The sequence below is a fragment of the Chionomys nivalis genome, chromosome 20 (genome assembly GCF_950005125.1).
Source record: "Chionomys nivalis chromosome 20, mChiNiv1.1, whole genome shotgun sequence".
Classification (NCBI taxonomy): Eukaryota; Metazoa; Chordata; class Mammalia; order Rodentia; family Cricetidae; genus Chionomys; species Chionomys nivalis.
In genome coordinates this window covers 23,956,110-24,027,442 of record NC_080105.1, presented here as the reverse complement: position 1 = coordinate 24,027,442, position 71,333 = coordinate 23,956,110, and the positions used below count along the sequence as shown (strand labels likewise).

General features: G+C 42.1%; 5 protein-coding genes across 5 annotated transcripts; 1 reads left to right on the top strand and 4 right to left on the bottom strand.

Moving 5' to 3' along the window:
- The first annotated feature begins 22,623 nt into the window (after nt 1–22,623).
- Nucleotides 22,624–24,168, top strand: LOC130862606 (elongin-A3 member D-like). The gene has a single exon (XM_057752327.1). The coding sequence runs from the start codon at nt 22,624–22,626 to the stop codon at nt 24,166–24,168; it is 1,545 nt and encodes a 514-aa protein (XP_057608310.1).
- A 13,460-nt stretch (nt 24,169–37,628) lies between these two features.
- Nucleotides 37,629–38,873, bottom strand: LOC130862605 (elongin-A3 member D-like). Its single transcript, XM_057752326.1, has one exon. The coding sequence runs from the start codon at nt 38,871–38,873 to the stop codon at nt 37,629–37,631; it is 1,245 nt and encodes a 414-aa protein (XP_057608309.1).
- A 2,584-nt stretch (nt 38,874–41,457) lies between these two features.
- Nucleotides 41,458–42,642, bottom strand: LOC130862604 (elongin-A3 member D-like). Its single transcript, XM_057752325.1, has one exon. The coding sequence runs from the start codon at nt 42,640–42,642 to the stop codon at nt 41,458–41,460; it is 1,185 nt and encodes a 394-aa protein (XP_057608308.1).
- A 2,504-nt stretch (nt 42,643–45,146) lies between these two features.
- On the bottom strand, nt 45,147–46,391 carry LOC130862603 (elongin-A3 member D-like). Its single transcript, XM_057752324.1, has one exon. It carries the CDS (start codon nt 46,389–46,391, stop codon nt 45,147–45,149), a length of 1,245 nt encoding a protein of 414 aa, XP_057608307.1.
- Nucleotides 46,392–52,159: 5,768 nt separating this feature from the next.
- Nucleotides 52,160–57,374, bottom strand: LOC130863180 (lysozyme C-1-like). The gene is made up of 4 exons (XM_057753081.1): nt 57,239–57,374; nt 55,492–55,656; nt 52,706–52,784; nt 52,160–52,226 (listed from the first exon to the last, which is right to left on the bottom strand). The coding sequence occupies exons 1-4, from the start codon at nt 57,372–57,374 to the stop codon at nt 52,160–52,162; spliced, it is 447 nt and encodes a 148-aa protein (XP_057609064.1).
- Nucleotides 57,375–71,333: the final 13,959 nt, after the last annotated feature.

Below are 71,333 nucleotides of genomic sequence, written 5' to 3'. Positions count from 1 at the left end.
GGGAATGGTATGTTAAATGAGAAAAGATTGTTTTTAAAAAAATAAATAAATATTCAGCTAAAAACTCTAAAGCTGAAAAAAGATATTGTTGATTGAAGAATCATTTAGTATGTCTATGAATAAACATAAAAATATTAATTTTCATAACCAAGTAGTAGCAAAGTTCATGATGAAACTGTTTCAGTCAGATTGTCTCTTCACCTGTTACATTATTTTTTTAAATTGAGTCAAGAGACAGGAGCACCTGAGATAATATAATATTTTGATAATCTACATGGGAAGTAGAAAAAGATAAGATCTCATAGGAGCATGGGGACCTTGGGAGAGGGTAAAGGGGAGGGGAGAGACAGGGAGGGGAGCAGAGAAAAATGTAGAGCTCAATAAAAATCAATAAAAAAAGAAACAAAAAATATTTTGATAATTTTATATAAACTGATATCATAGTACATATACTCTTAGATAAAAGGTCATACATTATATTTGATGAATTCTCCTTTATTTTCTATAGTCTCATCACATTTATTTAGTCTCTACACTAATAACATCTGGTCTTCTCATTCTAACTTGTAACCCTATCTAGTGTGTTTCAAATTATGACCAACAACATCAAAATAAAAATAATTTATCAGCATTGTTCAAATAAAACTATTATCCAGAAATCACATTTGTGTTTGTAATGTAATCTATATACATGCAATAGAAAATGATTCCTTGCCATATATGTGTGTGTGCATATATGTACATTCAGATACACATAAATATAGTTGCTTCTTTCCATGCAACTTAACTGTTGAATGACTTACCAAAAGATAAATTATTGGATCCTATGATCTTAGTAGTTGAAGCCTTATTCAAGATTGTTTATAACAACACCTACATGGGCTAACATTTTTTAAATTATTTATATTCTTTTTTAATTAAAATTTCCACCTGTCCCCGTTTCCCATTTCCCTCCCCCTCCTCCCAAATATTGCCCCTCCCCCACTCCCCTTTCCCTATCCCCACTCCTGTTCTCCTCCCCCCACTCCATTCCCCGTCCCTCTCGATACTGAAGAGCAGTACAAATTCCCTGCCCTGCGGGAAGACCAAGGTCCTCCCACTTCTATCTAGGTCCAGGAAGGTGATCGTCCAAACAGGCTAAGCTCCCACAAAGCCAGTTCATGTATTAGGATCGAAACCTAGTGCCATTGTCCTTGGCTTCTCATCAGCTTTCATTGTCCGCCATGTTCAGAGAGTCCAGTTTCAACCCATGCTTATTCAGTCCCAGTCCCGCTGGCCTTGGTGGGCTCCCAATAAATCAGTTCCAATGTCACAGTGGGTGGGTGCACCCCTCGTGGTCCTGACTTCCTTGCTCATGTTCTCCCTCCTTCTGCTCCTCATTTGGACCTTAAGAGCTCAGACCGTTGCTCCAAATTGAGTCTCTGTTTCTATCTCGATCCATCGCCAGATGAAGGTTCTAAGGTGATATGTAAGGTATTCATCACATAACAAAGATAAGTTTAAATTCTGTCCTTCAATTGTCTCTCATTTAAGTTCTTGAATGCCTGCCTAGAAACAAATTTCTCTGAATACTACAGGACCAGTCAAGTGACTGTATTTCCTTTCCCACTCTGGTTCTGTACAGTTTCTATCAACTGTTCGTTACCAAATTTCTCAGTATGAAGAAATCTGATTTTATTAGCCCTATTCAATAGCTACAGCAACTATTCCATAAGGATGAATTTAATTTCCTTCCTTGGATGTTTATGCTTCCTTCATTCAGAATAATTATTTTGTTTCTCTACAATTGTTCATATTGTTGCAATGGTGTCCAGCTATTTCCTTAAAATAGAACCATATTATTACACACTGAAAATATACTGAATTCCAGAAGAAAGCCCAACTTTATTTGAAATCCTATCTCTTGATTCTGGGCCTCTGCCAACATCTGTGTCTTCCTTTGTAAGGATACTGGGTAACACAGAGGCATATCATCATGTGAATATTTTCTATATATTATATAGAACGTTGGTCACCAGGAAAGGGAGAAGCAAATTAGGGAATAAGAAAATGAATAAAATAATAATGTCAGAATAAGTTTCACATGTAAGGTGACTATCTGACCATTTCACTATTCTGCCTTGGAATAATTACATTAAGCCTGTGGTTGTTGGAAGTCACAAGAAAAGTTTGTTATTCTTGAAAGCTTACTTTCAGATTATGAGCTAGAAATCATAAATGACATTAAAATAAAATTTTTAAGTATTGATACTCTTTTAAGTATGGAAAATATTTGAAAATTAAAATTCAAAAGTCCAGTTTACAAAGGAAACTATGTTTCATTGAACTGAGTTAGGGTTAAAGCATATGTATCCAAAAAAGATAATAGGAATATACAGGTCAGCATGCTTGGGAAGTGTAACTGGAGTTCTTTAGAGATGAAAAAGGATAAAAGGGAACTGATACAAATACAAGTGCTAAAATATTTAGCTAATCTATTGAAATATCCACTCCATTCACATCTGGATCATGCCTAGAACATTTCTAGGACAACAGGACATTGGCAAAATTCTGAAGAAAACCTTGCTTCTACAAGTTTTTACATACTATCGATGCCATTGCTTAATTGTGTCAGCATGCCATTATGTATTTCAAAGTAGTTTGGCTGTCCATCAGTCATTTTATCGCATCAGGTTACAAATACATGAGAAGTTATGATATCTGCATGTTTTTGCCTCCCATAGTTTTTCCAATGTCTTTTCATCTTAGTAAGACTATTTTTTTTGACTGGGGCTCATTACTTAGCACATGGTAGCCTGGAATATCAATCTTTTATATCTCAGCCTCTGAAATATGGAGATTATAGACTGTTATAGAACTAGTTCTTAAAAGATAAAATCTGAGGTACTGTAGAAATGTTCAGAGCATTGGTTGCTCTTCCAGAGGATTTGGTTTAATTTCCAGCTTGTATGTAGTATCTCACAACCAACTGCAACTCCAGTTTAAGGGAGTCCAACACTCTCTTCTCACCTCTGTGAGCACCAAGCATACAAGTGCATGAAGATAAAACACCTACACACAATTTTTTAACAATATTAAAGTTGTTTTCAAGAGTTCTATTTTTATATTTGTTTTTTAGGGCTGCCATTCAAATAATGCATAGCAATTAACTTATATAGAAGACAATTAATATCTTAAAATTCTGAATTCCTGAAGACTCCATGTCTAGTATAATGGTTTGTGTAGAGCCATACCTTATCTGAATATGTTAGTTTGGTTTACTGCATACTTATCGTCTAGACTCCTACAACTTCTTGTTTATGGCAACATAAGGCAATTTTTCACCTGCTGTACTTGTGCCACAAATGTCTTTCTTCGAATGGATGGAGCTAGGAAACATTATTTTGAGTGAGGTAACCCAGACACAGAAAGACAGTTACCACATGTACTCACTCATAGGTGGTTTTTTAAACATAAAGCAAAGAAAAATAGCCTACAAACCACAATCCCAGAGAACTTAGATAACAGTGAGGACACTAAAAGAGAGTTACATAGATCTCATCTACATGGGAAGTAGAAAAAGACCAGATCCCCTGAGTAAATTGCGAGCATGGGGACCTTGGGGGAGAACTGAAGGGGAAGGGGAAAAGCAAAGATGGGAGCAGAGAAAAATGTAGAGCTCAAAAAAAATCAATAAAAAAAGAGAGGGACATTTATATCAAGTAGTATAGGCAGGCTTTAACTAATTATATTTAATTAATTTAATTTAATTGTTAGACTCAAACAAGGTGATCACATAAACATAATGTGTTCATCAGACACATAAATGCCGATCATATCGATATGTGAAACAAGCATATACAGATCTGAACTAGATAAAGCTAGCAATCCTACAGTAGTGTAAGGCTTCCAAAGATGATTTTCAGTGACTGTCTAAATATTTAGTCACAAAGTCAACATATTTGAATAAATTTATGTAACAAATGGTTTATACACATGTAAAGCTCATGATATAGTAATAATATTAATTCTTAGACAAAAGCAAAATAATACCAAAGATAAATCAAATTTTATATTTAAAAATAAGCTTCTAGAACTTAAAAAATATTGAAATAATATGAAATAAGTTTTTGCTCCTTCTCAAAAATAAATTCTAAGATCAGTAATTGTGAGAAAGATGGAAAGATTCACATGTATGTGGGGAGTGAACACTGTATCTTTTGTTTTGTTTTATTTTGTTTCTTAGAATGATATGGCTTCTACCCAATATCTCCCTCATATATGTTAAGCAAACCCTCTACTATTGAGTTATAATCACCAGGTTTATACAGTTTCTTGAACAACCTTGAGTCAATAAAAAGACAAAAATGGTAAAACAATGCCTCAGGATATAAATAAAAAGAGCACATTCTAGAGTATATGAGGTATGCTAATAGAAAACGTTTGTATCAATCAGTGTTTACTATGTAAATCTGCAGTTATAATGCAGATTTGTTTTTATAAATGCCCCAAACAATTATTTCCTAGAATTTTAACATAGTTTATAATTAAATAATTAACTTGTTTAACAAGCAGAATATTATACAAGTGTAGTTTTTAATAATTTTAATTTACATACTTGAAACAAAAATGTTTATCGCTCTTGAATAAGTTTTATAAAGCATAAGCATGCAACATAGAAGCAAAGCCTACTACTTTAGGTAAGGATATCGATTAGCTCAAAAACATAATAACTATACAGAACTGATGCAGTAGGGTATTCCAGACAAGCATCATCGGTGAAATAAAAATGATCCATGTTTTTGCATATGAATCTAACCGAAGGCAATTTTGCAGTTTTCAGAGACTGGTAGGTACTTCTCAGAAAACAGACAGCAATGAGCCAGGATCATCAGAGAGACAGCTGCGAGAAAGCTGAGTTGAACTAAGAATCTTAAAGGACTTAGATATGGATTTCGTGTGAGTTGAGCCTTTGGGTGAAATCATAGTCTGAAGATCATGATGACAGACTGGTGATACTCGGAGTACAAGACTTGGCTGAGCTGTGCACAAACTCCTGATTGTGTTCATTTAAGGCTCAGGAACTGAGCTAATTCAACAATAATTGCACATTTAGGAAATAAGTTTTCTTTCATTTTCCTCAAAGATGATGGGATTAGATGTAGATTTCGTGTGAGTTGAGCCTTTGGGTGAAATCATAGTCTGAAGATCATGATGACAGACTGGTGATACTCGGAGTACAAGACTTGGCTGAGCTGTGCACAAACTCCTGATTGTGTTCATTTAAGGCTCAGGAACTGAGCTAATTCAACAATAATTGCACATTTAGGAAATAAGCTTTCTTTCATTTTCCTCAAAGATGATGGGATTCATAATTTGTTCGGTGTTAGCTTGGCTCTTTTTTTAAATTTGCATTTCCAATATTATTTAAGTTATATTATTATTAGAGATACAAAACATTTTATCAGCTCATGTTTTATATTAATATCATTATTTGTATAAGCATTTATAGTCAGTTATTACTAATTATTTGTCTAACATAACTAAATAAAACAGGATAATAAATTAAGAGGGAATGGGTCTTTTAGTCAATTTAGTGAAGCAAGCAATCATACTTCTTTGTAACTCATAAGGCAGATGGCATACTCTATGACTGAAAGAATAGGGTGCCACTGATATGTAAAACTTACCATCTTTACTATTTGTAGACATCAAAATAGTAAAGTAAAAGAAAAACCTGAACTCCAACATTGGAGTCATCTGCTACTTGAAAAAGAATATAATATGCTATCAGACAAGATCCGCTAAGAGAGTTTGACTCAATCATGGGACAGACACCAAAAATTTAAATGTCACAATGAAAACTAACAGTTATTGATACACACTTGAAAATGAACATAAAAATTAATTATGGGGCAGGTGTGGTTGCATACACCTTTAATCCAAACACTCTGGAACCAGAGGCTGATAGATCTCTGTGATTTCAAGATTAGCCAGATCTATATAACCCGGGATATTCAGGGCTAAATAAGGAGACCCTGTCTCAAAGGACAAAAAGAAAAGGAAAAAAGTCTTGGCAGTTATAGGAGAAGTTAAGGATAGTGATGTGGCCAGACTTGACAGTGTAATCCCAACTACTCAGAATGTCCCATCAGGAGGATCATAAGCTGAAGACCCATCCAGGTTATAGAGTGATATCAAGACCAACATGGATGACTTAGTAAGATTCTGTCTCAGAATTGAAATAAAAAAAAAAAAAATTAAAAGGCTTCTCGCTTAGTGGCAGAGCATTTACTTTGCAAGCATGGTGCAATAATTTCAATCACAAATTTAAAAATAAGAGTAAAAGTTACCTTTTGTTTTCAGTTTTTTGAGATGGGGTTTCTCCGCGTAGCTTTGGAGGAATCTCAAATGACTGAGAACCACTTAAAGGAATAAACATTAATGGCTGTCCAGGCTGGCTGAAGACATTCAAGTGATTGCCTGGCACCTCAATGTCCTGGGTGGATAGGTGACATTGATGAGCAAATACATGACAGAGAAATGGGAAAGAGAAGCAGGTGGCTCATGTTTGTGGAAAGAGAAAGAACTGAAGAGGTGAGGGTGGTGAGGAACAGGCCAATGAGGATGTTTTTCTTGCCTCCCAGGGCCAGGGTGATGACTAGGTCAGGCTACTGCCAAGAGTCATGTCTGGGTCCATGGTCCCACCACAGCTGTGGTACGTGTTGACATTCATGACCCACCAAAGGCCACAAGAATGCCCGGCATCTGGGCTGCCACTTGTGGCCATGATAGTGTCCTAGGGCTGTGCCACTGCTGGGCTAATGCCCATCTGAGTGTGCTGCTACCTGGGGCCGTAATGATATCTGTGCCTGAACTCCTGCCGAGGGCCATGTCTGGTCTATGGTCTTATGCTATAGCAGGCAAGGTTATGTTGATGGCCATTATTTCAGTAACTGCTGAAGGTCCTGTGGATGCCTGGGGTCTAGTCAGTCACCTGAGTCCATAGTGGGGTCCAAGAGTCATGCAGCCACTGGGGCCATGCTGACATGATTGGTCTATGCTGCCTTGGGTAGCCAAGAAGATATCTGGGTCTGAGCTGTTGCATAGGGCCTTTTCTGGGTCCATGACGCTATTGCAACCAAAGTCAGCGTTATTGTCCATATCTCCTGTTACCACTGAAGGACATGTAAATACCCTATATCTGGGCCACCACCTGAGGTCATGTTGGCATCTGAGGGTCATGCTGTAGCCAGGGCCATGCAGAACTGAATGGTCTTTGCTGCCACACAGTGCTATGGTGACATCTAGATCCAGACTGCAGCATAGGGCCATGTCCATGGTCCAGCTGCAGCTGGAGTTTTTGTTGATGTCCATATCCTGTTTCCACAAAAGGTCACAGAGAAGCACAGTGTTTAGCTTGCAACCTATAGTCATGTTGGTGTCTGAGGGCCATGCCACAACCAGCACCATGGTGATTTGAGTGGCCTGCCCTGCTAACTGGGGCCCGGCTGCTGCAGAGGGCCTTGTCTGGGTCCCTGACCATACAGCAGCCATGGTCTAAGTTGATATTCATTGCTCCTGTTACCACTGTGGTCTCATCAGCCACCTGAAGCCATGCTGATGTACAATGCCCATCCTGCCACCGAAACCGTACTGATCTGGGTGATCTGAGCTTCTACCAGGGCCATGGTGACATTTAGACTGCTGCTGCCAAGGGCCATTTCTGGGTCTGTGGTCCTGCTGCAGATGGTGTCTATGCTGATAGTCATGCTCTATGATACCACAGGAGGCCATAGGAAACACACGTGTTGATATCCAAGATCTGTGCTGAGTTGACCCTTCCCTCTAATGGCCCTGGGAGAGATGACAACACTTCACCACAGGTCTGGCAGAGCTGACTCTGATGACATAGGAATAGGTGAGTTTATTCTACCCTTCAGCTGATGGGGGTGGTCCCACCAACTCAGCTACCACCCAGGCCCACATCCTGGGACTTGGATTGTCTCACCCTAACATCTATGCCATCTAAGACATGCTGGAGCACAAGAAGAGATTGCCCTGAAGAATGACAGCCGCAATATCTCCATGACTCAGGACAACAGAGGGGTGTCTGAGAGGAGTTTAGGTGAGGGTCTAGTGACAATGATGGTGTGTCATAGACCAGAGGCCTTGAACCAGACCAACAACTCATTGTAATGAGCAATTATGGGACCGATTAGACAAAGTGTATACTGCGTGACACACCGCAGTTCCCAATGCCACTAGGACAATGAAGAGGTGTTGTAGAAGTGGGAAAGATAGAAGAATGAAGTGGGTTTTTTTTTTGGTTATTTTTTAACTAATTTTTGGGGGTTTCTTTTTGGGGAGATGTTGCAGGGTAAGGGACAAGTATAGATGGACTTGGAGGTGGAAAGGTTGAGGCGTATGGTATGAAATTCCACACATAAATCAATAAAGAATTGTAGATGGAGGCTACAGAATTATGTAGCTAAAAAAAGAAGACTTCATCTTAGCACCTGTCAGAAAGGCTAAAATAAAAAACATTAGTGACAACGCATGCTGGAAAATATGTGGAGCAAAGTAAACACGCTCCCATTACTGTTGGTAGTACAAACTTGTATAGCCACTTTGTAAATGTATATGGCAGTTTCTTAGAAAATTGGGAATCGATCTACCTCAAGATCTAGCTATATCATTCCCGGGCATATATCCAAAGGATGTGCCATCCTATCACAACGACACGTAGTTAACTGTGTTCATAGCAGTTTTACTCAGAGTAGCCAGAAACTGGAAACAACCTAGATGACCCTCAATGAAAGAATGGATAAAGAAAACGTGGGACAAATACACAATGAAGTATCATTCCACTGCAAAAAACAATGGCATCATGAAATTTGCAGGCAAATGGATGGAACCAGAAAAAAAAAAAAAACTTCAGTGAGGTAACCCAGACACAGAAAACCAAACATGGTATGTACTCAGTCACTTATAAGTCAATATTAGCTGTAAAGTAAAATATGGACATAGTACCATTCATAGCCCCAGAGAGGCTAAATAATAAGGAGGGCTTAAGAGGGGATGCAAGATTCTCCATGTAATTGGTAAATAGAATAGATTCTAAGAGTGGACTGGGGATAGGTGGGGTTTGGAATAGGAGGGGTCAGATCGGGGAAGGCAGAAAATACTTGGAAAAACAATTGGAATTAGGGAACATTTCAAGGGCAAGGTAGAAACTTAGTGCAATAGAACCTATGAGAATAATCTTAACAAAGAGTCCTAGGGACTGGGCCTGCCACCTTCTGTAACCAGGTGAGGGCTGAAGGGGAGGGATTGGGACACCAACACAGCCACAAAGCTTTTGACCTAATGTTTGTCCTTTCTACTGTGTTCTGAGACAAGAGACTAGCAGAATTGTCATCAGAGACCAGAGAGAGAGAGAGAGGGGAGAGAGAGAGAGAGAGAGAGAGAGAGAGAGAGAGAGAGAGAGAGAGAGAGAGAGACTTCATTCAGCAATTAATGGGAGCAGATGAAGAGTCCCAAAGCCCCACATTAGGTGGAGTTCAGGGACTCCTGACGGGGAGGGAGAGGAAGGATCAGAGGAACCAAATGGCTCAGGGACAACACAAGAAAACAGCCCACAAAATTAACTAACCAGGACTCATAAGGACTCTCAGAGACCAGGAAGCCTGTAGGGGTCAATACAGGTCCTCTTCTTATATGCTATGGCTGAGTAGTTTGGTGTTATTGTGGGAACCCTAACAGTGGGATTGGGGGCTGTCCCTGACTCCTTTGCATACCTTTTTTTGTGGAACCTTCTTCTTCCTACTGAGTAAAGAATTTTCTCATAGGCTATTCAGTGTTATAAAAACTTAGTGTTATGAAACAAATTACTCTGTGTTTGATTTTTTAAAATCTGTTTTGTCCTTTCTCATAAATGTTTAGGCTAGAAACTCAGACTGGTTTGGGCTGGTCATTTTTTCCATGCCTACAAAGCTCATCTGGGAGCCTGCAGCTCATGACTTCTTGTTCTTTGGAGTTTGGACTCTTTTATTCAGTTTGTCTTTCTAACAATGATGAGAATCCTGCAATTAGTGGGATCTTTTTTATTAGAGTCTTTTTGAAGTACTTATGGCATGGGCTCTCATTCTTTACAATGTCTCAACTGCAACAAAACAGCTCAGGCAGAAACATAAAAGGTTTCCTAGATTTTTATCTTCAGAAGGGCCCTTGTGTTATTTGTGCTCTTCTGCATAGTGATCCCAAGAGTAATGGGTATCAGACCAAACGACAGTTGCTATGGAGTTAGAGATTTCTATATCACATTGGGAAAATAATGCCTGTGGTACTGGGAAAATATACAGATGACCCATTTCTTTTCTTTCTTTTTTTTTTTTTTTTTGGTTTTTCGAGACAGGGTTTCTCTGTGGCTTTGGAGCCTGTCCTGGAACTAGCTCTTGTAGACCAGGCCATTTCTTGAATAAAGCTACTTCATTAGCTGGGTGGTGGTGGCGCGCGCCTTTAATCCCAGCACTCGGGAGGCAGAGGCAGGTGGATCTCTGTGAGTTCTAGGCCAGCCTGGTCTACAAGAGCTAGTTCCAGAACAGGAACCAAAAGCTAAGGAGAAACCCTGTCTCGAAAAATCAAAACAAACAAACAAACAAACAAAACAAACAAACAAAACAAAAACAAAAACAAAAAACTACTTCATTCTATTCTCTGGTTAGGACTATTCACTTTACCTAACTTTTAATACAGTGTAGATCTGAAGTAGTTTTAGGTTCAAAGTAAAATACAGACAGAAACCATTGTCAATTCTAACTGTGCCTTCTCTGTGCTTCCACATGGACTATATCGATAACCAGTTTGGCAAGATAAAAGTTAGATTAGTGCACACATACCCTGGCAGTAACCAACAGCTCTCTAACTGAATTAAAAACCCACTCAACAAGAGGGAAAACACATCTGATACCGTAAAGCTAATCAACTGCTCAGTGTTAGTGAAGTCATGGTTATTGGGAGACAATCTATAATTACTACTTTACTGATAGCATACTCATTAACAACAATCTATAAATATTTGTCCTCTTACTCAAGAGATAAGTGTAGTCTTCACTCTTCATCAAGGAAATTTCTCTTTGAAACAGATTAAGACCACTACAGAAAAACCACAATCAATGAAAATGCAGAGTTGTGGAACCCAGTCTCAATGAACACATCTGCAACAACAATCCCACACGCAAGGCTCAGGGAACAGTGTAGAAGAGGACACAGAGAGACTGTAAGAGACAAAGGATATGGAAATTTTCTGTGATATTGTTTCTCCTGGTGATATCTGGAGCTATACCTGTCTCTTACTATCAGCATCACTGCCCAAATGTGAACTGAACAAAGCTGACACCAATGGACATGCCAAAGTGGATGGAGGAAAAGTCCACAAGACCTCAACTACACAGAGGTGTGGGCAACTGAAAAAATGCTGGGAGTGCTCCCACAAAGCCATTACGTGCAATAGGATCAAGAACCCATTGCCATTGTTCTTCAGTTCTCAGTAGTCCTCATTGTCCATTATGTTCAGCGAAACCGGTTTTGTCCCATGCTTTTTCAGTCCCCGGCCAGCTGACCTTGGTGAGTTCCCGATAGAACATCCCCATTGCCTCAGTGTGTGGGTGCACCCCTCGCAGTCCTGAGTTCCTTGCTCGTGCTCACTCTCCTTCTGTTCCTCCTTTGGATCGTGAGACTTCAGTCCAGTGCTCCAATGTTGGTCTCTGTCTTCTTTCATCACCTGATGAAGGTTAATATTCAGAGGGATGCTTATATGTTTTTCTTTGGGTTCACCTTCTTATTTAGCTTCTCTAGAATCACGAATTATAGTCTCAATGTCCTTTATTTATGGCTAGAAACCAAATATGAGTGAGTACATCCCATGTTCCTCTTTTTGGGTCTGGCTTACTTCACTCAGGATAGTGTTTTCTATTTCCGTCCATTTGTATGCAAAATTCAAGAATGGCTTTGTGGGAGCCCAGGTAGTTTGGATGCTCACCTTAATAGACCTGGATGGAGGTGGGTGGTCCTTGGACCTCCCACAGGGCAGAGAAACCTACTTGCTCTTTGGGCTGAGGAGGAAGGAAGACTTGATTGGGGGAGGGGGAGGGAATGGGAGGTGGTGGCAGGGAAGAGGCAGAAATCTTTAATAATTAAATAAATTAATTAATAAAAAAAAATGCTGGGAGTGGAAGAAGGGACCTTCCTCAGGGAAAAGCACAACAATGGGTTTTACAGTGTCAGACCTGAAAAAACACATACAAGTAACTTTACGTGAAATTAGCAAGTTATACACAGAAATTAATATGTATATATAGATATACACATTTGCCCATAATAATCATTATTTTTAAAAAGGTGAATTTGGAGAGTGGAGAGGAGTATATGAAGGGTTTGGAGGGAAGAAAAATTTTAAATATATTGTAACCTCAAAAATAGTTTAAAGGATCAAATTCAAGTCACCCAATTTTACTATAAAAATTATATGTAAGCCACAGAAGTCCATGGTAGTTTTTCCTTCTGAAACATAGAGTGGTTAATTGGGAAAATAGTTTATGGGGGAGTCCAGCACAAGATTAAGTTAAAGAAAATAGTGTTTCCATAAAGTCATAATACCATGTGAAGACAGATTGAGAATGAGTTGCCTGTTGAATATGTTCGCTACATGGTTCCTCAAGGCTGTCTGTACATAAAAATTTGCATTCCATCTGTTTACTCTGCCTGAGTGGGAGATCTGTTCCTCAGCATTTCTTTTATGAGAAAGAGAGAAAGAGAGAGAGAGGGAAGGGGAAGGGAGAGAGAAAGAGAGAGAGAGGGAGGGAAGAAGGGAGGGAGGAAGGGTGGGAGGGAGAGAGAGAGAGAGAGAGAGAGAGAGAGAGAGAGAGAGAGAGAGAGAGAGAATATATCCAGGTACACATGAATGCATACAAGAGCAAACCTCACCACTATTCTATTAATGTAAACTGCAAGAAAGAGGGGAAGTCCTACATATTTTCTGAGATAAGCTGAAATAAAGCTTTTCTCACTAAACTCTAGGTGCCCAGCAGCTATCCCTGAACATTAGCATGCTAACTGTGGTAGTCAGTGAATGCATACTCATTAACTCATATTTGGTGTTTTACCTATTGTTGGACAAATTGGTTTCAATCATGATTTTTATAGAAGTCAGTACGAAATAGCAGCAGCGTGCTATTGAAAATGGTTATGTAATTTCAGTTCCTTCCATAGCCGGTAGCAAAGCATTTCTTCTAAGAATTTCAATTACTTTATCTAAAAAAAAAAAATCTGGCTGGTAAGATTTTATTTCTCTGTATGTAAAATGTACCAGTGAGATTTCATTATTTGCAAGGTAATTCAATGTTTCTGAAACAAAGGTTGTGTGCTTTGCGGGTCCCAAGCACTCGTGGAACGGTAAGACTGTAAGATACTATGATTTATGGAGATGATCCTTTTAAGCTCTTAGAAGAACTCCTTTGAATACATCTTTGTATCCAGAACCTGGCACAAAACCTCATACAGAGATGGATGAATTGATTTTTGTTAAGTGAATAAATTTTACACTTGGTCTATAACCAACATTTCCCAGAGAAGAGACTGTATTTATAACTGGGATAGAAAAAATAGACAAAATTCCTGAAAGATAAGTGGATCTAAACTGTAGCCAGTTCAAAAGAGTGAATTATTGAATAACGTATGTTTAAGACTTTTGTGTCCACAATGGCCAGTTCTGTCTGTGCCTCTGAACATTCATAGACTGTATACTTTCCCACTGCCAACTATAGGCAAAGCATTGAGTAGACTTCTTTTGACTGTGTATTTCCTAGTTAGTAAAAAGAATTTCTTTTTATTTTTATTTATCCACTCTGTTTCAGACATGCTCGCTCCTTAAAATTAGGTGTAGGGGGAAATTATTAGAGGAAAGGAAACATACATTTTCTTAGCTGTTATTCAAAGGTTTTAAATATTTATAATCTAAGAAAATTTAATCATCTGTGCTATCCAATGCTTTTTTGGAACTCATCACTTAATTTAAGTGGAACAACTTGCTATAAAAATGATTTTCCCATTCTGAGTTGATTCAGACAATTAAAAATATCCTGGGCTTTACCTTTTTATTACATTGTATAAGATATTCTTCTAGGCAACAAGAAAATAGTAGTTGTGCTGAAGTATGACAATATCTAACTATAATCACAGGAAAGGTAGAAATAGTTAAACTTGCAATGCACTAAAAATGGGAAAGCTAGTTCAATCTTCAATTATTTTCATGAATTTTATATGAAATAAGTGATAAAATAAACAGTTCCTGAAATATTTGAGGAGAATTTATCTCCTGGGCAGGTTGTTGTGGTAGCATGGAAATTTGAATTATATTTGTTTGCATGCATACACATATATAATACACATTGTGTGTGTGTGTGTGTGTGTGTGTGTGTGTGTGTGTGTTGTCAGGGGCAGACTGACATTGTTATTAATATATCTGCCTAACATATTGCTAAACTCAAATTCAGAAAACTAGTAATATCAAGTAACTGACTCAGGTCTGAAACTTAGCAGCATACAATTTCTAGTTCGTGTGGCTTATATGTAGAGAAAATGGCTGAACAGAAAGCCTGTCGCAGAAGAAAAATAAAAAGGCAGGGCAAGTTCTTGCAAAGAGTGATTGTATGCTGACACCTAGTGGCTCAGGAAATTCTCGTTATGGCAGAGTTTTAGCAACACAACACACTCCCTTTAAAATATGCATGCCACCCAGTGCAAGCTCACACATTTACAGGTCGATATCTTTAACCTACATATTTAAATATAGTTCTTTATATGCCAAACTACTTCTTAAAAAGGTAAACCTTTGTGAATTGAACATTTTTTTAAAAAATTAGTTATATACTCTACTTTTTGCAGAAAGCATAACGCTTCCTTTACTTTCCCCCATTTTTCTTCCTTTCTTCCTTTCCCCAATCTCTTTTTGTCACAATATCTCTCTGTCTCCTTCTCTCTGTGTGTTTCTGCTTCCATTGTCTTCCTAAAATATTGTATAAATATGTATTATATTATGTGGGATTACCCTCTGTATGCTATGAATATGTTTTGTTAGCATTGGTTAATAAAGAAGATGCTTTGGAAGGGCAAAATATAGCATGCCAGGAAATCCAAGCAGAGATAGAGGAATAAAGAAAGCAGAGTCAGGGAGATACCATGTAGTGGCAAAAGGAGAAAGACACCAGAACCTTACTGGTAAGCCACGGCCTCACGGCAATACATAGATTAATAGAAATTGATTAATTTAAGATGTAATAGTTCATGGGAAATATGCCTGATCCATTGGCAAAACAGAGTTATAATTAATAAAGTTTTGTGTAATTATTTGGGTCTGAGTGGCTGGAAGAAGAAAAAACAGTCTCTGTTTACAATTAAAATGTGAATACATAAATATATTAAATGCAGAACTCATATTAGCTATATTTACCCCCCCTTTCCTCTTTCAGCACCTATACAAAACACCTCAGTTAAGGTTTCTATTGCTGTGATAACACTAAGACCAAAAGCATCTTGGGAGGAAAGGATTCATCTCATCTTACAATAGACAGGTAACAGTCCTTGACTGATAGAAGTTAGGACAGGGACTCAACAGGTCAAGAACCTGGGGCCAGGAACTGAAAGGGAAGCAATGGAGAAGTGCTGATTACTGGCTTGCTCCTTATGGTTTGCCCAGCCTGCTTCTTATACAACTCAGGGAGACCTGCCAAGAGGTAGTCCTGATCTACACATCCACATGAATGGTTAATCAAGTAGACATCTCAAAGATTTTCTTAGCAATATGGTGGATTGAGACTTCTTTTCCAAAATAATGGAAAAGCTTGTGTCAAGTTGACTTAAAACAATTAATCAGTACAAATAGACTTCCCTCCTCCTGGACACTAGTTCTTTCACAATCTGAAATAAGCTTCTTATGTGTTAAATTCTTTTGAAAATTTAATATACTTTACTGTATGTCTCATTTCTGGTTTGCTTTAACATGTTCATTGAAGTTACACATATAAGATTATAACCCTATAATAATTCTCACTCCTGAATTTCCTGGTGTATTTTTTCCATTTTACTTTGATTTATTTCCTTCTTTTCTCTTCTCTGGTAGAATACAGAAAAAGTTAGTATAATTATTACTTGTACTATTTTGTCAGAGCTTGTATAATTTCCATGAATGAATATGCAGTATAAGGACCTTATTATGAATTCTGTCTTTGATCTCTATCCAAAGCAGCATGGCAATGGAATTTCCAAAAAGTTTTCTACACATAGACCCCCTTTTTTTCTGTAGAATTTACACATTCTTTGGCAACAGAATGAAAAGTCATCTACATGGTGTACTTATTCATGAATTCTGTCACAAAAAGCGTCTAAAAACCAAAAGGAAAGAAAGAAAAAAAGGAAGAAAGGAAGGAAGGAAGGAAAGAAAGAAAGGAAGGAAGAAAGAAGAAAAGGGAGAGGGAGAAAGGAAGGAAGAGGGAAAGAAGGAAGGAAGAAAGAAAGAAAGGAATGAAGGGAAGAAAGAAAGGAAAGATTGATGAAATATAGTTTGTTATTCCAGGAATATTGAAGAAATTGTCTATGAATTTAAAACATAAGCATCTGTAAAAGTGAGTTTAGAGGCATGCTTGAAATGTTTAAACATTTTTGGTTTAGACTCTAGCCTTTAATGGCTGAGCCATTGAATTTTGCATGCAAATGGATGGAAATAGAAAACACTATCCTGAGTGAGATAACACAGACCCAAAATTATGAATATGATATGTGTTTATAAATGTTGCTGAATTAATCCAAGATAGGTATTTTTAAAATACCTTGACTTCAAATTTGAAGTAAAAAGGTATGTTACTTTGGAGAAGAGGATTTGCTTTTATTTCCACAGGAAATGAGAAGCTGTGAATTCATTCTGAGTTAAGAAAATTCAGGTTTGGTCAAAGACCCTATGAGAAATCTGTGGTAGGAGCAGATGGCCAGATATCTGAGTTCTACATTCAGAACAAATTAAAGACTGCTGTCTGAGATGTTTGAGCCTCATAGGAAACTCCAGTCAGGACTTGACCATAATTCTAAATTTTTTCAGGTACACATAAGATTATCATCACCCCTGATTAGCAGGAAGTATTCTGAAAAACTATGCCCACAATCTCAAAAAATGGACTATGGATATTTTCCTTTGTTTAGAATGATGATTACAAGTTGTTATAGATAATAATGGCCAGGAGAAAAGCTAAAGAAAGGATATTAGATTCAGAGTTCTTGTTTTTTTTTTTTTTAAAGAGAAGTGTGGGGGGTGGGAAGTGCTATGTGACAGTGGTCTGTACTGTGTCACTTATATTTTAAATAAATGCTGATTAGACAGGAGCCAAGCAGCAAGTACAGTTGGGGTGAACAGGTAGGAAGTAGAGGTGAGGCAATGAGAATTCTGAAAAAAGGGAAGTTTAGTCTGGAGTCATGACCAAGCCTCAGAGGACGCAAGATGTGACTGCCTCACTTACAAAAAGTACCAAGTCACGTGGCTAACTCAGACAAGAATTATGGGCTAATGTAACTTACAAGAAATAGGTAATAAGAGGCCTGAACTAATCGGCCAGTTTATAATTAATGTAGACCTCTGTGTGTTTCTTTGGAACTGAATGACTGCAAGACTGGTTGGGACAGAAACTTCTGTCAACAGAATAACACTTGGTCAATAACTGTGTGCACAGAAATAGTGTGTGTGTGTATATATATATATATGTGTGTGTGTGTGCGTATATGTGATGAATTTTGGACACGCATACATGCATGCATGCTATCTTCAAGTAAGTAAAAAGTAAAATATTAAACAAAAGAATCTAAAACTGGTTAAAAATGAAAGGAAACAAAAATGAACGTTGAAGACACTAAAATAATTTTCATGGACACGTGTGTGTATGTATAATTAAGTTCCAAAAATAGAAGGCTGTGTCTAGATATATTGGTTTTGCTTTAAAAAATGAAGGTTGCTAGAAAAAGAGAGTGTGAGGGTAGCATCACTGGATAGACATGGAGGCAATATAGTTGTGTCATACACCTTTATTCCCAGCTCTATGGAGACAGAGGCAGAGGGATGTCTGTGAGTTCAAGGCCACGAAGGTCTGCAAAAAATTAAATCAGTATACAATAGAAATAGCCAAGGGGTGGTGACTCACACATTTAATCCCAGCTCTAGGGAGGTGGACATTGAAGTGCTATGACTGGGCTGAGAGAGGAATGTAGCATAGAGGGAGACAGGAGTTCGGGTTCATTCTGAGGTGTCCTAGATACAGCATTCTATCTGAGGATTTCTGAAGACAGGATCTTTTCCACTTTGGCCTGATGATTTGATAGAGGTAAAAGGTCTCTCTAGTGACTGGCTCTTTTATTTCGCTGATGTTTCACCATTCACTCCAATATCTGGCTCTGAGATTTTATTAAAAAGACTAAGTAGAGTCCGTGCTACAAAATATACCAAATCAGGTGATTAAAAAAAATGTGTGTATGTGAGTGCGTGTGTGTGTTTGTAAATGAGTCAATAAAGATGGAGGATAATAAAAAAGAACCAAGGAATTAGATAATCCACCTAATTAGGGAGAGATTATAGGCATCGTGGAATCCACCCTTAGATGCAATCCCTTGAGAGGATTGAACTCAAGATCATATTGATCTAACAATCAAATCCTGGAATGAAAACCAGAGGTATGGGTACTAGCTTATAAAAAAAATTATAGAATCACAGAGAGATTTAATCAAAGTGTAAAGTAATCAGAGTATAAGCTTGGAAAGAACCAATGACCCAAATCGGAAAACCCAAATGAAACTTTGTGGTGTGGCTACTCGTGGAAGCACCTGTTTAAATCTTAATGTACAGCTGGTTTGTGGAAAGAGAAGAGAGAGAGAGGGAGGAGACGGCCACAAGGTGACGGAGCTTTGACCACCAAGCCCTCCACGGTGTTTGAACTCTAAGTTCCAACCCCATGAAACACTTAAATGGTGTTCATTAAAAGCTTGACCATATGCTTTTTGGTGGTGGCAGGTACCTTGAAATGCTGTAGAGTTGAGGCAGTAAAAATGGCTCCAGCTGGTATCTCCACCATGAGGCTAGAATCTCAGAAAGCTAAGGAATCGGCTAAATCCAGCTGTCAAAGCCATGGCTTTAATCCCAGCTATAATGCTTAACAAATTAAAGACTCATGTATTCAGAAATAGAAAGTTATACAGTAAAGATAGACTCAAAGACAAACAAAACCTCTAGATGGTTTACAATGTTTTTCAAATATATGTAGGCTTGGCAGACAAAGGAAAATGTTAAAGTCCTTAAAATAAGAAAGAGAGTATTTAGGTGTGGTAGCACAAACCTTTAATCCCAACACTTGGGAGACAGAGACACACAGATTTCTGTGAGCTCAACGAGTGATTTCACACACCTTTAATCCCAGCACTTGGAAGGAAGAGGTGGGAATGTCTGTGTGAGTTTAAGGACAGCCTGGTCTACAGAGGGAGTTCTAGGACAGCCAAAGATACAGAGAGAAGCCCTGTCTCTAAAAGCCAAAAATTAAAAATATAAATAAAAAAAATAGTGGTTAAACTAAAGCCACATAAAGATGAAAAATACACCAAGAGTCTTGGTAATGCAAGTTATTATGTTCTCTTTGAAGTGTTTGCTGAGAAAGGAGCAACAGCAGCTAAAAGATATGTGTTTATAAATGCTGCTGAATTAATCCAAGATAGGTATTTTTAAAATAACTTGACTTCAAATTTGAAGTAAAAAGGTGTGTTACTTTTGAGAAGAGGATTGGCTTTTATTTCCACAGGAACTCACAGTAATGTGAGTTCATTCTGAGTTAAGAAAATTCAGGTTTGGTCAAAGACCCTTTGAGAAATCTCTGGTAAGAGCAGATGGCCAGATATCTGAGTTCTACATCTAGAACAAATTCAAGACTGCTGCCTGAGATAAGGGAGCCTCATAAGAAACTCCAGTCAGGACTTGGCCATAATTCTAAATTTTTTTAGGTCCACATAAGATTACCAGCACCCCTGATCAGCAAGAAGTATTCTGAAAAACTATGCCCACAATCCCCCAAAACGGACTATGGATATTTTCCTTTGTTTAGAATGTTTATTACAAGTTGTTATGGATAATGGTCAGGAGAAAAGCTAAAGAAAGAATATTAGATTCAGAGTTCTTGTTTTTTTTTTTGTGTGTGTGTGTGTGGAGGGATGGGAAGTGCTGTGTGACAGTGGTCTGTACTGTGTCACTTATGTTTTAAATAAATGCTGATTAGACAGGAGCCAGGCAGCAAGTACAGTTGGGGTGAACAGGCAGGAAGTAGAGGTGGGGCAATGAGAATTCTGGAAAGAGGGAAGTTTAGTCTGGAGTCATGACCAAGCCTCAGAGGAAGCAAGATGTGACTGCCTTACTTAAAATGTACCAAGCGACGTGGCTAACTCAGACAAGAATTATGGGCTAATGTAAATTATAAGAAATAGTTAATAAGAGGCCTGAACTAATCAGCCAATCAGTTTATAATTAATGTAGACCTCTGTGTGTTTCTTTGAAACTGAATGACTGGTTGGGACAGAAAACTCTGTCAACAGAATTGCACTTGGTCAACAAACGTGTGCACAGAAATAGTACACAAACGTGTGTGTGTGTGTGTATGTGGGTGTACGTTTGTGTGTGCATACATACATATATATATATATATGTGATGAATTTTGGACATGCATAAATGTGTGCATGCTATCTTCAAATAAGTAAAAGGTAAAATATTAAAAAAAGAATCTAAAAGTGGTTAAAAATGAAAGGAAACAAAAATGAACGTTGAAGACACTAAAATAATTTTCATGGACATGTGTGTGTGTGTGTGTGTGTGTGTGTGTGTGTATGTATAATTAAGTTCCAAAAAAAGAAGTCTGTGTGGGGATATTTTGTTTTTGCTTTAAAAAATGAAGGTTGCCAGAAGAAGAGAGTGTGAGGGTAGCATCACTGGATAGACATGGAGGCAACATAGTTGTGTCATACATCTTTATTCCCAGCACTATGGAGACAGAGGCAGAGGGATGTCTGTGAGTTCAAGGCCACGAAGATCTGCAAAAATTAAATCAGTATACAATAGAAATAGCCAAGGGGTGGTGACTCACACATTTAATCCCAGCTCTAGGGAGGTGGACATTGAAGTGCTATGACTGGGCTGAGAGAGGAATGTAGCATAGAGGGAGACAGGAGTTCACGTTCATTCTGAGGTGTCCTGGATACAGCATTCTGTCTGAGGATTTCTGAAGACAGGATCTTTTCCACTTTGGCCTGATGATTTGATAGAGGTAAAAGGTCTCTCTAGTGACTGGCTCTTTTATTTCGCTGATGTTTCAGCATTCAGTCCAATATCTGGCTCTGAGATTTTATTAAAAAGACCAAGTAGAGTCCGTGTTACAAAATATGCCAAATCAGGTGATTAAAAGAAATGTGTGTGTGTGTGTGTTTAAGTGCGTGTGTGTGTTTGTAAATGAGTCAATAAAGATGGAGGATAATAAAAAAGAACCAAGGAATCATAGATAATCCACCTAATTAGGGAGAGATTGCAGGCATCGTGGAATCTACCCTTAGATGCAATCCCTTGAGAGGATCGGACTCAAGGTCATATTGATCTAACAATCAAATCCTGGAAGGAAAACCAGAGGTATGGGTACTAGCTTATAAAAAAAAAATAGAGAAATACAGAAAACAGGTGAAAGGGAGTGAGATTTAGTGAAACATAAACAGGGGAAGAAAAGAATACTGTGTTCACACACACACAGGGGGAGAGAGAGAGAGAGAGAGAGAGAGAGAGAGAGATTAAATCAAAGTGTAAAGTAATCAGAGTATAACCTTGGAAAGAAAGAACCAGTGACCCAAATAGGAAAACCCAAATGAAACTTTGTGGTGTGGCTACTCGTGGAAGCACCTGTTTAAACCTTAATGTACAGTTGGTTTGTGGAAAGAGAAGAGAGAGAGAGAGAGGGAGGCGATGGCCACAAGGTGATGGAGCTTTGACCACCAAACCCACTGAGGAAAAGCTCTTAATGAAGCTCAGATCAGAAGCCTTGCTGGACCCATCAACCCTTACTTGTTCATGCTGTATGAGTAGGTACAATATATGGCACGCGCACCATGCTTAACTTTACCACTGGTGAACTCAGCTCATTATCCCAGGAGGAATCAGAAGAACTTAAAGGGGCTCACAGGTGGAAGGGATCACCCATAAGGGAGGCAGTGTTCTTGAACTTTTTGAGTCTGTGGACTTGGCATTTGTTGGAAGCAGAGGAAGGCATGAGAGCTAGGGAGTGGGCATGGCTAACAGACCTGAAAGACAGAAAGGGCGGGGTCAGCTGAAGCAGCCTAGGAAGTTGATTGGATAGTGGTAAGGAGGTGTGGCACAGCTACTACTTAAATGCAAGGGCAAGAAGAGCAGCAGTGAGGCACAAGGAAAGCCAGCTGACACACAGACCAGCACAGACACACTGCCTTCTGAGAGACCAGCCAAGTCTCCAGACAGAGGGGTAGCCCAGTGAAGCCTGCTGTTCTTGGGATCCCCCATGGGGTCCTCAGCAGTGGAGATGGAGTTTGCCCATCACCTGGAAACCCTGCTTAAGCTGCGGCAGCGCCTGTGCAGGGAGACAGAGCCCCACAAACTCTACAAAACCCTGAAGAAAGTCTCTTCTCAGCCCATCCTATGTGACACCCTGGAGAAGATTGGCTTCAGACAGACCATCAAGCGCTTGAGGAAAGAGCAGCTCCTGGTCCCCTTTGCCAAGGAATTTGCCACCCTGTGGTCAAGAAGGTCCCAGTTTGGGCCCCAGTCTGAGTCAGACATACAGAACTTTGCCATTCAGGCTAACCTCATGACAGAGTCGTCAAAAAACTCTCCAGAAGACAAGTCCCATGAGCCCAGGTCTAAGGAAGACAGAGAAAATGAAAGAAAGGTCTTAGAGGTGAGCAGTAAACACCCAAGTCCGGGCCTAAGCTCGAGGCTGAGCCTAAGCAAACACACAAGCCCTGACCAAAAGGCAACTCTCAGTCCAAGGCTGGAGCCAAGAGGAAGCAAAAGGCACAGCACATCTTGTGGGGACCCAGGGCTAGCTGCACAGAGCCAGGAGAAGGTAGCAAAGGGCTCCCGCAGACGTGTAGAAAAGCCCAGGCAGCTTCAAGAAGAGAAGCTCCTCTCCAGCAAGTCAAATGCAGGACCAGCAAAGCAGTGCCTTTCTCCTCTGCAGAGAAAGAGCCCAGGATATTGGATTCTGCAAGACCACCCTACTGAGCCTTCTGAGGCTTGCTCCGACTATGACAGCTCTGCTTCCTCTGCTCTGCCCCTGACACAACCTCCATGCAAGAGGAGGAAGAAATGTACCTGGACAGTTGAAGCCCAGAGCCCTGTAGCAAAGGCGCCTCTCAGCAAGTCTTGCAGCAGCAAGGAGCTAAATTGCCTTGATGTGAGTCCCCTTCCAGAAGTGGCCTCCAGTTGCCAAGATGACTCCCTCCTGGATGGCCTGGAGCAATATTCTTTGCACACTGATCAAGAAGAACCAACTTGGGCATGCAGGGTCAACTTCAGAACGCCAGTCTATTCGGGTCGCGCACCTTCCAGGCTCCTGAAGAAATCCAAGGAAGGGCGCCTTGCTGTGCCCTCTTGCCCCTTGGAAACTCAGTACCAACCAGCTGGAGACAAAGCTGAGCCCTGGCAGCAAGTAGAGAAATCCCTGCCCCAGACTCATACTGCCAAGGAAAATCCCAACCAGACTGAGACCCAGACACACCTCCAGCTGGAAAAGTCCCGCGAGCTCAGGTTGCAAGCCCTGAAAGCCCGCATCCAAAGCACAGAAGCCAAGAAACCACAAAGCCGCCAAACCAAGTTACTCACCTTCGACACCAATAATACCAGCTCAGGACATCAGACAGAATCTGGACCAGGAGGGGAGGCCTCCTCTGACAAGAACAGCCTCCCTGAAGACTTGGCTCCTAGCCACTTGCAGAGAGCTCCTTGCCTGTCGGCAGGAGGCAGCAACAAGACCCAGGCAAAGAAAAGGACCCCTCTCATGGCCAAGGCCCTGAGGGATTACAAAAAGATGTACTTTTGCAGGTGAACCTAGGATGCTCTCTCTCTACTGGATCCATGCTCGAGCCATGGCAGCCCTCTTTCTAGAGCCTGGACAGGCTTCCCTGCCTGTTCACTAAACTCACTTGTGATATTTGAGCACCAAAAGTGCATAGACCTCACAGTCAAAAATACATGGGTTCCCAGGGGAAACATTCGACTTTGGAATTTCTGTCCACTCTAACTCTTTCTATAGAGTCAAGTGGTGAGGACCTGGGCTGCAAAAACAAAGATTACCCAAACCTCAGACCTTTGCCTTCATCTTCCATTGTGATTTGGTTGCAGACCGACAAACTGAACTTCCTGATTAACACCTGCAGGAACTTCACAACCAATATGGATTTATGTTGATTCCAGCCCCACCTCAACAGACACAGAGTGGCTGGTCCCTTCTGACAACTGTCTAATTCTTTGCCTGACACACTTGTCAGTGAACTTTCTTATATTGGACATGACTTCTTTCCTTCTGTTTGGACGCTTGAACGTTTCCCCCCATTGATGTGAGATTCCTCTCTGTATGCTAAAATATGTTTTATTGCCATTGGTTAATAAAGAAGCTGGCTTGGCCTATGGCAGTGCAGAAAATAGCCAAGCAGGAAGTCTGAACAGAGGTAGAGAATAGGTGGAGTCAGAGAGACTCCATGTAACTCCTAAGGTGTAAGATTCCTGAACATTTCCTGTGGACTATAGTCTCCTGGTGTCACACAGATTAATAGAGATGGGTTATTATAAAATATTAGAGCTAATTAGGGATATGCTTAAGCTATTAGCCAAACATCATTGTAATTAATTTAGTTTCTGTGTGATTATTTATGTCTGGGTGGCTGGGAAATAAAATTTGTTTGAGAATTCCAGGAAGAAAGTGAGGTGGAGAAGGATGTGTTTTGATTTTATTTTTTTGCTTTAATAAATGAAGGTTGTCTGAAGATCAGAGTGCAGAGATAACCACACTAAATAGTTACAAAAGACAGGCAGTGGTGACACACATTTATTCCCAGTACTATGGAGAAACAGAGGCAGATTGATGGTTCTGAATTCAAGGTCACCATGGCCTATACAAGATTGAATCAGTCTAAAAGATAAATATACAGGTGTGTGGTAGCTCACCCTTTAATCCCAGCACTCTGGATAACAGAGGCAGGAGGGTGTCTCTGTGTACAAGGTCACCATGGCCTCCACAAGATTGAATTAGTCTAAAAGAGAAACAGCCAGGGCATGCTGGCTCACACCTTTAATCCCAGCACTAAGGAGTGGAAAAGATGACTGGACTTAGAGAGGAATAGGAGACAGGAGCTCAGGTTCAGCCTGATGTTTCTTACAGACAGCAATAAGTCTAAGGATTCCTGAAAAGAGGATCTTGTCCATTTTGGCCTGAGGATTTGCTAGAGTTAAAAGGTCTCTCTAGTGACTGGCTCCTTTATTTCTGTGACTTTTCAGTATTCAACCTAATATGTGACTCTGAGTTTTTATCAAGAAGACCAAACAGAATTCATGCTACAAAATGTACAGAGTCAGGAAAGAAAAGGATAGTCTCTCTCTCTCTCTCTCTCTCTCTCTCTCTCTCTCTCTCTCTCTCTCTCTCTCTCTCTCTCTGTGTGTGTGTGTGTGGTTTTTCTCTGTCTTTGTTAATGAGTCAATAAAGAAAGGAAGACAATAAAAAAAGGTCAAGACATTCCAGTAAGGCATTACAGGTATTGTGGAATCCACCCTTATATCCAACTCCTCAATCAGACCTGGATTCAAGATTACAATGTTTCAGAAATCTAAACCTAGAGAGACTACCAGAGGTATGGGTACTAGCTTATAAAATACTTAGAGAATCGGTGGTGGCACACGCCTTTAATCCCAGCACTCACAATGCAGAGGCAGGCAGATCTCTGAGTTTGAGGCCAACCTGGTCAGTTCGAGGACAAGCTCCAAAGCTACAGAGTAACCCTGCCTTGAAAAACTATAAAAAAATTTTCAGAATCCCAGAAAGGAAGTCAAGGGCTATAAGATTTACCAAAACAGGAGAAGTAAAGGGTGTTGGACTCTAGTGTCCAAACACTGAGGAGGAGTCACCCTCAGAGACCACCTCTCACACCACAACCGATGCAAAAGCATGAGGATTTTATTAATTCTGTCATGACAGCTTCCCTCAGCACTCGGGAAGCCAACAGACCTCAAATAGCTGGTACAGGCTACTTTTAAAAGAGAAGGCCACAGAAGCAAGGGGGGTTGTTCTTTGACTATTATGATTGGCTTATTTGAAAGGGCTATTACCAATAATTGACTGAAGAGCTGTTGCCAGATCAGATGAGGTAAGAGGTTATTTTGACCCCGTTTCCCAGGGGACTGAACCAAAACATACGTGTATGGGTAATTGTTCAGAAACTGAGTCAATATCTTAAAGGTTATCTTGCCCCAATTTCTTGAAAACATACATGCATGTGTAGCTGTTATGTCCTTGGTTCCCAGAGGAGGAGGGGAATCACTATGGCACAGAGGCTGAGAGGATTCAGAATTGTCAGAAATGGCTTCAGAATTGTCTTAAAGTTTTACAAGGGTACTGTGTGTGTGTGTGTGTGTGTGTGTGATTAATTCTATAGAGAAATGAATGTACTTTAAAAAGAGTCAAGAGACAGCAGATATTCTATATCATAGGGGAAGTGAACAGGCATTGTGGAATTCACCATTAGAACCAGTCTTTTTGGTGTTCCTGGGTTCCAGTAAGCAAAAGCTGGAGGGAAACCAAAGGTGTGGGTACTAGCTTAAGAATTATTTTGAGAATCACAGAAAAAAAGGTGTAGGGAAGACAGTTATACTGAATGGTGGGAAGAATTATCCTGTGTGTGTGAGTCACCGAGAAACTCTCTGCAGCAGAGTCCCATGAGGCTGTGTTGTGGGAACAAGAAGATGGGAGAGAGGTCTCCAAGGGCAGTAGTAACAGCAAGCACCCCTGTCCCAGACTAAGCCTGAGCTGGAGCCTATCACACATGCAAGAACAGACCAAAGGGCAACTTGCAATCCAAGTCTGGAGCTAAGAGAAAGCAAGAACAAAGAGGGTCTTTTGGGGACTTGCAGCTAGCTGCACAGAGCCAGGTGCAGGTAGCAAAGACCCAAGGAAGCTTGTAGGAACCCTGGTGACTCCAAGGGGTAAAGCTCCTCTGCAGCAAGTCAGATGCTGGGCTAAAAAAACAAAGCCTGTTTTCCTTGAGGGGGAAAGTGTGGAAGTCTCTGTGTAAAGGAAGGACACCTGACTGGAACTATTGAGGCGTGCCTCAAGTAAGACACCTCCCCTTCTTCCTCTGCTCTGTCACTGTTGCTGACTTCATGTAAAAGAAAAGCACCAGGAAATCTGACGTCCAGTGACCTGGAGCAAAGGTGCTTTGGGGCATTTGTGAAAGTTGCAAGGTTAAGAATTGCACTGCTGTGAGTCCTCATCCAGAAGTGGCCTCCAGTTGCCAAGCTGCTTCCCCCTGCATGGCCAGGATCTCTCTCCATTTCATACTGACCAAGCATACCCAGCAGCAGCGAGCAAATGCTAGTCTCCTAGGGTCCTGCAACTGCTGGGCTGCTGCAAGGGATTTTTCTGCTCCTTCAGCTGATAGCCTTTAAGATACCAGTACAATGGGGGCATGGTCTCTTATACTTCAAAAAGCAGCGGGAACTGGGCACTCTCTCTCTCTTCCTTCTAGCTCCCTTTCTGTTGGCTAGACTCTCTGTTTTCTGTTTGCTACAAGAGGACTGTTGTTAGAGACGGTGATCTGTAAGTTTTTTCCCACAAATAAATAACTCTTTTTATCATCTTTTGTAGTAGGAGGAGCGGGCCATGTCCTGAAACCCAGCTAGCTTAACCCCTGAAATAATCACACAGAAATTGGCTTATTGTATCTAGCCTCTTCTTGGCCAACTCTCAAACCTTGATCTAACCCATTTCTATTAATCTGTGTTCACCACGATGCCTTGGCTTACTGGGAAAGATCTTAACCAGCATCAGTCTCAGGAAGGGGCTTCATGGCATCTGCCACACTACCCTTCTTCCCAGAATACAGTTCTGTCTGCTCCACCCACCTAAGTGCTGCTCTATCAAAAGGCCAAGGCAGCTTCTTTATTCAACCAATAAAAGAAACACACAGACAGAAGAACAGCCTACATCATTTCCCCTTTAAACAGAAAAGAAAGGCTTTCATATTAACTTAGTAAAATTATATATAACAAAACAGTTATCAAGCAAGAATTACAATTACAATATTTATATCTATTTTATCTGTTATCATAACAAAAGAAAACTATAATTATTTATCTATTCTTCCACTCCATCAAAGACTCCAGAAGGATATAATATTACCTAAGTAAATGAGAAGTAAGCAACTTCCAAAACTCTAGAAACGACAGAGAAGAGACATCTTGCTGCCTAGACAGTCACCCAAAGTTCTTCTGTAACATTGCAGCATCCCTCTTCAGCCTACAGGCCCATAGTGTCCAGCAGACTTTTCCATGAAGCAGGAAATTTTAAAGAAGTTTAGTCACCTTTTTCTGTGTCCTGTAGAATATCTCGCAGACTCTTTCATGAAGCAGGAAACCCGAAGGACCATTTCACCTTTAGACAAGTTCAGCAGTCCTCTTTCTGTGGGTTATTCATGACCAGTTTATGCAAAAGTCCAGGCAAGAATACTTTCTTGCCCAAATGGCTAAAAAGCCTCATCAATGCCCATTTTCCTCTTGAAGTAGCTGGTGCTGCCAGGAAAAGATGTGTCTCATTGTTATGAAAAGCCCTAAGTTTATTACTAAAACATTTTAAATGCCATATTCTGTAGTCTTTGAAAGATATGCAGTTGAGTGAAGTAATTTTTTGAGGGTGTTTACAGCAATCTTTCAGAAGGGTGTGGTCTATCGTACGATATTGGTCTAGAAGCAATCCACAGGGTCTCATCCTCTTTGAAAACAAAAGAAGAACCTCTTTTTCAAAGCATCATATACTTAGACCCAAATTCTGAAGTCAAGTTACCTTTGTAATATACATGTTGTGTTAGCTTAGCAGCTCATTCAATGAAATATCTTTTTTTGTATTTAGCTCATTTACAGTCAAAAAATTCAAAGAAAACACAATAATATGCATATTCCAGACTCTCTGTATATTTTCCATCTTTACATGGCTTAATTTTTTTTTTTACTTTTTAAAATTTATGACTATCTGTATTCTGTCTCTTTAAAGACTTTACCCTTTTTTTAAAGCATTAACTTTATTTTATGATTGTTTAATACTCTCTTTCTTTTCTCTCCCCAGCTTATGTATGTCTATCTAACATCATGACCCATTTAGAGGTCTTTTATGTCTGAATCTGTCCTATTGCATTGTCTTTAATTTTCTACTTTCTTGAAGAGCTTTTAAAATGCTAAGCAGCTTGGTTGCAGCTGCTCTGGATGTTGGTTCCACTTCTCTCCAATTTCAAAATGGTGGATGTACCATTTCTGCTAGATCGGGGGCCGCCAGGTAGGAGTCATACTCAGTACTTTAACTTTGAGAATAAGCATGAAGCACATAAACTCTTTCTTTCTTAGTTACAGCCAAATCTGCCACACAGAGCACTGTACAGCCTAGAAACATCTCTGTGTTTGGTGGTGGGAATCTCTCATGCTCTCTGGCTTGCCTAAGCCTGATCTCACTTTCTGCCCAGGCGGTTAGTGCCAAGCCATTGGTATGGTCTCACTTTACTTTCTCCCTGATTCATTGAAATGCTTGTACTGGCAGCACAACCCAGGAAGTCATGTTTTAAAACTGCACTGTTTTTTTTTTTTTTTTTTTTTTTTTTTTTTTTTGGTACGGCTGCTGAGTCAGGAAATTCTCTCTGTTGCATACTACCAGCAAATAGCAAAAAGCTGCATTAAACTCTCTCTCTCCTGTTTAAGCCCTTTCAGGTTTTTAAGTGGATTTATCTCCATGTTGGGCACCAATCTGTAGTAAGAAGAGTGGGCCACGTCCTGCTGCCTGGCTAGCTTAACCCCCGAAATAACCATACAGAAATTGTATTAATTAAATCAATGCATGGACTATTATAACTAGCCTCTTTTTAACCAACTCTCACATCCTGATCTAACACATTTCTATTAATCTGTGTTCACCACAATGTCTTGGCTTACTGGGGAAGATTTTAACGAGCATGGTCTCAGGCAGTAGCTTCATGGCATCTGCCACACTGCCCTTATTCCCAGCATACAGTTCTGTCTACTCTGCCCACCTAAGTGCTGCCCTATCAAAAGGCCAAGGCAATTTCTTTATTCAACCAATGAAAGCAACACATAGACAGAAGAACCTCTGCGGAGGATTTTTTATTCCACCAATGAAAGCAACAAATAGACAGAAGACATCCGCAGAGAACACAGTCTGTGATTTATCTTTTATCATTCTGTTCTAAAATCAGATTTCAGACTGGGCACAGGTGAATTCACATGCACCACTATGCCCCACTGGATTAGTTTTGTAGGTAGCCTACAACACCTACTAGCAGGTTATGGTTATTGCACCTAATCCAGCTAAATGAACCACAGGTAAGATTTAATATCCTAAATATAGAGCATAAGCTGCTAACTTAAAAAGACAATATGTCAGACAGTCTAACCATCCAAGATTTCAATAGCCTCTTTACTTACACCATGTGCGAGGTTTTACAAGACTTATATGATTTCCCTTCTACATCACTATTTTTGTTTCTGGGGATTAGTCTTCTATGCAATATATTTTTCTTTAAAAAGTGGTTTGACATCTAGGTTGTTTCCAGGTTCTGGCTATTACAAACAATGCTGCTATGAACATAGTTGAGCATATACTTTTGTTGTATGATAGGGCATTTCTTGGGTATATTCCCAAGAGTGGTATTGCTGGGTCCAGGCGTAGGTGTATCCCGAAATACCTGAGAAACCGCCACACTGTTTTCCAAAGTGGTTGCACAAGTTTGCATTCCCACCAGCAATGGATGAGTGTACCCCTTTCTCCACAACCTCTCCAGCAAAGGCTATCATTGGTGTTTTTTATTTTAGCCATTTTGACAGGTGTAAGATGGTATCTTAAAGTTGTCTTGATTTGCATTTCCCTGATCGCTAGGGAAGTTGAGCATGACCTTAAATGTCTTTTGGCCATTCGAACTTCTTCTGTTGAGAATTCTCTGTTCAGCTCAGTGCCCCATTTTTTAATTGGGTTGATTAGCCCTTTACGGTCTACTTTCTTGAGTTCTCTATATATTTTGGAGATCAGACCTTTGCCCTTCAATGGAAGAATGGATGAAGAAAGTATGGAATATATACATATTAGAGTACTACTCAGCAGTAAAAAACAATGACTTCCTGAATTTTGCAGGCAAATGGACGGAAATAGAAAACACTTTCCTGAGTAAGGTGAGCCAGATCCAAAATGAGGAACATGGGATATACTCACTCATATTTGGTTTCTAGCCATGAATAGGGGACGTTGAGCCTATTATGAATGATCCTAGAGAAGCTAATTAAGAAGGTGAACCCAAAGAAAAACATTTAGGCGATGAAAGGAGGCAGAGACAAAGACCCACATTGGAGCACCGGACTGAAATCTCAAGGTCCAAATCAAGAGCAGGAGACAGAGCACGAACAAGGAACTCAGGACCACGAGGGGTGCACCCACACACTGAGACAATGGGGATGTTCTATCAGGAACTCACCAAGGCCAGCTGGCCTGGGTCTGAAAAAGCATGGGATAAAACCGGACTTGCTGAACATAATGGACAATGAGGACTACTGAGAACTCAAGAACAATGGCAATGGGTTTTTGATCCTACTGCATGTACTGGCTTTGTGGGAGCCTAGACAGTTTGGATGCTCACCTTACTAGACCTGGATGGAGGAGGGTGGTCCTTGGACTTCCCACAGGGCAGGGAACCCGGATTACTCTTAGGGATGATGAGGGAGGCAGACTTGATGGGGGAGGGGGAGGGAATGGGAGGTGGTGGCGGGGAAGAGGCAGAAATCTTTAATAATTAAATAAATTAATTAAAAAAATACAGAGAATAAAGTTAATGCCTTTTAAAAAAAGGTAAAGTCTTTGAAGAGACAGAGTACAGATAGTTGTAGATTAAAAGAAATAAAGAAAAGTAAGCCACGTAAAAATGGAAAATTCACAGAGAGTCTGGATTCTTTGTATTATTGTGTTTTCTTTAAAATTTTTGACTGTGAAGGAGCTAAGTACAGAGAGACATTTCATTACATGGGCTGCCAAGCTAAACCAGAATGGATATAAGGGTATTATGACTTCAGAATTTGGGTCTAAGGACATGATGCTTTGGAGAAGGTCTTCTTTTGTTTTTACAGAGGATGAGACCCTGTGGATTGCTTCTATCCAAATATGGTATGATAGACCATGCCCTCCTGAAAGGTTGCTGTGAACACCCTCAAAAAATTACTTTGCTCAACTGCTGACTGAGATAAACCTGACACACAGGTTACACCATGAAAGATCTGATTAACAGCGCCCCCATTCAGCAGGAAGCAGTTTGGAGAGAAATAACTGCACCCATATTGCCAAATATAGTTTATAAATGTTCTTTTACATTTAAAGGGGGATATGAAATAGTTATGAATAATTTGCATTGGTATGGATTTTAAGACCAATTTTGTTATATGTATATGTATTTATGATCTTGATTAAGGTATTGTGATTGTGTAGTTCATTTAAAATGTAATGTATAATTAGGAAATATAGGTTGTTAATGGATAATCAACAATAATAGTCAAGCTTGTAGTCATCTTAGTTAGATTTTTTAGATATATAGATATATATTTCAGTTAGATAGGCATTCTTGATATCTCTCAAAGACTGCAGAATATGGCATTTTAAATATTTTAATAACTTAGGGTTTTTCATGGCAATGAGACACATCTGCTCCTGGCAGCCCCAGCTACATCAAGAGGAAGATGGGCATTGAAGAGGCTCCTTATGGAGTTTGATAGCCATTTGGGCAAGAAACTACTCTTGCCTGGACTGCTTATCTCGACACAAAGAACCCACAGAGAGAGGACTGATGAACTTGCCTAAAGGTGAGATGGTCTTTCAGGGTTCCTGACTCATGAAAGAGTGTGTGAGACATTCTGCAGGACACAGATAGTGACTGAACTGTCTTTGAAATTTCCTGCTTCATGGAAATGTCTGCTGGATACTATGGCTTGTAGGCTGAAGATGGATGCCCCAACAGTACAGAGGAACTTTGGGTGACTGTCTAGGCAGAAAGATGTCTTTGTCATTTCTAGAATTTTAGAAGTTACTTACTTCTTTTTTGCTTAGGTAATATTATATCCTTCTGAAGTCTTTGATGGAGTTGAAGAGTGGTTAGTTATAGTTATAGTTTTCCTTAGTTATGATAAAAGATAAAATAGATATAAATATTGTAACTGTAATTCTTGCTTGATAACTGTTTTGTTATATGTAATCTTACTATGTTAAAGTGAAAGCCTTTCTTTTTTGTTTAAACAGAAAAAGGGGAAATGGTGGGGGAGAGTCTTCTGTTTTGTGTTAATTTCATTGGTTAAATAAAGAGACTGCCTTGGTCCTTTAATAGGACAGAAATTAGGTAGGCGGAGTAAACAGAACAGAATGCTAGGAGAAAGAAGCCGAGTCAGGCAGTTGCCATGATTCTTCCACTCCAGACAGATGCAGGTTAAGATCTCTCCTGGTACGCCAGCTCGTGGTGCTACGTAGAATATTAGAAATGGGTTAGATCAATATGTAAGAGCTAGCCAATAAAAGGTTAAAACTAATGGGATAAGCAGTGTTTAAAAGAATACAGTTTCTGTGTAATTATTTTGGGTAAAGCTAGCCAGGTGGCGGGAAGCGGCCCGCCGCTCCACACAACAATCAACAGCCTCAGCTACACTAACAAGCATCTAAATCCTCACCTACATAAAGCCTGAGGCTATATTGTCATCTACAAATAGCCATTGCCTTCATCCATATCAACACATATCAACTGCTTATAACCTCACCTACATAGAGTCATTGCCTACACTCTCAAAATATACATACATCCAGATGAATGTTGATGTTGGATTCCCCAACGTATGCTATAAACATATGGACTTTATTTACCACTGGTTAATAAAGAAGCTGGTTTGGCCTATGGTGCAGCAGAATGTAACAAGGCAGGAAATCCAAGCTGAGACAGAGGAGGAAAGAAGCAAGCGTCAAGGAGATGCCATATAGCTGCCTGAGAAGCAAGAGGTAAGAAACCATAAGCCTCATGGTTAAATATAAAATGACAAAAATGGGTTAATTTAAGGTATAAAAATGAGCTAGAAATATGCCTGAGTCATCAGCAAAACAGTATTGTAATTAATATAGTTTTTGTGTGAATATTCAGGTCTGGGTGGTCAGGAAATGAAAAAGGAGTCTCTGTTTACAAATGATGCTCACTGTCTAGGGCATGGATCCACATAACTCCTAAAAAGCTTAAGAAAAAAAAGGACTTTTAGTCCCACAAAAATGGAGCCAAACATGGCTTCTTTATAGCTGATTTTTTTTTCATATACACTGTTTACTGGTGCAAACAGAGGTGAGACTCTTTAAAATTAAAAACAGCTTCCTATAAAACTGGACTCGCTGAACATAGCAGACAATGAGGACTACTGAGAACTCAAGAACAATGGCACTGGGTTTTGATCCTACTACACGTACTGGCTTTGTGGGAGCCTAGGCAGTTTCGATGTTCACTTTACTAGACCTGGAAGGAGGTGGGAGATTTTTGGACTCCCCACAGGGCATGGAACCCAGACTGCTCTTCGGGCTGATGAGAGAGGGGGAGTTGTTTGGGGGAGGAGGTGGGATATGGGAGGCGGTGGCAGGGAAGAGACAGAAATCTTAAATAAATAAATGAAAAAAAAAACAACAAAAAAATAAAAACAGCTTCTGGTTTGTGCTGGTAGCACAAATGGTTCTGGTTCTTTAAGGATATCTTATTATGGAGTATTTCAATGAGGTTAGTGTCCAGCATGTTGCAAGTTACATGGTGATGGTGGGGGGCAACTGCTTCCAAGAGCTGGGGTGATAAACATGGCTCACAGAGCTGGTGGTAAATGGACTTCTGTCATGTTAGAAAGTCAAGCAGGGTGGACAAACAGGCACAGAGCCACTCTGGTCCCTGCCATGCAACTTAAAAATTTAAAAAAAGGATCAGTAAAAGATTTCAGATGAACGATAGAACAGATTTAGACATCAATGATCTATAAATTGGACATAGTATGTTTTTAAAAAATGTACATAGGTATAGAGAGAGAGGAAAAAAGTATAGACAGTTATAAAAGAAAACATATAGTATTTAAAAATAAATCAAAGTCTTAAAGAGATAGTAAATGCAATATAAAAGAGTACAGTTATAGATTAAAAATATAAAATATATATTAAAAAGTAAAATGATTAACTATAAATATCAGACCAACAGTGGGCAATGCAAAATGGCTAGGGAGGCTCCACACCTGAGCCTCATAAGGGCAAGAATTTCCCTTGCTGACCTAGAAGGTCAAAAGACTAGTGCTCCATCAACTGTCAAGCAGAACAGGCACTCTCCTTCCTCGCCCTACTTCTAATGCTAGACAAAGGCCAGTTGCAAAAAGATGCCTAAACAAGTGCATATACAAGTAGCCTGGACAGAACCACTTTTCATTGCGTTTTCCCATTGACCTATGGTTCTTTATTTCCAAATTTATCCTGTTATTCCAATTCATTTGGATTTTAACGACTGACCTCTGTCTCTGTCTCTGTCTCTCTCTGTGTGTGTGTGTGGGTATCTCTCTCTCTTTCTGTTTGTCTCTCCTTGTCTAGCTGGCTGCCTGGCTCTTCTCCTTTCCTCCTCATTGCATATCATACACACACTCGAGTGCTCGCACACAGACACAAACACACACACAGGTAGGCACGTTAAACGTTTCCACCACCCATTCGGGACATCACATCTTCCAGTTGTCCTCCTTTCTGTTTTTCTCAAAACTTTGTTATACTCCGCTAAACACAACTCTGTTTATCTCTACAGGTTTTGAGTGAGTGGACACTGGGACCTTGAAATCCAGGACTTCTCAAAAGGGTGGGACTAAGGCTGTTTTCTACACACCTGTTATCATTCCCTAATGGGATAAAATCTGCGGGGTCTCTCAACCCTTGGAAAATATGTCCTCCGTACTTTCTCTACTGAATAGAAAACACACACACACACACACAAACACACAAGCGCATTCAAATAAACATAAACACACAAAGATGCACCTTTTCCTTTAAAGTTTTGTTTTTGACATTGATTTCGGGTGTCTTTATTTTTAATTAGATTTAGACACTCTTCTTTCCATTTTACCTTTTGGTTCTTGGGGAGTGCATGTATACATGTCTGCACGCCGAATTTTTATCACAGATTGTGTATCAATTATTTATGCACCTAGGTTTCCAAAAGTCTATGTGTTTTTGTCTTTATATCAATCTATCTTTGAGGATGTATCTCTCGCTATTCTCTAGATGTAACAGAACCTAGAAACTATGAATAAACTTAGATGCCAAGGATCTATGTATCGATATACTCAATCTTTATTACGATAGGTATACTTCTTAAAATAAATAAATAAATAGATAGATAAATAAATAAATATCCATATTTACAGAGGAAGGTATAGGAGCCCATTTGATTAAGAAGAGGACTGCCCCAATCCTACATCCACACTGGTGTTCAAACAAAACCCATGGTACTAGTTGTGTGCTTTCACAGTCCATATGGCTTGTATGGCGACATGGAAAAAAGTCTAAGGTGTGAAAGCTGTGGGGAAGGACTCATGTCCAAGGCCAGGAAGAGGCTGGCTGTGAAGTGTCCCAGGTCAAGGAATAGTTCGTTCATGGGAGGGGCCAGTCACTCCCGATCGGGGTTGGGGTGGGGATGGGGCGTTGAGGAGGGGCTGAAATCAGCATCCATCCGGTCTTGATTGAAAATTCACTGCAGGTGTGGATGAAGACATTCAGTGCGTCTGTCTGCAAAAGGGTCCCAAAGGAAGCTAAAGGCAAAGGTCTGAGGTCTTGGGGCTTGTCTTTCTTTGCTTTGAAGCCAAGGCCTTGAGCACTTGAGTCCTTGGCTAGCTGACTGTTGGGTGTTTGGGAATTTCTAAAGTGGAGTGCTTCCCCCGGGAAGCCATGGTCTGTTGTCTATGTGGTCTAAGGAACTCCCAAAGGGGTTGAACCTGTTCGGGCTCTTGGGGCCAGACTGGATTTGGAGTTGGGTGGGTCCCTGGGGATTGGAGGTGGCTGTTCAGGGTTCTCTGGAAGAGAGCAGCCATGAGCTTGAGCAGGGATCCTAGGAGCAAGCTCTTTGGCAATCCTGAGCTGGCTACAGGGCTTGCCTCTTAAAAGGGAGGGGAGAGAGCAGATCTGCTCTGGAGTGAGCAGTTGCCAGCAATGCCAGGGCAGAGAGCATCCTCAGTTCACCTCCTAGAATACCTGCTCTTGTAATCTCTGAGGGACTTGGCCATGAGAGGGGCGCTTTTCTTCAGCTGGGTCTTGTTGCTGGGGCCCAAGGGCAGGCGGGGAGCCCTCTGCAGTGGGCCAGGGGCCAAGGCTCCAGGAAGGTTGTTCTCTTTGGAGGGGGCTCCCCCTCCCCTGGCCCCTGCCTGTCCAGTGGCAGCCTGCTGGCTTTGGTTGGCGACTTTGGCAGGGAAGGGGATCATCTTGGCCTGGCGAGCTTGGCTCTTCTTGGCTTGGGCCCTTTGGATGCGCTCTCTCAGGCCTTGCAGCAGGACCTGGCGGGCCTCCTGCTGCTGGAGGTGAGTCTGCCTCTCAGCCTGGGCCTGAGTTGTCTGGCCATGGCAGATCTGGGGCCTGCACTCCTCCTCTTGTGCCTTGGCTGGTTGGCTGGGGCAGTTGGGCTTAGCAAGGCACCCTTGGTGCACTTTGGGTAGGAGATGAGGGCCAGGGGCGGGACCCGAATAGACTGGGGTTTTCAGGTTCACCCTGCAGGCCCAAGGGGCGGCTTCTTGCTTGCTCTGCAAGGAAGAAGAGTCCTGGCCATCCGGGGGCAAGCAGGCTTGGCGACTGGAGCTCAGCTCTGGAAAGCAACTGGCAGGCAGCAGACTCTGCTCCTTGCAGTTTGGAGACTCGCTCCGAGGAACCTTGGCTCCAGGACTATCGGGACTCCGGGCCTCAGCTTTCCAGGGGCATTTCCTCTTCTTGCCCTTGCCCAGAGGCAGTGTCGAGGAAGAAGAAGGGCAGTCATAGTTGAGGCAAGCCTCGAAAGAACCGGCCGGGTACAAGTCCGGGTTCCTCTGTGGGCTCCTCCTGCTGCCCCCCACGACCTCTCTGTCATCTCCTGCACGTGCCCGCGAAGCAGCAGGCTCATGCGCCTCGTCCTCCTCTGCCGGCTTTCGGGGTGCCTGCTCTCTTGTCAGTCTCATCTGCAAGGCAAGGTCCTGTGGCTCCGCCTTGGCCTGGCGCTCCAAGGGCGACCTCTCTGACCACTTGGCGGCTAAGTCCTTGGCAAAGGGGACCAGGAGCTGCTCTCTCCTCAGCAGCTTGATGGTCTGCCTGAAGCCAATCTCCGCCAGGGTGTCGCACAGGATGGGCACTGAAGAGAGTTTCTTCAGGGTTTTGTAGAGCTTGTCTGGCTCTGTCTCTGTGTGCAGGCGCTCCCGCAACTTCTGAAGGGCTTTTAAGCGCTTGGCGGACCCCCCCATCTCCAATGTGGGGACTGGACCTTCGGGGACACGCGAAAGCAGCAAGCCCCCTCGAGTTCGCTAGAACCCTGCCTGGGGACGCGCTAGGCACTCTGCTGGCAGAGGACAGTGCCTCTGGGCTGGCCTGACTGTCAGCTGCCTCTCTTTCCCCTTTGTGCAGGGCTGCTCTGCTCACCTTTATTGGAAGCTGGTGGGTGGGGAAAGCGTCCTCACACCTTCCCAACCAATCAGCAGCCTAGGCTGCTTCTCCTGGACACGCCCTTTTCCTGCCTACAGCTCCGCTAGACACGCCCACTCTTCAGCTCCTGCCTGCCTTCCCCTGCTTCCCCAAACCCCAAGGGCACAGAACTCTACCCCCCCCCCAACCAAACACACACATACTCACACACTAAATGGTGAGCCCTGCCATTGGGGGGAGCCTCTTTAAGTCCTTTGGTCTGTCCTGTCTGCTGACTTTCCAGCGAGTAGGATCAACTGTGGGGAATGCCCCGCCACAGGGACATGCCCTGCATTTACACACTCACACAGCAGGAACAAGAAAAGGATGGAATCCCATCTCTGCCTATTTCTAGGCAATGCAAAATGGCTAGGGTGGCACCTCACCTGAGCCTCATTAGGGCAAGAGATTTTCCTTGCTGACCTGGAAGGTCACAAGACTTGTGCTCCATCAACTGTCAGGCAGAACAGGCACTCTCCTTCTTCCCCCTACTTCTAATGCTTGCCACAGGCCAGTTGCACAAAGATGTCTAAAGCAGGTGCATATACAAACACCCTAGACACCACCACTTTTCATTGTGGTTTCCCACTTAATCTGTGGTTCTTTATTTCCAAATTTGTCCTGTTATTCCAATTCATTCTCTCTCTTTCTGTTTGTCTTTCCTTGTCCGGCTGGCTACCTGACTCTTCTCCTTTTGTCCTCAGTGTCTCTCTCATACACACACTCGAGCGCACGCGCTCACACACAAACACACACACATGTAGGCACGTTAAACGTTTCCACCACCCATTCGGGACATCACATCTTCCAGTTGTCCTCCTTTCTGTTATTCTCAAAACTTTGTTATACTCTGCTAAACACAATTCTGTTTATCTCTACAGGTTTTGAGTGAGTGGACACTGGGACCTTGAAATCCAGGACTTCTCAAAAGGGTGGGACTAAGGCTGTTTTCTACACACCTGTTATCATTCCCTAATGGGATAAAATCTGCGGGGTCTCTCAACCCTTGGAAAATATGTCCTCCCTTCTTTACTGAATAGAAAACACACACACACACACAAACACACAAGCACATTCAAATAAACACAAACACACACAGATGCACCTTTTCCTTTTAGTTTTGTTTTTGACATTGATTTCGGGTGTCTTTATTTTTAATTAGATTTAGACACTCTTCTTTCCATTTTACCTTTTGGTTCTGGGGAGTGCATGCATACATGTCTGCACGCCGAATTTTTATCACAGATTGTGTATCAATTATTTATGCTCCTAGGTATCCAAAAGTCTATGTATGTTTGTCTTTATATCAATCTATCTTTGAGGATGTATCTCTCTCTTTCTGTTCTCTAGATGTAACAGAACCTAGAAACTATGAATAAACTTAGATGCCAAGGATCTATGTATCGATATACTCAATCTTTATTATGATATGTATACTTCTTAAAATAAATAAATAAATAAATAGATAGATAAATAAATAAATATCCATATTTACAGAGAAAGGTATAGGAGCCCATTTGCATAGGAAGAGGACTGCCCCAATCCTACATCCACACTGGTGTTCAAACAAAACCCTCTGGTGCTAGTTGTGTGCTATCATAGTCCACATGGCTTGTATGGCGACTTGGAAAAAGTCTAAGGTGTGAAAGCTGAGGGGAAGGAGTCATGTCCAAGGCCAGGAAGAGGCTGGTGTGAAGTGTCCCAGGTCAAGGAATAGTTCGTTCATGGGAGGGGCCAGCCACTCCAGATCGGGGGTGGGGTAGGGGTGGGGGGTGAGGAGGGGCTGAAATCAGCATCCATCCAGTCTTGATTGAAAATTCACTGCAGGTGTGGATGAAGACATTCAGTGTGTCTGTCTTCAAAAGGGTCCCAAAGGAAGCTAAAGGCAAAGGTCTGAGGTCTTGGCGCTCGTCTTTCTTTGCTTTGAAGCCAAGGCCTTGAGCACTTGAGTCCTTGGCAAGCTGACTGTTGGGTGTTTGGGAATTTCTAAAGTGGAGTGCTTCCCCTGGGAAGCCATGGTCTGTTGTCTATGTGGTCTAAGGCACTCCCAAAGGGGTTGAACCTGTTCGGGCTCTTGGGGCCAGACTGGATTTGGAGTTGGGTGGGTCCCTGGGGATTGGAGGTGGCTATTCAGGGTTCTCTGTAAGAGGGCAGCCATGAGCTTGAGCAGGGATCCTAGGAGCAAGCTCTTTGGCAATCCTGAGCTGGCTACTGGGCTTGCCTGTTATAAGGGAGGGGAGAGAGCAGATCTGCTCTGGAGTGAGCAGTTGCCAGCAATGCCAGGGCAGAGAGCATCCTCAGTTCACCTCCTAGAATACCTGCTCTTGTAATCTCTGAGGGACTTGGCCATGAGAGGGGCGCTTTTCTTCAGCTGGGTCTTGTTGCTGGGGCCCAAGGGCAGGCGGGGAGGCCTCTGCAGTGGGCCAGGGGCCAAGGCTCGAGGAAGGTTGTTCTTTTGGAGGGGGCTCCCCCTCCCCTGCCCCCTGCCTGTCCAGTGGCAGCCTGCTGGCTTTGGTTGGCGACCTGGCCAGGGAAGGGGATCATCTTGGTCTGGCGAGCTTGGCTATTCTTGGCTTGGGCCCTTTGGATGTGCTCTCTCAGGCCTTGCAGCATGAGCTGGCTGGCCTCCTGCTGCTGGAGGTGTGTTTGCCTCTCAGCCTGGGCCTGAGTTGTCTGGCCATGGCAGATCTGGGGCCTGCACTCCTCCTCTTGTGCCTTGGCTGGTTGGCTGGGGCAGTTGGGCTTAGCAAGGCACCCTTGGTGCACTTTGGGTAGGAGATGAGGGCCAGGGGCGGGACCCGAATAGACTGGGGTTTTCAGGTTCACCCTGCAGGCCCAAGAGGCGGCTTCTCGCTTGCTCTGCAAGGAAGAAGAGTCCTGGCCATCCGGGGGCAAGCAGGCTTGGCGACTGGAGCTCAGCTCTGGAAAGCAACTGGCAGGCAGCAGACTCTGCTCCTTGCAGTTTGGAGACTCGCTCCGAGGAACCTTGGCTCCAGGACTCTCAGGACTCTGGGCCTCAGCTTTCCAGGGGCGTTTCCTCTTCTTGCCCTTGCCCAGAGGCAGTGTCGAGGAAGAAGAAGGGCAGTCATAGTTGAGGCAAGCCTCGAAAGAACCGGCCGGGTACAAGTCCGGGTTCCTCTGTGGGCTCCTCCTGCTGCCCCCCACGACCTCTCTGGCATCTCCTGCACGTGCCCGTGCCCGAGAAGCAGCAGGCTCATGCGCCTCGTCCTCCTCTGCCGGCTTTCGGGGTGCCTGCTCTCTTGTCAGTCTCATCTGCAAGGCAAGGTCCTGTGGCTCCGCCTTGGCCTGGCGCTCCAAGGGCGACCTCTCTGACCACTTGGCGGCTAAGTCCTTGGCAAAGGGGACCAGGAGCTGCTCTCTCCTCAGCAGCTTGATGGTCTGCCTGAAGCCAATCTCCGCCAGGGTGTCGCACAGGATGGGCACTGAAGAGAGTTTCTTCAGGGTTTTGTAGAGCTTGTCTGGCTCTGTCTCTGTGTGCAGGCGCTCCCGCAACTTCTGAAGGGCTTTTAAGCGCTTGGCGGACCCCCCCATCTCCAATGTGGGGACTGGACCTTCGGGGACACGCGAAAGCAGCATGCCCCATCGAGTTCGCTAGAACCCTGCCTGGGGACGCGCTAGGCACTCTGCTGGCAGAGGACAGTGCTTCTGGGCTGGCCTGACTGTCAGCTGCCTCTTTCCCCTCTGTGCAGGGCTGCTCTGCTCAAGTTTATTTGGAAGCTGGTGGGTGGGGAAAGCGTGCTCACACCTTCCCAACCAATCAGCAGCCTAGGCTGCTTCTCCTGGACACGCCCTTTTCATGCCTACAGCTCCGCTAGACACGCCCACTCTTAGCTCCTGCCTGCCTTCCCCTGCCTCCCCAAACCCCAAGGGCACAGAACTCTGCTCCCTTTCCCCCAACACACACACACTCACACACTTAATGGTGATCCCTGTCATTGGGGGAGCCTCTTTAAGTCCTTTGGTCTGTCCTGTCTGCTGACTTTCCAGCGAGTAGGATCAACAGTGGGGAATGCCCCGCCACAGGGGCATGCCCTGCATTTACACACTCACACAGAAGGAACAAGAAAAGGATGGAATCCCATCTCTGCCTATTTCTGGGCAATGCAAAATGGCTAGGGAAGCACCTCACCTGAGCCTATTAGGGCAAGAGATTTTCCTTGCTGACCTGGAAGGTCACAAGACTTGTGCTCCATCAACTGTCAGGCAGAACAGGCACTCTCCTTCTTCCCCCTACTTCTAATGCTTGCCACAGGCCAGTTGCAAAAAGATGTCTAAAGCGGGTGCATATTCAAGCACCCTGGACACCACCACTTTTCATTGTGGTTTCCCACTTAATCTGTGGTTCTTTATTTCCAAATTTGTCCTTTTATTCCAATTCATTCTCTCTCTTTCTGTTTGTCTCTCCTTGTCGGGCTGGCTGCCTGGCTCTTCTCCTTTCGTCCTCAGTGTCTCTTTCATACACACACTCGAGCGCACGCGCACACACACAAACACACACACAGGTAAGCACGTTAAACGTTTCCACCACCCATTCGGGACATCACATCTTCCAGTTGTCCTCCTTTCTGTTATTCTCAAAACTTTGTTATACTCCGCTAAACACAACTCTGTTTATCTCTACAGGTTTTGAGTGAGTGGACACTGGGACCTTGAAATCCAGGACTTCTCAAAAGGGTGGGACTAAGGCTGTTTTCTACACACCTGTTATCATTCCCTAATGGGATAAAATAAGTGGATTCTCTCAACCCTTGAAAATATGTCCTCCCTTTTTTCTCTACTGAATAGAAAACACACACACACACAAGCACACAAGCACATTCAAATAAACACAAACTCACACAGATGCACCTTTTCCTTTTTAATTTTGTTTTGAACATTAATTTCTGGTATCTTTATTTTTAATTAGATTTAGACAATCTTCTTTCCATTTTACCTTTTGGTTCTTGGGGAGTGCATGCATACATGTCTGCATGCCGAATTTTTATCACAGATTGTGTGTAAATTATTTATGCTCCTAGGTGTCCAAAAGTCTATGTGTTTTTGTCTTTATATCAATCTATATTTGAGGATATCTCTCTCTCTCTCTATTCTCTAGATGTAACAGAACCAAGAAACTATGAATAAACTTAGATGCCAAGGATCTATGTATCGATATACTCAATCTTTATTACGAATGTATACTTCTTAAAATAAATAAATAAATAGATAAATAAACAAACAAATATCCATATTTACAGAGAAAGGTATAGGAGCCCATTTGCATAAGAATCCTACATCCACACTGGTGTTCAAACAAAACCCATGGTACTAGTTGAGTGCTTTCACAGTCCACATGGCATGTATGGCGACATGGAAAAAAGTCTTAGGTGTGAAAGCTGAGGGGAAGAAGTCATGTCCAAGGCCAGGAAGAGGTTGGCTGTGAAGTGTCCCAGGTCAAGGAATAGTTCGTTCATAGGAGGGGCCAGCCACTCCCGAACCCAATGGGGGTGGGGTGTGGTTGGGGGGTTGAGGAGGGGCTGAAATCAGCATCCATCCAGTCTTGATTGAAAATTCACTGCAGGTGTGGATGAAGACGTTCGGTGCCTCTGTCTGCAAAAGGGTCCCAAAGGAAGCTAAAGGCAAAGGTCTGAGGTCTTGGGGCTCCTCTTTCTTTGCTTAGAAGCCAACGCCTTGAGCACTTGAGTCCTTGGCTAGCTGACTGTTGGGTGGGAATTTCCAAAGTGGAGTGCTTCCCCTGGGAAGCCATGGTCTGTTGTTGTGTATGTGGTCTAATGCCCTCCCAAAGGGGTTGAACCTGTTCGGGCTCTTGGGGCCAGACTGGATTTGGAGTTGGGTGGGTCCCTGGGGATTGGAGGTGGCTGTCCAGGGTTCTCTGGGAAGAGGGCAGCCATGAGCTTGAGCAGGGATCCTAGGAGCAAGCTCTTTGGCAATCCTGAGCTGGCTACAGGGCTTGCCTCTTAAAAGGGAGGGGAGAGAGCAGATCTGCTCTGGAGTGAGCAGTTGCCAGCAATGCCAGGGCAGAGAGCATCCTCAGTTCACCTCCTAGAATACCTGCTCTTGTAATCTCTGAGGGACTTGGCCATGAGAGGGGCGCATTTCTTCAGCTGGGTCTTGTTGCTGGGGCCCAAGGGCAGGCGGGGAGCCCTCTGCAGTGGGCCAGGGGCCAAGGCTCCAGGAAGGTTGTTCTCTTTGGAGGGGGCTCCCCCTCCCCCTGCCTGTCCAGCAGCAGCCTGCTGGCTTTGGTTGGCGACCTGGGCAGGGAAGGGGATCATCTTGGCCTGGCGAGCTTGGCTCTTCTTGGCTTGGGCCCTTTGGATGCGCTCTCTCAGGCCTTGCAGCAGGACCTGGCGGGCCTCCTGCTGCTGGAGGTGAGTCTGCCTCTCAGCCTGGGCCTGAGTTGTCTGGCCATGGCAGATCTGGGGCCTGCACTCCTCCTCTTGTGCCTTGGCTGGTTGGCTGGGGCAGTTGGGCTTAGCAAGGCACCCTTGGTGCACTTTGGGTAGGAGATGAGGGCCAGGGGCGGGACCCGAATAGACTGGGGTTTTCAGGTTCACCCTGCAGGCCCAAGGGGCGGCTTCTTGCTTGCTCTGCAAGGAAGAAGAGTCCTGGCCATCCGGGGGCAAGCATGCTTGGCTACTGGAGCTCAGCTTTGGAAAGCAACTGGCAGGCAGCAGACTCTGCTCCTTGCAGTTTGGAGACTCGCTCCTAGGAACCTTGGCTCCAGGACTCTCAGGACTCCGGGCCTCAGCTTTCCAGGGGCGTTTCCTCTTCTTGCCCTTGCGCAGAGGCAGTATCGAGGAAGAATAAGGGCAGTCATAGTTGAGGCAAGCCTCGAAAGAACCGGCCGGGTACAAGTCCGGGTTCCTCTGTGGGCTCCTCCTGCTGCCCCCCACGACCTCTATGGCATCTCCTGCACGTGCCTGTGCCCGAGAAGCAGCAGGCTCATGCGCCTCGTCCTCCTCTGCCGGCTTTAGGGGTGCCTGCTCTCTTGTCAGACTCATCTGCAAGGCAAGGTCCTGTGGCTCTGCCTTGGCCTGGCGCTCCAAGGGCGACCTCTCTGACCACTTGGCGGCTAAGTCCTTGGCAAAGGGGACCAGGAGCTGCTCTCTCCTCAGCAGCTTGATGGTCTGCCTGAAGCCAATCTCCGCCAGGGTGTCGCACAGGATGGGCACTGAAGAGAGTTTCTTCAGGGTTTTGTAGAGCTTGTCCGGCTCTGTCTCTGTGTGCAGGCGCTCCCGCAACTTCCGCAGGGCTTTTAAGCGCTTGGCGGACCCCCCCATCTCCAATGTGGGGACTGGACCTTCGGGGACACGCGAAAGCAGCACGCTCCCTCAAGTTCCCTAGAACCCTGCCTGGGGACGCGCTTGGCAGTCTGCTGGCAGAGGACAGTGCCTCTGGGCTGGCCTGACTGTCAGCTGCCTCTTTCCCCTCTGTGCAGGGCTGCTCTGCTCACCTTTATTTGGAAGCTGGTGGGTGGGGAAAGTGTCCTCACACCTTCCCAACCAATCAGCAGTTTAGGCTGCTTCTCTTGGACACGCCCTTTTCCTGCCTACAGCTCCGCTAGACACGCCCACTCTTCAGTTCCTGCCTGCCTTCCCCTGCTTCCCCAAACCCCAAGGGCACAGAACTCTGCCCCCCCCCCCAACCAAACACACACATACTCACACACTAAATGGTGATCCCTGCCATTGGGGGGAGCCTCTTTAAGTCCTTTGGTCTGTCCTGTCTGCTGACTTTCCAGCGAGTAGGATCAACAGTGGGGAATGCCCTGCCACAGGGGCATGCCCTGCATTTACACACTCACACAGCAGGAACAAGGAAAGGATGGAATCCCATCTCTGCCTATTTCTGGGCAATGCAAAATGGCTAGGGAGGCACATCACCTGAGCCTCATTAGGGCAAGAGATTTTCCTTGCTGACCTGGAAGGTCACAAGACTTGTGCTCCATCAACTGTCAGGCAGAACAGGCACTCTCCTTCTTCCCCCTACTTCTAATGCTTGCCACAGGCCAGTTGCAAAAAGATGTCTAAAGCAGGTGCATATACAAGCACCCCGGACACCACCACTTTTCATTGTGGTTTCCCACTTAATCTGTGGTTCTTTATTTCCAAATTTATCCTGGTATTCCAATTCATTCTCTCTCTTTCTTTTTATCTCTCCTTGTCTGGCTGGCTGCCTGGCTCTTCTCCTTTCGTCCTCAGTGTCTCTCTCATACACACACTCGAGCGCACGCGCTCACACACAAACACACACACATGTAGGCACGTTAAACGTTTCCACCACCCATTCGGGACCTCACATCTTCCAGTTGTCCTCCTTTCTGTTATTCTCAAAACTTTGTTATACTCCGCTAAACACAACTCTGTTTATCTCTACAGGTTTTCAGTGAGTGGACACTGGGACCTTGAAATCCAGGACTTTTCAAAAGGGTGGGACTAAGACTGTTTTCTACACACCTGTTATCATTCCCTAATGGGATAAAATCTGCGGATTCTCTCAACCCTTGGAAAATATGTCCTCCCTTCTTTCGCTACTGAATCGAAAACACACTCACACACACAAACACACAAGCACATTCAAATAAACACAAACACACACAGATGCACCTTTTCCTTTTAAGTTTTGTTTTTGACATTGATTTCTGGTGTCTTTATTTTTAATTAGATTTCGACACTCTTCTTTCTATTTTACCTTTTGGTTCTGGGGAGTGCATGCATACATGCCTGCACTCCGAATTTTTATCACAGATTGTGTATCAATTTTTTATGCTCCTTGGTGTCCAAAAGTCTATGTATGTTTGTCTTTATATCAATCTATCTTTGAGGATGTATCTCTCTCTCTCTATTCTCTAGATGTAACAGAACCTAGAAACTATGAATAAACTTAGATGCCAAGGATCTATGTATCGATATACTCAATCTTTATTACGATATGTATACTTCTTAAAATAAATAAATAAATAGATAGATAAATAAATATCCATATTTACAGAGAAAGGTATAGGAGCCCATTTGATTAAGAAGAGGACTGCCCCAATCAACATCCACACTGGTGTTCAAACAAAACCCATGGTACTAGTTGTGTGCTTTCACAGTCCATATGGCTTGTATGGCGACATGGAAAAAAGTCTAAGGTGTGAAAGCTGAGGAGAAGGACTCATGTCCAAGGCCAGGAAGAGGCTGGCTGTGAAGTGTCCCAGGTCAAGGAATAGTTCGTTCATGGGAGGGGCCAGCCACTCCCGATCGGGGTTGGGGTGGGGATGGGGCATTGAGGAGGGGCTGAAATCAGCATCCATCCGGTCTTGATTGAAAATTCACTGCAGGTGTGGATGAAGACATTCAGTGCGTCTGTCTGCAAAAGGGTCCCAAAGGAAGCTAAAGGCAAAGGTCTGAGGTCTTGGGGCTCGTCTTTCTTTGCCTTGAAGCCAAGGCCTTGAGCACTTGAGTCCTTGGCTAGCTGACTGTTGGGTGTTTGGGAATTTCCAAAGTGGAGTGCTTCCCCTGGGAAGCCATGGTCTGTTGTCTATGTGGTCTAAGGCACTCCCAAAGGGGTTGAACCTGTTCGGGCTCTTGGGGCCAGACTGGATTTGGAGTTGGGTGGGTCCCTGGGGATTCTAGGTGGCTGTCCAGGGTTGTCTGGAAGAGGGCAGCCATGAGCTTGAGCAGGGATCCTAGGAGCAAGCTCTTTGGCAATCCTGAGCTGGCTACAGGGCTTGCCTCTTAAAAGGGAGGGGAGAGAGCAGATCTGCTCTGGAGTGAGCAGTTGCCAGCAATGCTAGGGCAGAGAGCATCCTCAGTTCACCTCCTAGAATACCTGCTCTTGTAATCTCTGAGGGACTTGGCCATGAGAGGGGCGCTTTTCTTCAGCTGGGTCTTGTTGCTGGGGCCCAAGGGCAGGCGGGGAGCCCTCTGCAGTGGGCCAGGGGCCAAGGCTCCAGGAAGGTTGTTCTCTTTGGAGGGGGCTCCCCCTCCCCCGCCCCCTGCCTGTCCAGAGGCAGCCTGCTGGCTTTGGTTGGCGACCTGGGCAGGGAAGGGGATCATCTTGGCCTGGCGAGCTTGGCTCTTCTTGGCTTTGGCCCTTTGGATGTGCTCTCTCAGGCCTTGCAGCATGAGCTGGCGGGCCTCCTGCTGCTGGAGGTGAGTCTGCCTCTCAGCCTGGACCTGAGTTGTCTGGCCATGGCAGATCTTGGGCCTGCACTCCTCCTCTTGTGCCTTGGCTGGTTGGCTGGGGCAGTTGGGCTTAGCAAGGCACCCTTGGTGCACTTTGGGTAGGAGATGAGGGCCAGGGGCGGGACCCGAATAGACTGGGGTTTTCAGGTTCACCCTGCAGGCCCAAGGGGCGGCTTCTTGCTTGCTCTGCAAAGAAGAAGAATCTTGGCCATCCGGGGGAAAGCAGGCTTGGCGACTGGAGCTCAGCTCTGGAAAGCAACTGGCAGGCAGCAGACTCTGCTCCTTGCAGTTTGGAGACTCGCTCCTAGGAACCTTGGCTCCAGGACTCTCAGGACTCCGGGCCTCAGCTTTCCAGGGGCGTTTCCCTGGGTGGGTCCCTGGGGATTGGAGGTGGCTGTCCAGGGTTCTCTGGAAGAGGGCAGCCATGAGCTTGAGCAGGGATCCTAGGAGCAAGCTCTTTGGCAATCCTGGGATGGTTACTTGGCTTTCCTGTTGTAAGAGAGGGGAGAGAGCAGATCTCCTCCTGAGTGAGCAGTTGCCTTTGATCAAGGGTTAGAGAGTATCCTCACTTCACCTCCTAGAACACCTGTTCTTGTAATCCCTGAGAGATTTGGCCATCATTGGGGTGCTTTTCTTTAGCTGGTTCTTTTTGCTGGGTCCCGGGGGCCAAGTCTCCAGGAAGGCTGTTGTCTTTGAGGAGGCTCCCACCCCCTGTGTATCCGGAGGCACCTTCCTTGCTTTGGCTGGCGACCTCGGGAGGGCCTGAGGGTCTTTGCCATGAGAAGAGTGCCTTTCTCCAACTTGTTCTTTTTCTGTTTCCTAAGGGCATGTGGAATTGGGCTAGAATTCTCTCATACTCTCTCTCTCTCTCTGTGTCTTTGTGAGTGTCTGTCTGTAATGTCCAAAATAATATGAAATTATGGTAAAGAAAGAATGTAAAATTATGAATAATTGAAGAGTTGATACTGACCAACTAAATATGAAATTTTGATAATTGGAGAGCTGGTACTGACCGGCTAAATATGAAATTATGATATGAAAAATTTGAAGATCGGTATTGACCAATAATTTGGAAAAATCATGATTGTAAATTGTTGGTATTTGAAATGCTGAAAAAGAGGTTTTGACAGTGAATGTTGCGTATGCTGAGAATGTTAGCTCTATGATGTTTTGTACCAGCAGAAGAAATGTTTTCAACTCAGGCGATTCTACTCTCATTTAAAATATGAGAATATAGCCTCTGGGAGCATAATTATTCATAAAGCATTATGATATATCCTGACAAAAGTTATGTCCGATTCACAGGGGCTGAAAAGTATATATCTCTCCACTAATCTCTTTTCTTTACAGAGGTCGTCAGTCAATGACGGGTTTAAAGCTTCTCCTCCCCAGATACCTAAGACAGGAAATCTTGCAAAAGCCACTTTCCAAAGATGGGAAAATTTGGGTAATAGGCAGAAGACTTTGCCCAAGCCAGGCACGACCCATCTGTCCTGTTGCAGAAGCACGGGGGTTATTGAAATTTATAAGAGAGAGTGGATTGAAGGCCCGTATTTCTATATGGTGTGGCAGCCAGGCTCTGAAACCATAGGCCCTACCTGAGGTGGTCACATAACACTGTAGAGGCTGTCACTGCCTAACAAAGGGTCAGGATGTTGTTGTTCCTTTCTTTGTAATTTGGAGGATGCCTTATAGAGATGCTGATTCAAGCCTACCTGATACCTAGCATACACAGCAGACAAGTAGATGTGGTAGATGTGGACATGACAAAATGCCATTCACCTTTTTACCTAGGAGATAGGTCTGGTGTATTTTCCCCACTTCTGTGTTGGGGCCTACGGGCTCTAACAGTAGGTGAAGATGTAGATGCTGGTTATTTGTAGATGAGGATGTAAACACTGGTTGTGTGTAGCTGAGGATGTAGATTCTGGATATGTATAGTTGAGGACGTATGCTAGCTAATTACAGGTGAGGAAGTAGACCCTATTGAGAGTGCCATGTTGTTTTCCCCAATATATACACAATTTCCCCAGAGAATGTGAAAGTAAACACAGGCAAGTTGTGCATTAAAATGATTTAATGGCAATTTGTAGTTTTTCACAATGCTCTTAATATTGTTGATCAAAGCTCATCTGTCTCAGAGTTATCTGATTATGCATGAAGCTACATTAAGAAAGTTAAATCTGATATGCATGAAGCCACTTTAAGAAAATTAAGACAATATTCTGTCCTGAGTACCTCATGATCAGCAAGAGGCATGAGACCATTCTCTCAAGGGTTAAAACAGGTTGACACATGAGTTGAGGATTTGCTTTTTAAGTAGTATAAATGTGTCAGATGTAAGAAAATATTTTTTGAAAAGTCACAGAATTCGTGAGGAGAAGTTTCTGAGTTAAGGCAGTCTCAGTTCTATCTACTCAGAGTTCTTTTCACTTAAAAACCCACTTTGCCCCCACACAGTAGCTGTTCTACCTTTCTGGGTGCTGGGCCTACACACAGCTGTCATTTTACCCAAGAACATCTTGTCTCCTGTAAATAATTGTTATAATTCTTTCAAAGAAGGGAGACATGAAGATTAAATCTGACAACACTTAATGTGAATTCCTTCATAGGTGAAGAAGTGATGTATCGAGATGTGTTTAATGGCCGAAATGCTAGACCAGCATCTGATGCATTGGTTAGCTGAAAAATGGAGGTTTTGCTTAGAACAGGGTACACAGTCATTAGCCTAAGCCTCTTAGGAAACAGTCCCCTTTTTGCTGCTGTTTCTGTTTAAAGCCTGCTTGTTTGAAGAAGAAACCAAGGAAGTGTGGCCTTTCCTGTAACTACTGGTAGAGCAAGAAAGAGAGAGAATGACCTGAAGTGGAAACACACAGTGGTTACAGTGTGCATTTCTGAAGATACTTGGTGAGATCTCGGTTTTCACAGTGAGTTCTCCATCGATACCTGTGGGGAAAAGTGAGACAGGGAAGAAATGATTGCCCTGAACTCTTCTGTCACACACATACTCAAACCTTGGGGCAGGGAAAAGAAATAGTGTTACCACTGACACTAGGAAGGTTATCATCTGGGCCAAGATCTAATGTGAAAGACAGGCTAGAGCTGTACCCAGAAACTACTAACTGAGAGAGCTCTGTGTACATGGCAGTTTGAGTCTCTCCAGACTATGAGCAGAGCACAGGATGCTCAATGTCAATGTGACATTACACACATGGTACAGTGAACTGATCTACAAGTAATCTGAAGGCCTGATGAGGGAGTAGTCAAATGTGGGAATTCTCACAATCTAGAGAAATTCCCTAAAACCAATGATGTTGCTAAAGGTCCCACCTGTACCTGTGGTGCCCTGTATCACACTTGGGCCTTAGAAAGACTAGCATAAATCAACAGAACCAGCAATTTCTCTTTCCAAAGTTCTAACATACCATGCTTTAATGGCTTGTGGTGCTTGCACAATAATCTTTGCACATTTTATGGATTCAGTGATGTCATCCTGGAGCAAAACTGAAAGACAGGGGTGAGGAATGACAAGGACTGTTACAGAACTCATTTTAGTTTGGATCCAGGCAGCTTTCTTCAGTGACACTGAGCAGTCTATACAAAAAAGTGCATTCCAAGCTACCATGCACCTGTGATTATTGGAGACAGTCTCGATTCTATCCCGATGACACACTGTACATCATTTTATTTCTCAGTTTTAAAGTTCCTGGATGTTGGAATATACTTAATTGGTAGAGTGTTCTTAGGATTCCAGCACTGATTAAAAAGTTGAGAACATATTGTAATAATGAGGAGTCACTGGAGACTGTGTGACTGTCAGCTACTATGAGGGAAGTTCCTCTTCATTCTCACGCTGGAACCTACCTTTGAAATTTTATCCTGAAGGTAAACGGCCTGAACAGATTGCTCAGTGGCTAAGAGACCTGGATGCTCTTACACAGAATTTGATTCCCAGCACCCACATGGCAGCCCTTAAGGATCTGTAACTCCCGTTCCAGGAAATGGAAGCCCTTTTCTGGCTTCCACAGGTACCAAGCACACAAGTAGTACATGGTCCTTTATGCAGGAAAAACACCCACATCCATGAAGATAAATTATTACTTTAAGAAAGACAATAGTGAACGATCCTTGGTTGAATAAAGCTCTTCCTAGGAATTTATGACCAGGAAAATAAAAGGAGCCATGTGCTCTAAGACTCAAGACTTGGGGCCGAGGAGATGGGTCAGGGTTAAGAGCACTGACTGGCCTCCAGAATCTTGAGTTCAATTCCAAGCAATCATATAGTGGCTCACAGCCATCAATCATAAGATCTGGTGCCCTTGTCTCTCATGCAGACAGAAACTGTTAACATAATAAATACATAAACCTTAAAAAGAAAAACTCAAGACTTAAGCATTATATTTTCAGCATAGAGAATATTGCTGCTGCAGTTTTATTCACTATAATGATAATCCGGGCCAATATTCTATGAATGTAGTTCTAAATAATAACCAACTCATGAACCCATGCAAATATAATTTAATTTGGGTATAATTGTAAAATCTTTACATGCTTCTATGTGAGTACTTATGTGCGTGATATAACTCTACATGGACCTACAGCATAGATTTATAGTCTAAAAGAATGTTGTCCAGAGGTTTCTATTTACATCAGCACTCTTAGCAGGCAAACTTGGAATGATATTCCTCTTTCACTATAGTTTCTAAGACATTTCAATGACTGTAGATATGTCTATACTATGCCTTTAAAGACAGGCTAAGTAGGCTTTAAAATGTCCCACAATCTCTTTTCTCTTGAAAAAAAAAAAAAGGAAGATTCCCAGGGGGGGGGGGAATCAGTATTATTGATAGGAGTAGTTCTTTACTGTAATAATTTCTTCCAACCTCAATTTTCCTGTAAATAAATTTGCAAGGACAAAAAAAAAGAAAATATTACTAACCAAGTTTAGCAGAGTAGGAATTAATAGTTCACTGCCTGCTGAAAATGTAGCAAGTCTCCAGTTCAGTTCCTATACTAGAAGAATAGAACAACCTGAACCAATTTTATTCATGCACCACAAATTATATATTGCTTCTGCAGTTGTATGAGTTTAAGTTGTACCATCCCAGGCCTCTATCCTGTTAAAAACTTGTTTTTCTCTTGTTAAAAATAAGTTTCATCTTAAATACATAGATCTATGTTATTTTATTAGATGATATAATGTCTAGAAATAGATTGTTTGCACATGCATTCTAAAGAGTCATAAAATAGACTTCCATATTTGTAATTCACAATAATATCTCTCAACACTGAAAGTACATCAATACATATAAATAAAAGCCAGTTGGATAAATTGCCAGTGACTTAGTGGTACTCTGTCAGATCATCTTTATTATAGTACATACTAGAAATTTGTATAATAAAATGACCCTATAACAATATCCATAACTACCCCTACATAAACAGTGAGAATGAAAATCTTCAGGAAAAAATACAAAAATAAGGTGACCTACAATAATGTGGTACATATTCCAGAAACATTTATGCTATGAAATGACAATCTCCTAGAAATATTTATTTTTATTAATTTTAATTATTTTTCTGTCAACAGGTGAGTGCATGTGAGAATAGGTTTAAAAATTCCACCAAGTTTACCTGATACCCGATCTTTAGTTCTTAAATTTTGATTAATTTAAAATGTGTGTTGATGTGTGTGGTGGTATGTTATGAGTAAACTTGCTCATGTATGTTTGTATGTGTAGAAATCAGAGGAAAGCCTAAGGAACAGTTATTGTGTTTGATACAGAGTCTGCACAGAAATCAGATTACAGATTAGGATCTGCTTGTTGGTCAGAGAGTCCCATGGATCTGCATGTCTCAGAATCCCCAGTGTTGGTCTTAAAATTGTGTGCTCAGCTTTTATGTGGGTGCTGAGCATCTTAGATGACTCTTATCATTGAGATATCTTCCAAGCTTCTGTTTATTTTGTTTATTCATTCAGTGATTTTGGATGCAAATCTAAGGTCCTCTGATTGGTAGACAGGGCATTCTATCACCAAACTAGGATCTAAGCCTAATGTCTTTCTTGGCTAATTTTGGTGTGTTTAAAATTTATAAAAGTCTCCCCAAGTTCCTGATGCTTTGTTCAGTGTGTCTCTTGCAAAGAATCTCTGATCTCGAAAATAAGAGCAGGTGGGATGTGTGATAGCCCTCTAAATGTGCTTTGTCTTACCGCTGCAGGGTATCCCACAGCCATTCGATGTTTTTGGAGTTTTGCCATCATCACACCAATATTGGCTATTGATTTGAAATATCCCATAGCTGCTGATTTTTTTTCGATAGTTGTGGGTTTCATACTTTGAATTAAACTTACTCACATACTGGGCCATACACACCCCTAGAAAGAAAAAAAAATAATCAATATGCAGAAACATCAAATGATTCATATTGGATATCAAAATTAGACCCTTAAGCTAACTGTATTTTATAAGTGATTTACTCTATAAGTATAATCATATGATGAAACTATAAAATATGCTACCACTATTTCAGACCAGGTCTAGCTGTGTTACTCAGGGTAGTTTCTGGTCTCAAGTGATCCTCTCCTTCTACCTTTGAAGTACATGGAATAGCAAGTGACTTTCAAATGCCCCAAAGAATTTTTTTTGAGGACAAATCAATTTGACTGAAAACAAACAGAAGAATATTTTTTTTTTGGAAAAAATACTCAAAGAGATGGACTGAACACAGCGGTGCTCACTTTTATTCCCAGCAATCAGTAGGCAGTGGCCTGTGAATTTGTGGGGATTTGAGACCAGTCTGGTCTCCTTAGCAAATGACAGGCCACTCAGTGTTATACAGTGAAAGAAAGACCTTACTCCCAAAATATTGTAGCTGTTTCTTCTATTGTTTTCTCCTACTGCATCTATCCTCAAGATACTTCTGTCTACAATAGAACCACAAATATGGGTTAGCTGGATTTAATAAATTAATATCAAATAGATAGGCTAATAAAAGATGTTCCTATGAGAAAAATAAGGATTTCTTCAGAGAAATGTTCTCATAACCAAGCTGAATTTACATGTTAATTTAGAATTCTTTTTTCTTCTCTGTGTCACTAAGTATCTTACTTTGGCCCAGAACATGCAAAAATTTCTTGCTTAAGTGTCCCATTGCTTGGATTCCAAAATGTGTACCATAAAAAATGGCTGATGAGATTATTGAAAGGAAGAACATTCAAACAAAACAGGTTATTCGGCTTTTCCATCCATCCATTCATTCATCACCCATCTCTTCATCTATCCACACATACACCTGTCTGTTTATTTGCTCATGGACAAATAGTTGTTGAGTAGTAATCTCTTTTGTCAAATATAACAAGCACATTAGTTACATTTGAATAGATGTAGTAAGCCATGAACAACCTTTCTTCATCCCTCTCTTCCATTTTGCAAAACAAGAGGCCATCCCAGAGTGAAGAAGCATACTACATTGTTTCATTTGTTGTTTCAGAAGACCTCATTTTAGCAGCAACTAGGGGGGGAATAGAATCTCTATGCCCTGAACAGGAAGTTTATAAACTTGGAATAATTTTCTCACAGAAGGTTTATACCATGGAAAGAGAAATAAAGACAGATATCAGTCACTCCAGGCTGTCAGAACTCAAGTTGTGAATGAGTCAATTCTCCCACCTTTTCCCATCCCCATCTGCACTATTGATTCCAAAGTAACTGGAAAACCCAATGAAACTCCAAGAGTACCTGAACATGGCACCATTTCTCTTCCAATATCATCACCCAAGTATCGCTGATAAAAAAAACAAAAATGTTTTTAATCAAATTAAGGATAACACACAGGAAGCTTATTGACTCCAGCTCCCTCTCTGCTTACTCATTGCTTCCTTGTACCTGTTCTCAAAAGGATTCTTATCTGGATGGATCAAGAGGCTGCTTATATGGATGGATCAAGAAGAGACTTACAGTTTTCCAGGCTGAATCCCCTGTAGCCCTCCATTCCATTTTTGTTCATAATTCTGGCAAACTCACAGAGTTCATAGACCTTAGCCTGGACAGTGACAAAAAGCAAGAGCAACCCCACATTAAGTAGAGCTCTCATGCTGCCTGGGAATCTACTCAACAACTACCAAGAGCAGGCAGGTCCAAGTATTTAAGCATCTTTTAAATCCCGGCATCCTTTAGTGTTTTATGGGCTCTACCTTTTGAGCTTTGTGCAAAGCTGGAAGACCTTATTGATCTACAAACTTCAAAAGCATTTTTATTTTCTCCCAATGTTTGAACAGAGATGTTCTGTTCTATAAATAAGGATAAAATGATACGGTTTAATTACTTGGCTCACAAAGAACCAGGAGATAGAATTCCTCCTAAAACATAAAGCCCATTTTATTTTATCTTGAATATGAATGATATAAAGAAAAAGAAATTAGTTTTGTTTTTGTACCCAAGAAGTGACTATAAAACAACAGTCTTTTAAAATTGAACTGTTTCATGTGCATTCTCCATTTTGTATTGCCTTTTTCACTTATCATCCTACATAGACCTTCACACAAAATGAATCTCTTAATACTTATTGTGACCCAACTTCCTTAGTTACTTTCCTTTTCTCGGTTTTCTTGATAATATGATATATTTTTTTATTGATGCCAACCAATGGTTTCATTTCTTTCTGAGATAAGGTCTCATTTGCAACTCTGGCTGGTCTGGAAATTGCTGTTTAGATTAGGGTATCCTTGAACGCTTCTGCCTCTTGAGTGTAGGGTTAAAGACATGTGCTACCATGCATAGCAACCAGGTTTATTTCTATTTCTTTAAGTTATTTATTTAAGTCATCTCCTAGCATAAACAAAGGAATAGAATATCAATACACTGGTCATCATTTGATATAAGAAACAGTGACTTTAAAACCCTGCATCCTTGTGATCCACACTCAAAGTAATAGCTCAAAACACTTCTCTGTGTATTGAGTCTTTCTTGTAAGACTTGGCCTGCCAGCCCCAAATAATGACACAGAAACATACTCTTAATTATGAAAGCTTGGTCTTTAGCTTAGGCTTGTTCCCAACTAGCTCTCACAACTTAAATTAACCTGTTTCTATTAGTCTACTGTGCCACATGGCTCTTTACTTCTCCTCTGTAGGTCCAACTCCCTGTGTGTCTCAGTGGCTTCTCCTACTATGCTAGATATGAACTATAAGTTCCTCTCTCTACCCAAAAGTTATACCTCTTTTCACCTGCCTAGTAATTAAGCATTCAGATCTTTATTAAAACAAGCAGGTGACTCAGGCAAGTGAGGCAAAACATAGGCACTAAGTGTAGACAAATATTCAGCAATGGCAACAACTGAAGGAGAAGTTTTGATCTTCTTTATTCGTCTTCATTTTGATCGCCTTATTTGCCCAGTGAAGAAGACTCATATATAAGTTATGAGGAGAGTATAGTGATCTCCTCCCCCAAGGAAAGGGCTTGGTCCTGATGCAGAGATAAAATTAGTGATGAATCTGGATTCCCTCTGTTCTCAACAGTGTGACTTCACGAAATCTTTCAGCATACTCACTATCCAAGCCAGTGTGAGGAAATAAGAGAGGGCCTTTCATATCAGAGCTGTGACCTCCTTGTTTTTGATCATATTCAAGACTCACCAAATAGTCAAGAGATCCTGCTGTTGGCCAAGTCAGAGGAACAACAAATGGTAGTTGAAATTCCAGGTGTCAGCCCACATGAAGAAAATTCTCTGATTGGTCAATCACATTTTGGCAAGGCCACGGAATACAGACCCCGGAATAGTCTTTGTTTCTGTTATTTCTTTACATATCTGCTGCAGGTCTCTTTCTCTGGTATCTAGCATGGTATGAGTAGATGTGGTTACATTTCCACTGCCCATAATATAGTGTGTTTATCTCTTGGAAATACCCCACTGTACTGGGCATTTCTACCTGTAGCTTGTCAAGAAGATGACCCCTCTGTAACCTGTATTGTGAAATTTGATAATAATAATGAAAATCTATGTAGAGTTTTAATGAATAAATATAAATGTAAGGATGTCTTTCACAGCAAGGTTGATGAGTTCCATCTTAGGAGCTGCTCATGTTAGTGATTTTTAAAAAAGCACCTGAGTGTAGGAGCCAGGCTGGCTCTAATTCTTTTAAATTAAAAAAGAGGCAATCACATACCATTAACTATACAAAGCTTCAATGTTTTTCCAGATTAAGCCATATGCCTTGTTAATAGTTTTAATATAAATAACCCCTGAAAAGAATCTAAGTTCACAAGAACAGTTAGCTGAGCTGTCTAATTCATTAGTCTAGTTTGAAAATACAATACAGCCTGATTTTTGTTATCTCCCCATGCTAGGTCTGGTTAATAATCAAAGCTAATGATGACTTCCTTATACCAATTTCTGATCTCATTCTCTTGATATTAGAAACTACTAACGAGTGGGTATATACCCTAAAGATATAAAGTAGAGCTGACTGATTATTTGTCATATATAAAAGTTTAGGTATCTGATTCATTTAAGATTTTTTATCAGATTGCTTTTCAAGGTAAGTAATGAAGTAACTTGCCCTTCATTTGTAACTGCAAATGCAGCCTTCCAGTAAAAGACCTGACAAGAATAGGTTGCTTACCCACACAGTTAGTCTATAACAATTTCTTGGGTTTGAATGTATGTGGGATCTTGGAATAACATGTTTTTCACCTGTAATATGTAAAATGCTAAAGATGTAAGAAAGAATAAAAATGTGTTTATACCTCTAGCCACTATAATCATTCACTTGACAACATGAATGTAACCACATTGCAATTTCTATATTGCTTGAAAAACGATTTGGGACACATAAACTATACAAAACTTATACAGTAGAAAGAACACAAAAAGAAATAGAAAGAGTAGAGAATAAATAGGGAAGCCATCAAGTGAGTGTATAAACTCCATATCCATCAGTTGCAGTTTCTCTCTACTTGGCCTTAGAGGGTGCCAATTGTATCTCCAAATCATTGTTTGAGTATCCTTTTCAAAGTGAAAAACAGTGCCACGTTTTTGGAAAGATTAATTTTGATTGTTTAATAATATGTACTAAGATGGATTTGGGAAATTCAATATGATAGAAACCAGATAAAGTTCACTAGCTGTCTCCTTTTTTGCCCATCCTAACCAGTGCTCCAGAACATGCAGCTGTTATCTGTACAGTTTTGTCAAATCTGTTGACCAAACTGATTTTCTATCCCAAACACTTGAACACTTAGGAACTTGTATTCTCTTGTGGGTTGAATCGTCAAATATTTGCTCAACATCCAAAGCCAAACCACTCCCTATTAATGATCCAGTGTGACTAATTCAAAGGCCAGGGGAGGCTCTGATCTCTAAAATTCTTTTTCCTGGAGCAGGAGTTAGAGCCAGTGACAAAATTCAGTTGTAATTTTTGTTTCACTTGAAATAGTGAGCAGTTGACTTAAAAATGTAACAGCAAGTGTGCATAACTTGGGGCAGAGTTTTCACTCCGTTTTGTAGAAAATACTCATTTTACAACTTTTTAAAGGTTCTTTAGAGATTTCAGATAATTTTGCTGTATTACATTGGGAAAGAATGCACAATGTGTTCATAATTAGTAATTATTCATCTAGTTTCCAAGAATAAGGGAATCATGATTAGCATTGTGTGTTATAGGCCTATGAAGTTGGAATTTGACTGTGAATCTGTCAGATATTTGATTGTTTCCCCATAGGGGAAACCGATTCCAAAGGTCAAAGTTTTGCCACAATATAGAATTTACTTGGGGCCTGTGTTTGAAGAAGATTCCTGGACACAAGGCTCCAACTTCTCTAATTCATCTAAAAATGGAAAAGGCAGTTACAGTGAAAAAGCATGAGAGATGTAACCCATATGGGAAAAAGGGAATTTAATGTGTGGGAAAACAATCCCCATGTGCTAAAAATAGAGATCAAGGAAAGGCAGTATAGATCTTTCCCTACATCCTGGAAAACATGAAGAGAATCTGGATGCAGCACTGCACGGCAGCCCACGGACACCAGAACAGCATAGAAGGCTGTTTAAGAAGTCATTTCAATGCTTCACTCTTCTTTCCCAGGGGGGAGAAGCCACAGAGGAAGAATGGCACAATCACTCTCTGGAGAGGATGAACTAGACACTCTGGATTTAAGACTCAAGGCACAGTTGAAGGACTTGGATATAGCTCAGTGGTAGAGTACATCCTAGCCCATGTAGATCTCCAGATGCTGGAGTGTGGTGTTCTCTTCCAGGCAGAAAATGACCATCATCTTGATATATAATGTAGGTTAGCTTGGTGTAAGAGGATCTTCTGTCTATGTGTTACTTTCATTGTTTGAATAAAGAAAACTGCCTTGGCCTTTGATAGGGCAGTCCTTAGATGGGCAGAGAATACAGAACTGAATTCTGGGAGGAAGAAGACAGTGTGGCAGACTCCATGGCTCTCCTCTCCAAGATGGACACTGGTTTGGACTCATGCTCGTAAGTCACAGTCAAGTGGTGATACACATTAGTAGAAATGGGTTAATTAAGATGTGAGAGTTATCCCATATGAGGCTAGAAATAATGGGCCAGGCAGTGTTTAAGTGAATACACTTTCTGTTATTATTTCGTGTAAAGCTAGCTCGGTACTGGGAAGCAGCCTGCCGCTCCTCATTACAACATTAGCTGAGAGGGTATGCTCCATTGTGCAGCTTCCATTGTGTGGTCATTCTAAATGGGTTGGAAGTCAGTGATGCAGCTATCTCTTTAGGTTACTCATGATTCTTTAGAGAATATCTTATTTATATTCTATTTGTAAACACACCAACTCCTTTGTTCACTGAGATGAACTTTGATGAATTAGACCTTTGATCTGTTGTTGGTGTCCTATCTGGCTGAGTTGACCTTTGTTCACATTCTCTCATAAAAAGTTAAAGAAACACAGGTACAGAGAGGAGAGGCAGGGTGGTCAAAATTGGAATTATAATGCTATAATGCAGGTGGGGCAATAAAATAAAACATTGCATTAAGAGCCATAAGCCAGGACCCATTTCAACATGTCCTCTTGGAACAACTTGATTTCTGCCTGACATAACTACTTGCAGGTAGGATTCAATATGATATCTTTCTGTGATAATCATCGCAAGAAAAAGAGAAAAGACGTTTTGATGCTAATAATTATGAGTACCAATGAAATGGGCAGTTCTACTCATTTGCCTCTGATGTCACATTCACATGTCACAGATTTACCATTTAGGTGTCTAGTGAAATTTTAAGTCACATATCTGAGAACATGAGTGTCTTTGTTAGTTTTTGTTGGTGTTGTTTGACACCTTGACAAAATAGGCTAGGGTCATCTGTGAAGAGGGAAGCACACTTGAGCAAATGCTACCATCACATTGGCCTGTGACATATTTTATTTATTGATGATTGATGTGCAAGTACCAACTCCATAGACATTGTGTTATTCTTGGGCAGGTGGTTCTGAAATGTTTAAGAAAGCAATCAGAGAGAAACATCAGGAGTAGTCAGTAAGCAGTAGTACTCCATGCCTTCTGCATCAGATCTTATCTGCAGTTTGCTTCCTTGAGTTGCTGTCTTTATTTCCCTTAGCAAATGACTGTGATCAGGACATGTAAGCTAATAAACCCTTTCATTCCCAAGTTGCTTCTGGTCATGGCATTTTGTCACTCTCAGCAAGAGAAAAGTAATGAATACATTAAGAGATTGAATAACTAGTAATAAAACAGACCCATTACTGCACTGTCATATGAGAACAATTGGAACATGAGCACTCAGATATTGTCAAGGTATACCCATTCTTGACTTGGCTCTAAGTTACTACTGAGTGAGTAGTGTATACAGTATTGATACCCTGGATAAAGAGCTGGCTTATGTGCTGAGCTGAACATGCCAAGAGAGTGGAGAACTTTATCCCATGCTTTCTATGACATGGAATTCAAACTTTAGGAATTGTTTACTCATAGAATTTTTCAGTTAGTATGTTCAGATATTATTGGCCATGAATAAGTCTAACTAAAGATAAGGAAATAAATTATAAATGAATAATTCATAAATAAACATCAAATGATAGTAAGTGGATATCAGGGCATGCTCACATTGAGATATGAAATTGAAATCAAAGAGTGAACAAGAAGGACTAAGTAGAAGCAGTCTGTGAAGGAAGAGGAGAATCAAAGAAGCTGAGACAGAATCATTTAGAAGTATAGCCAGTTTACATTGCCAATTTGTAGTAAGGATCAGATTTGACTGCAACATGGATGTAGGTGTAGAGAACCCAACAGAGAAGAGTTCCTAGAAGTATGAAGTGTTTCAGTTTGTGCAGTGCTGCTGAGGCATTAGATAAAAAGAGTAGCCATGCTGACTGGATTAGAACCAATGCATCGAAGGAAATGTTCTGGCAATGAGTTTCATCTGATTGAGTACAGAACTCATATTAGAAAGATGTGAAAAAGGAATGCAGTTGTACTCGTTTGACTAGGTATAGTCCCTGTAATGATAAATGAAAAAACAAAGAAGTTGGTACATTTTGGTGGGTCCCTCCAAGGTATGCTACTAAAAACATGTCTATGCAACAGTTAGAACAAGAGGTTCTTTAGAGAGGGAAAGAGAGAAAGAGTGAAAGGCCATGTCTGAGTGTGGACATGAGAGATGCAGGCAGGCAGACAGAGAGATAACAGAGAGAACAGCAAAGAAAAAAGAGTAAGAACAGAAATGAGAGAGGAGCAAAAGGCAAGAGAGACAGCAGTGCCTGGTGGGCACTTTTAAGAAGTGCTGCACATGTATGGTTTTCAAGTGTGACTCAGTATCCATCTGAAGTTGATTCTAACTTTTATAAGTCATTTGAGTTCAAGCTTTCCTGCTTTGCTTTTCCCAATAACCTTAAGGGCTGTGAGAGATGTTTGGTTTTGCCCATGGGAAAGAGAATTTTGCCCATGAGAAAAGAATAATCTATCTAGAAGAAAGAATACCGCTGATGCCAAACCTCAGGAACATCAAGAGAGAAAGTAAGGCTCCTTCCAAGTAGCAAACACAAGTTTGAGAGGAGGCTGTTCAATCAAGGTTAGGTGCTGCAGGAGCTCTTTCTGCTCCTTTAGCCAATAGGTTTTAAGATACCAGCCCACTTGGACATTGCCTCTTTTTGTTTAAAAAGCAGCTGTAGCCCTGGTCTAGCTCTCTTGCTTCTGGCTGCTGCTTCGAACTGCTAGACTCTGTTCCTGTTCACTCAGAGAGCTGTTGTCTAGGATAGTGATCTGTAAGTTTTCTTCTTAAATAACCTTTTTATTAATCATAATTCCAAACTAGTGTGGGGTTGTTTTGTGACTTACATCTTACCAAATATTGTTTATTCTTTTACATTTAAAAGGGGAGATGATATAGGTATGAATAATTTGCATTGCTATAGATTTTAAGGTCAATTTTGTTATAGGTATATGTATTTCTGACCCTGATTAAGGTATTGTGATTGTGTAGTTCATTTAAAAATGTAATGTATATAGGTTGTTAATGGATAATTATCAATAATAGTCAAGCTTGTAGTCATGTTAGTGAGATTTTCTAGATGTACATAGATATATTTTAGATAGGCATTCTTCATATCTTTCAAAGATTATAAAATATAGCATTTTAAGTGTTTTAATAACTTAGGGTTTTTCATGACAATAAGACACATCTGCTCCTGGCAGCACCAATCTACTTCAAGAAGAAAGAAGATGGGCATCGAAGAGGCTCCTTATGGAGTTTGATAGCCATTTGGGCAAGAAACTGTTCTTGCCTGGACTATTGTATAAACTGGACACAGAGAACCTTCAGAGAGAGGACTACTGAACTTGCCTAAAGGTGAGATGATCTTTCGGGGTTCCTGATTCATGAAAGAGTCTGCGAGACATTCTGCAGGACACAGCAGATAGTGACTGAACTGCCTTTGAAATTTCCTGCTTCATGGACATGTCTGCTGGAAACTATGGGCCTTTAGGCCGAAGATGGATGCCCCAACGGTACAGAGAAACTTTGGGTGACTGTCAAGGCAGCGAGATGTCTCTGTCATTTCTAGAGTTTGAAAGTTGCTTATTTTTTGTTTGCTTGGGTAATATTGTATTCTTCCTGAGTCTTTGATGGAGTTGAAGAATAGATAGTTAGTTATAGTTTTCCTTAGTTATGATAAAGATAAAATAGATGTAAATATTGTAATTTTTACTTGATAACTGTTTTGTTATATGTAATTTTGCTATGTTAAAGTTAAAGCCTTCCTTTTTTTTTTTTGTTTAAACAGAAAAAGGGGAAATGATGGAGGAAGGACATTGGTTAAAAAATAAAGAAACTGCTTGGCCCTCATAGGTTAGAACATAGGTGGGTGGAGTAAACAGAACAGAATGCTGGGAGGAAGAGGAAGTAAGCTCAGATGCTATGCTCCCCTCTCCCGGGCAGATACAGGGCAGCTCCTCTCAGAGGCAGATGCAATGAAGCAAGCCGCCAGGTCAGACATGCTGAATCTTTCCTGGTAAGACTGGTGCTACACAGATTATTAGAGATGGGTTGATCGGGATATGAGAATTAACCAGTAAGACCTAGATCTAATGGGCCAAGCAGCGTTTAAAAGAATACAGTTTGTGTGTTGTTATTTTGGGGCATAAGCTAGCCAGGCGGCCCAGGAGCTGGGGTGGCAGGAACGCAGCCCGCAGATCCCACTACAGGAACTGATGGAGCATGTTATCAAACCGGACTCTCTGAATGTGCCTGACGGTGGAGGCTGACTGAGAAGCCAACAACAATGCGCTGGGTTTTGATTCTACTGCATGGATGGGCCTTGTGGGAGCCTAGTACGCTCACCTTCCTGGACCTGGGGGGAGCGAGGAGGACTTTGGACTTCCCATAAGGTAGGGAACCCTGACTGCTCCTTGGACTGGAGATGGAGGGGGAGGGGGAGGAGGGAGAGGGGAGGGAAGTGGGAGGAGGTGGAAATTTTCAATAAAATAGATGAGATGTCCTGGGTAAACTGGGGCTGGTTGGGGTTAAAGGGAGGGAACTGAGGAATGGGAACATGTGGGATTTGTATGCTTTAGTTGGGAGTGGGATGGAAGGGGGAAATAAGTAAAGAGGTATCTTGACAGAGTGAGTCATTACAGGTTTAGGGAGCAACCTGGTGCCAGGGAATGTCCTAGAAACTGACAAGTTTTAGTCCCAGCTAAAACTCCTAGCAATAGTGGAGTGTCTGAACATGCCTTCTCCTTCAATCAGAGTAGTTACTATGCTGATTATTATTTTAGAGCCTTTATCCAGTACCTGATGGAAGCAGATGCAGAGATCGACAGCCAGGAACTGGACTGAGCTTCAGGAGTCCAGTTGAAGAGCAGAAGGATCAATTATCTATGAGCAAGGGGGATAAAGATAATAGTGATAAAAATCCCCAGATACAACTGACCTGACCTTGTGGAAGCTCACGGGTTCTGGATTGATAGCTAGGGAGCCACAAAGAACTGACATAGGCTCTCTGCATCTCGGTGACAGCTGTGTAGCTTGGTCTAGCTAAGGGGCCCTTAGCAGTAAGAGAAAGACCTGCGCCTGATGCATGAGCTGGCTCTTTGTCACCTATTCCCTATGGTAGGGTGCCTTGTTCAGCCTTGATGCAGGGGAAAGAACTTGGTTCTTCTTCAACTGGATATGACATTCTTTGTTGATTTCCTTGGGAAGACTTACCCCTTCTGAATAGAGGAGGAGTGGATGGGAGGTGGAGGTAGGGAAAAAGTAAAGAGGAGGGAAGAAAAACTGTGTACTTGAATCAAAATAAAGAAAAATTAAAAGGATGTTGAAATGCAGAAGGGTTCTGGCTGGGCTGTAGTTGGGGAAGTACTCAGTTTTCTTTAAGGAGCTGACTCCTGAGAGTTTGACCATGCTCCAAAAAGTATATGGACAATAGAAACTGGATTTGCTTTTCGACTTATTTTTCCTTCTTGGGAGGGGGCAAGTCAGAAGAGTTGGGGCACACATAGGGTAACTGGGAAGAAAGTGTCATGTAATCAGGGTGCATGGTATGAACTTCCCAAATAAATAATAAAAAATTATGATTGAAAAAATAATTGTAGGTCTTAAATAATGCTTATCTTAGGTATCCTTTTCTATGATGAAACACCACGACGACCAAAAAGCAAGTTGTGGAAGAAAGGGTTAGCTTAGTTTATACTTCCACATTGATCTTTATCAACAAAGGAAGGCAGGAAAGAAATTTACATGCCTCAGGATCCTGGGGGCAAGAACCAATAAAGAGAGCATGAGGAGAGCTGCATACTGACTTGCTCTCTTGTGTTGATCAGTCTGCTTATAGATGCTAGGATGACTCGGCTACTTCTTTGAGGTCTGTCTCAAATATGATAGCTGTCCTTCATCTGCACTCCCAGTGCAACTGCCAACCTGCAAGAATAGAAGGAAAATCATTTTGAAAGCTGAGGCCCAGAGTCCTGAAGAAAAGGTACCTCTGGGCAAGTCTGAAAGCTGCAAAGAACAGAACAGGTGACTTGCTGCCAGTCACCTTCAAGGAGTCCTCTTAAGACACCAAGCTTGTTTCCACCTGACTGTCCTGAAGCATTCTTCCTAGCACACTGACCAAGAAGACTCAGCTCGGGCACACAAGGCTAACTTCAAAACAATTATCTTTATAGGTCCCACACCTAACTGGTTCCTGCAGAAACTCCAACAAGGGTGACTTGTTGAACCCTCTTGACCCTGGAAAACTCACTGCCAACTCTTGACAGAGGAAGCTAAGCAGGGGCAGGAAAAATAGACATTCAGACCCCAGGCCCACACTGGCCAGCCAACTCACACCAAAACTGAGACTCAGACTCACCTGCAGCTGCCAAGAGACCTTCAGACTCTGCATGCAAGCCTTGAGTGCCCACATCAGAAGCACACAAGCCAAGAAGCCACAAGGCACCCAGTTCAAGATGATCACCTTCCACTCCTAGGCCACAAGCACAGGACTGGAGAACCTGCACCAGGAAGGCCCACTTCCTCCAAAAAGCACACAAACTGAATACAGGACCAAAGCTAAGAGATCTACCCCACTCATTACCAATGCTCTCATAGATTTCAAGAAGAGGTACTCTAGCTGTTGATCCAAGAATTTGTTCTGCCCTGAAATTTCTCCCAATTACTCTGGAGCAGACTGTGTCTTTTCTGTTTCAAGGGACACATGGAAATCGCACACTTTGCAGTGCCTGTTCCTGGATTCTATGTTCCAGTCCAAGGCAGTCCTCTCTCTAGACCCTGCTCCCTAGACGCAAGTACTGAACATATCTACCAGGGAGCGCCTAGACTTCACAGGCAAAAATACATTGGTTTCCAGGGGAAACACTCCACTTTGGAATTTTCCACCACCCAAAACACCCTTCCCAAGGACTCAAGTGGTGAAGAGTTGTGCTTCAGAAACAAAGAAGAGGACCAAGACCTCAGACCTTTGCCTTCATCTTCCATGGTGGCTTGACTGCAGACAGACTCACTGAACTTCCTGATTTACACCTGCATTGACTCTACAAATAAGTACGGATGGAAGCTGATTCCAGCCCCACCTCACTCCAACTCAGAACTGGCTGGTCTCTTCTGTCAACTAATTAATCCTTTGCCTGAACACACTTCTCAGTGAGCATTTTCCCCCTATTGATGTGAGACTCCCCTCTGTATGCTATGAATATGTTTTATTAACATTGGTTAATAAAGAAGCTACTTTGGCCTATGGCAGGACAACATATAGCCAAGATGGAAATCTGATCCGATAGAGAATAGGTGGAGTCAGAGAGACTCCATGTAGCTACCAAAGGAGTAAGACGTCAGAATCCATAAAGCCTCTTCTCAGTGAACCTTCTTGCCTAGGATATTACATCTTCCTTTCTGGTTTTATACCTGAGCATTTTCCCCAACACTGTATGCAAGTGGCTAATGGATGCACAGAACAAACACCAGAGGATTTTTTTTTTTGGAACACCAATATAGCGAGATCATTGGGATCTTCTCCCTAATACACAAATGAGTTCCTATACACGTGTGCACAGAAATAGTATATATATACATATATATATATATAAAGTTAGATATGTGTGCATGCATGCATTCTTTTCATAAATAAAATGTAAAATAATCTAAAACTGGGTAAAACTGAAAGGAAACAAAAATGAAAGTTGAAAACCCTAAAAAAATTTGCATGGAAATGTGTGTGTTTGTGTGTGTGTGTGTGTGAAATTAAGTTCAAAAAGACAGAAGGCTGTGGGGAATATTTTGTTTTTGCTTTTAAAAATGAAGGTTGTCAGAAGAAGAGAGTATGAGGGTAGCAACACTATATAGGCATGCAGGCAACATAGTCCTGTCATACACCTTTATTCCCAGCACTATGGAGACTGAGGCAGAGGGATGTCTGTGAGTTCAAGGCCACCAAGGTCTACAAGAATTGAATCAGTCTACAATAAAAATAGCCAAGGGGTGGTGACTCACACCTTTAATCCCAGCTCTAGGGAGGAGGACATGAGAAGTGCTATGACTGGGCTGTGAGAGGAATGTAGGGTAGAGGGAGACAGGAGCTCAGGTTCAGTCTGAGGTGTCCTAGATACAACATTCAGTCTGAGGATTCCTGAAGACAGGATCTTGTCCACTTGTCTTGAGGATTTGATAAATGTAAAAGTCTCTCTAGTGACTGGTTGCCTTATTTCTTTGACATTTCAGCATTCACCCCAATATCTGACTCTGAGTTTTTATTAAAAAGACCAAATGGAATTTACACTACAAAATATACCAAATCAAGGAAAAGTGTGTTTGTGTATGTATCTTTGTAAATGGTCGATAAAGGAGGATAATAAAAATGGGCCAAGACATCCAAGAAAAGCCAATTCATTAGTGAGAGATTACAGGCATTGTGGATTTTACCCTTAGATCCAACTTCTTGAGAAGACCTGGATTCAAGTTCACATTGTTCCCTAAATCAAAACCTGGAAAGAAAACCAGAGGTATAGGTACTAGCTTATAGGAAAATTTTGAGAATCGCCGGGCAGTGTTGGCACATGTCGTGAATCACAGTACTTGGGAGGCAGAGGCAGGGCTCTGTGAGTTTGAGGCCAGCCTGGTTTAAAAGAGCTAGCTCTAGGACAGGCTCCGAAGCTACAGAGAAATCCTCTCTTGAAAAACCATGAAAAAATATTTGGATAATCCTACAAAGGAAGTCAAAAGGAGTAAGATTTACTGAAACAGGAAAAGTAAAGGATTCTGTGTGTGTGTGTGTGTGTGTGTATTTGTGTGTGTGTGTGTGTGTGTGTGTGTGTGACTAATTCAATAGAGAAAGGAGGGTACTTATAAAAGAGCCGAGAAACCTGAAATATTCAGCCTCATTAGGGAACGTGAACAGACATTGTGGAACTCACCATTGGACCCAGTCTTTTTGGCATTCCTGGAGTCAGAGTCACTGTGTTCCAGCAAGCAAAAACTGGAGGTAAACCACAGGTGTGGGTACTAACTTAAAAATTATTTTGAGAATCACCGAAAGGAGGTGTAGGGAAAATAGTTATACCAAATAGGAGGAAGAATTATAGTGTGTATGAGCCACCCAAGAACTCTCTGCAAGAAAAGTCCGATGAGGCTGTGTTATGGGAGCAAGAAGATGGGAGGGAGGTCTCCATGGGCAGCAGTAGCAGCAAGCTAAGCCTGAGTGGGAAACTAAACACACACACAAGTACAGACCAAAGAGCAACTCACAGTCCAAGGCTGGAGCTGAGTGGAAGCAAGAAGTGTAGAGGGTCTCTTGGGGACTGCAGCTAGCTTCACAGTGTGAAGGTCAGGTAGCAAAGACCCAGGGAAGTATGAAGGGACCATGGTGGCTCAAAGAGGCAAAGCTCCTTTGCAGTAAGTCAGATTCTGGACAAGTAACGCAGTGCCTGTCTTTCCTGAGGGGAAAGAGCGCTGGCCACTGTGTCCAGGAAGGACACCTGACTGGAACTTTTGATGTTGGCCTCAACTATGACAGCTTTCCTTCTTCCTTTGCTCTGCCACTGCCTCTGCCTCAGTGCAAGAGAAGTA

What these genes read in the sequence shown, in the direction of transcription:
- LOC130862606 (XM_057752327.1), top strand. Translation starts at nt 22,624, where the DNA reads ATGGGGTCCTCAGCAGTGGAGATGGAGTTTGCCCATCACCTGGAAACC.
- LOC130862605 (XM_057752326.1), bottom strand. Translation starts at nt 38,873, where the DNA reads ATGGGGGGGTCCGCCAAGCGCTTAAAAGCCCTTCAGAAGTTGCGGGAG.
- LOC130862604 (XM_057752325.1), bottom strand. Translation starts at nt 42,642, where the DNA reads ATGGGGGGGTCCGCCAAGCGCTTAAAAGCCCTTCAGAAGTTGCGGGAG.
- LOC130862603 (XM_057752324.1), bottom strand. Translation starts at nt 46,391, where the DNA reads ATGGGGGGGTCCGCCAAGCGCTTAAAAGCCCTGCGGAAGTTGCGGGAG.
- LOC130863180 (XM_057753081.1), bottom strand. Translation starts at nt 57,374, where the DNA reads ATGAGAGCTCTACTTAATGTGGGGTTGCTCTTGCTTTTTGTCACTGTC. An exon ending in GGGATTCAGCCTGGAAAACT is followed by an intron (nt 55,657 to 57,238) that starts GTAAGTCTCTTC and finishes TTTTCTTTCTAG; the next exon opens with GGGTGTGTATGGCCCAGTAT. An exon ending in CTGTGGGATACCCTGCAGCG is followed by an intron (nt 52,785 to 55,491) that starts GTAAGACAAAGC and finishes CCTGTCTTTCAG; the next exon opens with TTTTGCTCCAGGATGACATC.